The sequence below is a fragment of the Ambystoma mexicanum genome, chromosome 8, assembly GCF_040938575.1.
Source record: "Ambystoma mexicanum isolate Mex_15411 chromosome 8, UKY_AmexF1_1, whole genome shotgun sequence".
NCBI lineage: Eukaryota > Metazoa > Chordata > Amphibia > Caudata > Ambystomatidae > Ambystoma > Ambystoma mexicanum.
Genome location: NC_090929.1, coordinates 1,476,140,634 through 1,476,212,722, shown reverse-complemented (window position 1 = coordinate 1,476,212,722; position 72,089 = coordinate 1,476,140,634). Strand labels below are relative to the sequence as shown.

The window sequence follows — 72,089 nt, the reverse complement described above, 5'->3', positions numbered from 1 at the left end:
AATCCTCTGACCGACAGCGGAAAGAGAAATTCACACCAGAGGAGCTCATTATGCTGATTAGCACACTTGCAGCCAATGCGGAGGTGGTATTCGCCAATGATATGCGCCGGGCGGCTATCATCAAGAAAAAGGACATCTGGTACGAAGTAGCCCGCAAAGTAAGTGCAGTGGGCACTACCACCCGCAGCGTGAAGGACTGCCGCAAGAGGTGGGACGACCTCCGGCTACGTGTGCGGAATATCCTTTCAGTCAACCGCAACCTTGCAATGGCCACAGGAGGAGGCGCAGAATCACCTCTGAAGATGAAGGAGTGGGAGGAGACATGTGCCTCCACCATCGGAGTGGAAGCCATAGAGGGGGTCGGAGACATGGAGCATGGTGTGGCCATCTCATCTGATGGAGGTGAGTGAATACGTCAAACAATGCACAGTGAAGGGTGAGGGGGTACCCCAAACACATGTCGATGACCAGGCCATTGGTCCTGCCACACACATACATGCATGCATCACCATATATACGTGCAATACTGACCCATCTATGCATGACCAACCCGACATCCCCATGACAAGAATCACTGATGAATAGGCCCCAATGCATAGAGCAGCATGACGTGAACATTCTGCATGAGGCACCTAGACCCATTAACGATGATGTACCCTATTCATGTCCTCCACAGGATCACCGACGGACACTGGAGAGACAAGCACCGCAGCACGTACTCCCCCAGCAGCCAAAAAAGCCAGAATGCATGAGAGGGGTGACACAGCCACCACCTCCAGTGGAAGTGGGAGGACAGTCCATCTGCAGAGGGCCAAGGGCAGCAGGAGCACCATTGCATCACAGCCTGAGGGCACGGCTCCTGTTGTAGCCGAACCCACGCAAGTGTGCCCCATCACTGCTGAGATGAGCACGGAGGGCACGCACTCCGCAGCCACCAGCTCCACTGGGGAGGCAGCAGCCGCTGCACCGGCCAGTGACGAGGAGGACGCAATCGACGTCCTACAACTCATCCATGACCCCAGCCCAACATGGTCCATTGAGGGGAGTCCGAGGGCAACGTCCGGATCTGCTACCCAGGGAGCACATGACACCCTCACTGTAGAAGGTGCATGGAGCCCTCAGCTGTCCTCACCGGATGCCGGGTGCATGGACCAGGGCGCGCCGTCCAGCCCAGCGGCATCTACCACCCTGGAAGACCTTGCAACCATCAGCCGGAGGCAGGAAGACATGGCTGCGCTGGTCGCCCAGCATGTGGCCGAGACAGTCCGTCTAAGGGATGACCTCCAAAAATATGCTGGACAAACAAAGGAGGCCATGGAGGCCTGCACTGACAGGATATGCCAGGAGATGGGCCAACTCCGCCAGGCCATTCTACGTATTGGGGACATCATGGAGCAGCATCACCAACCCCCAACACAGGATCGACCGGGAACCTCCTCCTCAGCAAGTTCCCTGCAGACCAGCCCCCTGCTCCGCTCACTACGCAACCTGAGGTGCCCCGCATCACAGCAACCCAATGTCGGTGGGGGCCCTGATGCTTAGCTCCACCAAGGACCAGGTGGCACATGTGGTGCAGGAAACATTATAGACACCATGAGACTCACCTGGGTGTTTTGGGGGGGAAGGGGGTAAGGGTGCATTTGGGTGTTTGGGGGGGAGGGGGTAAGGGTGCATTTGGGTGTTTGAAGAGGAGGGGGTAAGGGTGCATTTGGGTGTTTGGGGGGAGGGGGGTGAGGGTGCATTTGGGTGTTTGGGGGGGAGGAGGGTAAGGGTGCATTTGGGTGTTTTGGGGTGTTGCATTTATTATCACATTCTGTTCAATACACAGTTGTTCTGAAGTTGAAACCCAAGCGTGGTCTCCATCATTGCGTATGTGTCATTTATCTCGGACAGGGTCCTTTATGGTACTCCAAACATGCACCAGGGCAACAATATCCATCTCCGTCCATGCTTTTTCACCTTTGTGCCTGATGGGATTTCAGAATCAGATGCTGACGCACATCGTTGTGCCCTCTTGGCATTGCCTCTTGCATGTCCTGCCGGGGCATTCCACCCGTACTCATCCACATCCCCATCATGCTCTTCTGGTGGTTGCATGTCAATTTCAGGTGGCATTGGCACATTCCGTCATTTGCACATTTTTGGTGCTCTACACATGGCTTGGTTATCTTTGCCACTTTGACAAGGCTGTACAGGAGTGCCTCACACAGGCTGCTTAGGCAGCGGAGCACTGTCATTGGAAGTCTGACTGCCAGCTCTATCACGACGCAGGTACGGGGATGTGCAATATTGTTGTCCTCTTCCTGCTGGTTCTGTGGGTTCCGTACAGGGGTTGGGAGCCACCTCCTCAGTGGATCGCTGGCATTGCCTGTATGATGTGAGGAATGGGTACCTGTTACGGGTCACCTCTGGTGTGGCCTGTTGTTGTTGGTGCTGCACTGCTATCATGTAGTCAAGGCTGTCATGTCATGCTGCTGCTATTGGGGCCATCTTGGTGTGGGAAGGGGTGTGGTGTGCTCTTTTGTGCTGCCTGTCTCCATTGCATGCACCTGTGCTGATTGTGTCCACCTGTAGTTGATGGGTACACTGCTCAGGTCTCTTAACGGGTGCTTTTCGATGCCGTTATTAGCACCATGCCGGTAAGGGGTTTTTGGGTGTTTTACATGCCGCTAATGCCATGTCCGCATGGCTTGTGATGGCCTAGTATTAGCGCCATGGCGCTAATTCTGGCCTGGGGGTTGCGCGCCCGCGCCCTTGCCGCTATTAGTGGCACCGTAATTAACGGGTGCGCAGATAGCGGTGGGTCCGGGTCGTGATTGGCTTAGGGAATTAACGGTACCGGTAAAACTTTACCGGTACCGGTATTCCATTACCGCACAACGTGTAATGAGGCCCAAAGTCTTTGAAGAGGACAAGTGTGAGGGAATGCCCACTGTCTATGTGGATGGATGCTCTTACCATGTTGACAACCACGGGGAGAAAGAACTGGTGGCCGGCGTAGGGAATGCATTGGTGAAGGAGTTTCCAGAACCCTCCGCTGGATACAAAATTGGTCCCCGAAGTCGACAGGTCGTCAGGTGGCAGAATTGATGGCTGTGCATCAGGCCATCCTCACTGCTGTCCAACATCAACTCCACGAACTGGTCATAATCACAGTTTCGGATTATGTACGGAACGGGTTCGTGGTGCACCTGGTTAACTGGAAAACCAGAGGCATGTTATGTGCTAATAACAAACCCCTGAAACATGGGAAGTTAATCCAAAATATTGATGATCTGGTCACATCGAATGGGATGACCATCTACTGGAAAAAGATCAAGGGTCATTCCAAAGTAGAGGGACCAGACAAAACTGGAAATGACTTAGCTGATCAGCTGGCCAAAACCGGGGCCATCCAATGGGATCTAATCGAAATAGAGTCCCTGTTGGGGGAAATCCAGGTCACTGCGATCACTAGGCCCCAGACAAATGCTCACAATGATCTTCCAACTGCGTGGAGTAAGGAGACCCCTGATGCTGATTTGATTACAGCTCAGAAGGGGGATCCAATAATTGGTAAGTTTTACCAACACATTGAAGACCCTGAGAACTTTCCCCTGACGGATACCGATTACATTGGGAAAGAGGACCTAAGAGTGTTGATGAAATGTCCAAAAATGTTCCGAATCCAAGACGGTTTGTTGGTAAGGAAATCCCAAGCTGGCCATGATCAGTGGGTGGTTCCTACCTCATTCCGAAGCCTGATGTTAAGTCACGCCCATGATGCGGCCACCGCCGGTCATAGGGGGTTTCATACAACACTTGAAATCTGGTCCTAATGGCCATCAGATCTACCCCTTCATCTGCAACTAAAATGTCACCATTTGAGTTGATGACCGGACGCAAGATGGTGCTTCCTCAGCATTTGCTCTACAGGACCCAAGAGCAGACACTGATAAATGCCTCCACAACTCATGAGTATGTGGAGAATTTAAGGAAACACCTCCAACATGCTTTTGCCTATGCTCAGCGGAATCTAGAAAGATCAGCTGAGAGTATGAAAACGCACTATGATTTGAAAACCACCAGGAAGGAATATGATGTGGGAGACCGGGTCTATCTATACAATTTCCAAAGGAACCAGGCCAAACAGCGAAAATGTTTCCCTACATGGAAGGGACCGTTTGAAATTATAGACAAGATCTCCCATGTAGCGTATAAAATCCGCATCCCCAAAGGTAATTTGGTGGAAGGGGAAGATAAGTGGGTCCATATTAATCAGCTGAAGTGTTGCCATCCCAGGCACACTCTGCAACAACTGGAGGAATCCACTGGAATCCCAGAGGGGCCGCTCCAGAGTAATTCAGTTCCAACCCTAAAATATTCCACATATAGCATATAAAATTCTGTGATTCTTGTATATATATATATATGTTATTGTCTCCTAATTTAAAAAAGAAAATGTATATGTTCATATCTTCTGATTTCTAAAATGTATATGTCGCCCCACTATATCAATAGTGCGGGAGAAATGTCTAGGAATGTGTATTGCCGCTTTGCTTTATCATCCTAGGAGAGACGAAACCATGGAGACTGACCACGGAAGGCGACCTGGGGACCGGGAGCGAAGATCCGAGGGGCCCGGTGTACCGCCCAATACTCCCATCAGGACCAGCAAGGAGAACTGATTGATCGACTGGAGGGAGGAAAAGATGCTGAACTGTGCCATCTACGGAATTGGAAGAAGAGGAGGCGAACATCCCAGATCTTGCGAGTTCCATCCGTGAAAGTCAGAATGGCCATCGCAAGAGGGGGGGCTTGTGGGATGTTTTTACCCATGCATCCAAGCCCTACCATAAAACTGTGCAGTACTGGCATGGAAAACATCATGATGGCCAGAACTCCCCAGAGAGTGCACAGGGAAAACATGAAGAATAGGCTGCCACCCATTTTTGCCTATGTTGTGAGCACAGGATGGCACTGCCGAAAACCACCATTGGGCTACACACACAGTAGCCTGAAACCATTGGGAATGGCAATGCTGATTGCCAAAAACAACCCAGAACTGTGGGGAATTCATTTTCTTAATGTCAAAAATGGATGCAATACCGGTACTCACCACTATCAGAAAGCCGGCGTTTTAAAACCACCAGACTTTTGTGTAAAACTGAACAGAGGAACCCAAACCAGGCCAAGGAAAGACTTGCTAAGAGGTGGATACAATGTAAAACTATATTCTGAAATGACTTGAAGGAAGTAATTATTTAATATATATGTAAAAATTGTAAGTTTGATTTAAACTGGGAACTAAAGTGACATTTAGCTGAATTCTGCCTGACAACAACCCCCGACAGGAGTTGAAACTTGATCAAACTGCATTCTCAGGCCTGGCTGCCTCCTGCTTCCCCACCAAAAGGAGATGACACCTCTCTGATTGGATCAGGGGAAGGGCACCTGCAGAGGGCAGAGACACTGAACAATGGGCCTTCTTTGGCTCAGGCAAATGGTATATTGGGGGGGTCGTAAAATGGCTTCCTCTTGGGGGAAACTGGGAGGGGCAGTGCCTCTGCTAGCAGCTGAGCTTGGGGGAAGTGGATAAACCAGTTATTCCACCCTGTGATGTGGGAAGCCACACCCCTTTTTGACCAGGGCATAATTTAAAAAAAGATAGATAACTCATAGTGTGGACTGGTCAAAATTATATAAATAATATCATTATTCTTGGGATTTTTCCGTGCACATTTTAAAAGGTGTTAGGACCCTGTGGGGTGTTCTTGGGGATAGTAGCGGAAAAAAGGTTGTTACTCCAAATGTATGCATGTTAAAAATCTGACACTTTATCATCTGAAACCCATATCCCTGGTGCACATTTGTGTAAAATCTGGAAAGGTTTAGAGGTCGTTATCTGGATGAAAAGGGGAGAATTCTGTCATCAATGGACACGACATCGTACAAAGACAGGGATCGGATGGTTTGGTGCTACAGAAAATATGTTAACTGGACCTATAATATGAGAAAAATGGTACATAGGTAAATATGTATTTGGATCAGAAATAGATTTGTGTGCAATTTGACAAGGGGAGGTTCCTCTGACCATAAAACCTACAGCATCACTCTGACTCACATTTCCTTCCCCCAATCAAGGGAGAGAGGAGGAATTGGCCAATGATAAGTGAGAGGGGCAGGTTTAGTTATGACCAACGCACACACCCACTTTCTAAAGACATAAAAAGGAACATTGAAACCCAGGTAGGGGATTCACTTTCCACTTTCTTGCGGGACGCTTTGCCGGGAGACTCCAGACTTCAAATCCATCAACCTCCAGAGACCAGAGATCCAGAGAGACCAGAGATCCAGAGAGACCTGAGATCCAGAGAGACCAGAGATCCAGAGAGACCAGAACTGTGCAGTGCTGAGAGCAGAACCAGAGACCAGACCGCTGCGAGCAGAACCGCCAGAAGTCCCGTCCAACCTGACCAGACCTTGACGGCTTATTTCAAAAATATAGTGTGAGTACTCACTGTGCAAAACCAATCTCTTAGTTTAAAATAATCTAATCCAAACTATTTTAGCCTATTAGAACTGCCTCCTAGAATCGTGTCATTCTGTCATCTTTTAAACTGAAAACTGTCATCTGTCATTCTGAGCTTTAAAATTTCAAATCCGAAAAACTACTTTCACAAAATCGTCCGTATCTCCGGAACCGTTTGTGCTAGGAACGAGAATAAGATTCTAGGCTTTCCAATGAACCTAGAACCGACTTCCTACTCCTTATAGTGCCTCCGTAATTACGCTCGACGTGCGCGAGTAAATTTGCCGCGATTTGACATTTTGCACAATTTCAGCCACGTGTAAAAATCAGCAGCTTCTTGCTTTCCTTTGCTAAAATTCGTTTTAACCTGCTGGTTACACATAGAGCATTGCTAAAGTGAGCCTGAACTAATATAAAGTAGCCATCACCTACCATGAACCTCTAGAGGGAATTAAAAGCAATGTTAGCACCTTTTCACTTCCTTGCAAACCACATTAAAGTAACTCACCTGTGTTTAAAACTCATACCTGTTTTTCTCTAAGCTTGCTGGGGGAACTGAAACTGTTTATTGCATTATAAAGTGTGATTTGTTGGGATTCTTGAAGACTGTGTGCTCTCCTTCCATTTCTTACATTGCATTGGGGGGGGAGTGAATTGCCAGAGAAAAAGTGATTATATTATCTTTTGCTAAAATCATATCAAGTTATTTCTGTGCTGCATTTTATTCCTCATTGCTTTTCCCTTGAAACCATAAAAGTATTTTCGCTGCCTTATCCATCCTATACCAACTCCTTATTGATTGTAAAGAACTGTGCTACTGTAGGGTTACCTATTGCTGATTACTGCTCATATTCACAAGTGTGCTATCCATTATCAATGTATTTATAGTAGTGTGTTATATATATATATATATATTGTTTAATTTTTCAAATAAACCTTTTAAGTTTTCAAAACAAGCCTACTTCTTGGCTCAGTGGGGTCAAGGGGGATTCTGAGAGAGGGGTGTTATACAAGGGTTCATCATCCAGATTATAACTTGCCATAAAAATATATAAATAAGGGCTTCCCTTGGGCATCCCAGAAAAGGCACTGACTTTGTGGGATTGCTTGATTCGAGTCACTTACAACACACCAATCGCACCTTGAAACACTTGTGTATAGGTGCGTTATAAATGCCACACCATATCATATCAATGATCTAGGCTCACAGCCCTATGACTGTGACTCATCCTGACTATGAATGAGCATCACACCCCTACGATGAAGACCCTTACCACCAATGATCAAGGCTCACATCCCTATGACAGAAACTCACGCCACCTATGATTGAGGTTCACACCCCTATGACTGAGACTCATTACGCCTATGAGTAAGGATCATGCCACCTACGGTCTAGGTTCACACCCCTATGACAGAGACTCACACTCCCTATGTTTGACGCTCACAACCCTATAATGGAGATTCACTCCACCTATGATTGAGGGTCACACCCCTATGACAGAGACTCTCACCACCTATGATCGAGGCTCACACCCCTCTGACTGAGACTCAAACTGCCTCTGAGCAAGGCTCACACCCCTATGACAGAGACTCACACTGCCTATGAGTGAGGCTCATGCCACCTATGATCGAGGATCACGACCCCTTTGACAGAGACTCACACAGCCTATGAATAAGGCTCATGCCACCTATGATATAAGCTCAGATCCCTATTACGGAGACTCACAACCCTATAATGGAGATTCACACCACCTATATTTGAGGCTCACACCCTTATGACAGGGACTGACACCACCTATGATCTAGGTTCACACCTCTATGACTGGTACTCATGCTGCCTATGATCGAGGCTCACCCCTCTGTTATGGAGACACTCACCACCTATGATCAAGGCTCACACCCCTATTACAGAGACTCACGCCTCCTATGATTGAGGCTCACACCCCTGTGACAGAGACTCATGCTGCCTATGAGTGAGGTTCATGCAGCTATGGTTGAGGCACATACCCCGATGACAGAGACTCTCACCCCCTATGATCGAGGCTCACAACCCTCTGACTGAGACACATGCTGCCTATAATCAAGGCGCACATGCCTATGACAGAGACTCATGGAGCCTATGAGTGAGGCTCATGCCACCTATGAATGAAGCTCACACCCCTATAAGAGAGACTCACAACGCCTAGGAAGGAGGCTAAATTGCCTTTGGCAGAGACTCATGCCCCCTATGAGTGAGGCTCATGCCACCTATGATCTAGCATCACAACCCTATGGTGCAGACTCACACTGCCTATGATTGAGGCTCACAATCATATAATGAAGATTCATGCCAACTATGATTGAGGCTCACACCCCTATGACTGAAATGCATGCTGCCTATGAATGAGGCACAGTGCCCTATGACAGAGATGTATGTCCCTATGTCAGAGACTGACGCCGCCTATGAATGAGGCTCATGCCACCTATTATCTGTGGCATGTAATCAAAGGCCCAAATGAATGGAACTGAAGGGATGTGTGAAAAGAGCCTATCTGTCATTACCAAAGGAAACACAGCATTTTAATTCACAAACGAAGAAGAAATTCAAAGGTCCCTTTCACCTGAAAAACAGGATTTTTAAACACTGAAACAAAAACAGCTTTGAATGTGTGTTTGCAAGTTAAAGCAAGACATGAGAGAAATGTTCCCCTGCCAACAAGAAGATGTCAGGGAAAATACATGGTGTGTGTGTTGACAAAAAGTAAGGTAGATTATGCTTCACATGAAAAATACTGGCACAATATTGGTTGCCATGAAATGTTCCTGTGGCCCTATTTAGGCAGACTATATGGGTGTCTTTCTGCAAGGGAAATCCAGAGAAAGTGAAAACAAAAATGTAATTTGGTGTGGATTAGAAAGGCACATCACATTGAGGGCTGAGAAATAAATGCATCCTTTTCAACTGTCACCCATCAAAAGGGGGTACACTGTGATAATTCAGACGCACTTTTCAGCAGAAAAAAACAAACAGCAGATAATAAACGTGCATTGTATTAATGACTGAAAGAAACAGCACTGCGCTTTCAGTGCAAAAGCAAAGTGAACCCTGATCAGTAAAACACGCCGTATGTCAAAGAATAAAGGCTGAGGTTAGAAATTGCAATCTGTGACTTCCATTTCAGCCAACGACAAATGGTGGGGCTCTGGGCAAACTTCACAAAGAACTCCCCCACTGCAAGCCTGGCTTTTACACCCCCCCAGACCCCCAGCTGTTTCCAACTGCAATAAAGTGTGGCTGCTTAGAGGTGTTATAACAGACTTTCCCTAGACTTGGGGTCTCATTACACGGTAGGCGGTAAGGGTTTACCGGTACCGGTATTTTACGGGTACCGGTAAACCCTTACCGCCTTACTATGAGGTCCCTTTGCGGGTTGGAGAATTTAACGCCTGCTTTTTGCAGGTGTTAAAAACCAACCCGCAAAGGGACCAGGGTGCTAATTACGGTACCGCAATTTGCGGTGCCGTAATTAGCACCTTCCCCATTCCCATTATGCCCTATGGGGCAAAAATGGGAATGGGGAAGGGCAATGGGGGAAGGGGGAATTACCGCCCCACCAACCTTGGAATAGGGCAGTAATTCCCCTTTCCACCAAGGAGGTGCCGGTATTTTACCAGCATGGACCAAGGTGCTAATAGCACCTTGGTCCACCGCCGTCCGTGTAATGAGGCCCTTGGTGTCTTTAAAAGGGCAGATCTGAGCAGGTCAAATGTGCTAGTTGGTGCATCCCCAGGTAGTTACAACTTCAGCAGAAAAGCAACTTCAAAGTGACTAATAAAACCCTGCTGTCTGAGAGGGCCAAACCACTTTGAGGAAGGGAAGCTCATATTTGCACATATGAAGATTCCCTTTGTTTTAAAGGACTATTATAACTTTGTCCTTTTTCTCAGCAACCATAAATCATACTTTCTTGATTGACATGTCATGTGTTGTTAATTTCCAGGTGATTTTGGTGATATAAAATGTATCCACCTACAACTCATGGAACTGTAATGGCCATCTAAAATGTGTTTCTGGCTGGTTTAAAGTGGTCAAAATTTGAGAATTGATGAACGGATGGAGGGTAAAATTAGAAACATGGATAATAAATGACATGTTCCTATAAAGTATGAATTTTTTTGTTAAATGGCAGAAAATTGACTAATGGCTGTGCAACACAGGGCAGACCTGGCTGTTGTTTTATTAAATTCCTCCCGATTTGCTATATCGGAAAATATATCTTATATGGCAGTTACTCGTAAATCACAATGTTTTGATATATAACTAGTTCTGCCAAAAATTTGACATGAGAACAAATGGAGATTACAAATGGGAATTTCCATATGTCTGCTCCGGACTGCTAAACCAATCCTTAGAGATGGGCTCGAGTTGGGAGGAGGGAAAAAGGTAACTGTCCAATCCTATTTGTGAGAACTCTTGCAGGGTACACCCCCAAGATTGTAAACTTGATGTGATAAATACTTGTATTCATTTCTCAGCATTTACTTGAAACAGAATACAAAACTCTACAGTACAAATTACAAAGAGGTCACCATTAATCCCAAATAAAATACACTACAGTTCATAATTCAGTAAAATACATGGTAAAATATACAATAAAAATGTGTTAAAAGCATTACATTCTCTAGCCATACATTTGAAGGCCTCAGTGATATACTCTGATAAATCATTGCTACAACTTGATGGTGTAATCGCTGCTATATAAAGCAGAATGCACTATGAGGAAGGGACAGAGCTGCTGAAATTTACCATTGGAGAGAGCTGCTGAAAAGTACTATCCGACAGCTGCAAGTAAACACCAAAGAGGATTGCATCTGGCTGGAGCGGTCTATTACTGGGAAAGCCAAAAAAGGCTGACTGGGCCTATAGTGCAGAGCTGAAGGGCATCCTTGAGAGTGGAGTGACCAGAATGCCTGTCCTTCCAGAGGGTCCTGAGATGCAGCTGGATTTCCTGACTTTAAACAGGAGCTTTCTATGTAAGTAGAACTGAGCCCTGGGAAACTAAAAGGAGGGGGGCTCTGCTTGCCTTAAATCCATGGGTGTAATTTTTTGGGGGGGCAGGGGTTGTTTGTCCCCCCAACTTTCATGGCACACCATTTTGTCCCCATTCATTTGGCTGGGGCACCTTTTCTTCAGATGTCATGTCCCCCCCAACATTTTCAGGAAAATTACTCCACTGCTTAAATCCTTTCCCTTTATATTGTTTGTGGGGTGGCAAAACTGTGTAGATCCATAGCCTAATTAACTAAAATTATTATTTAATGTATTCCCCTTGGCAGAACACCGTGGGATGATTTTGGTTACAATTTGAAATTAACAAAGCTCATTCCCAGTGTGCGTTGAAAACTATAGACAGTAATTTAATTGGGTGATCCTATTTGTCCTGTTGAACCTGACTTTTTTAGGAAGAGGGGTGTTTTTGTCCCTAAACTAAAAAAATCCCTAAACTGCCAGCTTCCCCAACACACGCCTTTAAGTGGCGGGGGGTCTGAAATCTAAAATTCTTCAATCACCCCCATTTTTCTGTCTGACTTTCCCAACACAGACCAAAGTGGGTGGGTCTGAAAACCCCACTTCTAAATTACCCCCATGCTTATTTTGAGCAAGGGTGTAGGTGAAATCATAATTGCCCTATGAATTGGTGCAAATCTGTAATCCAACTGCTAGCTTTTTAAGCTCTCAGGAAAATCTAAATAGCGCAGCATTGCATACATAATTGTTTTCTTTTTGTTTATTGATCAATTTAATTATTTCTTGAAGGGAATTTTTGTAGAAAGAAAAGCATTGCAATTTGTGTTCTTCCTAACCCATTTGTGTGGTTCACTTGTGTAACAAGAAGTTAATTGTGAGTCACAAAGAAGGTGGTGTGTGGTTTAGTGTGATTTCTATTACCTATAATTAAAATAAATACAAATATATTTCCTATACCCGGCTTGCGTCTTGGCTCACTTTAGACATGGGGTGGGGGGGGGAATTTGTGTGACTCTAGATGAGTCTTCATTAAGGCCAGTGCTGAAAAAACGTAAGCGAGCATTGCAGGGTTGCTGAAGGCGGGTCCCTTCCCCCAGTGGAGGGGCCACTGGGTGGGTGGGACGGGAGGTGCAGAGGAGACTGGAGGGGAGGGGCGGCCACCGGAAACTTGCAGAAGATATGGCAACATGTCCTCGGCTGGAACAATGGGGAGATCCACAGGGGCTCTCTGGCAACGGCACCAAATAATGCTGTTAAAAGGGGTTGGCAGAAGATAGGGAGAGCAGCAGTTTCTTTACTTCACAATCGTGACCCTGCCGGACTCCTTGTGGATCTCACCTGGGACCTCCGCCATGCCGGACGCCGCCGACCTCGAAACCTCCTTTGTCAAGTTGCCATCCAACCCTCCAGTTTTGGCAGGAGGAGCAGATGGGGGGGCGTAGAACAGCCATGTGGTCAGTGATTTGCCCCTCCTGTGGGGACCATGGTGCCTGTTGGGTGAAGTGGTGAGGGCACAGTCTGCTTCTCACTGGGATGACTTCGGCCGGGCAGGAGGGGCCAATGGGAAGGTGGCCGGAGAAAGGAGGGGGGTAGGCCCAGGAGGCGGAAGCTGCCGTTCAAGAGAAGGGTGCCTCCTGAAATCACCCCCCAACATAGGGTATGGCGGGGAGGTCCATGACAGCGTAGGGGGGACCTCAATGCTGTACAAACGCCAAGAGGGGGAGGAGTGGAAGGTTCCACCGGGAACTGCCTGTCACAAGGAAACTATAGGTTAATATGAGTTACGATCTATGTTGAAATGTGATGATTAAGATTGTAAGTTTGTGTTAAACGATTAGGGTCATGTTTATGATTGTAACGCAGTGATGGTGTTTAGTAATGTTAAAGGATCAAAGATGGGCACATATAATTCCAAACAAAGAGGCTTGTGTCTTTTCTCCGGTCTGGCCCCTGCTGAGGCCATTGATTGGGGGTGGGGAGGAAGTCCCCAGGTTAATATAACGCGAGAGATCGAGCCTCACGACGCCTGTGGCTAAAACTCACACTGGCATTGACCTAGAACCAGGGTGCTATGTCCAAGCCTCATGGCCCTTATGATCAGGCATAACGCCGACGATGATCATGTGACAAGACGATACACCCATCAGCAAGGATCCAGACTCACACAGACATGAGAAACCACATGTTGCCCTCTGGAAACATATACACAAGGTGCAAACAGTGCCACCAAATTCGCCCAGCAGGCAAATTCCGCATTCAAAAAAATGAGTTGGGGGGAGAAGGGGTGTCGAGGCAGTGGGAGAGGGGGCACTCAGAGCATTTGAAAACTCAAAACGCTGACACACAAACGAAGAAACTGCAAGTTACGGAAAAACCACGGAACCCGCTGCATCAATGTGCTTTTCGTGACAATTAACGGAAAGGTGCAACTATTGATTAAACCATTTTGATCGAACTCTGTTAAGTGTAAGGCCTTAATTCGTGTTGCGTTAAACACTCTGCGCTGTTTTCCGGTGCGCTGCGTCAGCGATAATTGAACGCCGCTATGTCCACAATACCGCGAGATTACGGCGTAAAATCGGCTGTGGGGTTCAGGCACCTGCTGCGGAATCTGCGAGTGACCTGCACGCCCTTGACTCGAATCCCAGCAAGCCCTTCGCTTCACCAACCCCGGATGAAATCGCCCCGAGGCCCAGGCCGTGGATGCTAACCATGGCAGGGTGTGAAATACGCTGCCGTCCGATTTTATGAACTTCGGAAGCCCCGCAGAGCTCATGTAATCATGATGGGGAAGGCTGGCTACGGGGGGCGCTTACTGCCGATGTTTCATTGCAGGATACAGCGCCAAGAAGGCCTACGAATGACAGCTATATGCTCGAGATTTGACATTGGCATACAAGGATAGGGGCATTAAAGGTAGTAGAGTTATTTAACCAGCTCCAAATCATGCCCCCAAACAATAAGCAGCGTTTAGGGCGCCGAGTACTGCACACGTTGTCGGTACATATTTATCGCGTTTAATTAATTCAGATATAAACCCGGATAGCCCTTTTCTTAGCGGAAACATCTTAGGAGCCTACCATTGTCCTATTGGACATCCTATACTGTACTTAAAAGTGATTCTAACATTCCTTTTGACAAATTGTGAGTCATTTCATTCTTAAGAGGTTGTTTTTTTCACCCGAACTTTAGTCCCAGTGCGCAGAAGAACGAGTTGTCTCGAGGCGGGGGTCTTCGAACTGCATGTCAGCACATAGCCGCGGATATCACCATCCTGGGCAGGGGCAAATGAGGGGGTGGGGGGGGGGGTATCACAAAGCGCGCCCCCTTAATGAAGGCCTCTTCTGCGCACCACCCAGTGCACTGCCTGCCAGGTCGCATTCCCTGGCAAGTCTTACCTCGTCCTGTAAAGATCTCATCCCGCAGACAGGATAATCAATACCCCGCCTGCACGTGTGCGGACGCTGCTTTTCATTTAGGCGATGCGAGAGAGCGGCATTTATCGAGATAGTCCGCGGAGGGGAGAGGAAGGAAGGGAGGGGAGAGGAAGGAAGGAAGGAAGGAAGGAAGGAAGGAAGGAAGGAAGGAAGGAAGGAAGGAAGGAAGGAAGGAAGGAAGGAAGGAAGGAAGGAAGGAAGGAAGGAAGGAAGGAAGGAAGGAAGGAAGGAAGGAAGGAAGGAAGGAAGGAAGGAAGGAAGGAAGGAAGGAAGGAAGGAAGGAAGGAAGGAAGGAAGGAAGGAAGGAAGGAAGGAAGGAAGGAAGGAAGGAAGGAAGGGAGGGAGGGAGGGAGGGAGGGAGGGAGGGAGGGAGGGAGGGAGGGAGGGAGGGAGGGAGGAAATGTCATAAGGTATGTAAGTGGTATGGGAGAAACAGGAAGAAAGATAGAAAGAAATGAGGGAGGGAGGGCGAGTAGGTAGAAAGAAGGACAGGGTGATGAGGAACGAAAGGATGAAAGGAAAACTAGGAGAGAGGGGAGAAAGAAAGAAAGAAAGAAAGAAAGAAAGAAAGAAAGAAAGAAAGAAAGAAAGAAAGAAAGAAAGAAAGAAAGAAAGAAAGAAAGAAAGAAAGAAAGAAAGAAAGAAAGAAAGAAGTTGCGGTTGTTGTGACTGCAGCCTCCGAGTGCCTTGCAGGGTTCCTGGATGCCTGCAGTGTTATCTGCCTCCTTCTCTAGACGGGGCAGGGCGCACACCCTGGGTGTACGCATAGTACAGGCACTGCTGTTTCAGGTGAGAGACTGCACACAAACCGGTTCCATTTGTTAACCGGGCAAGTGAGCCGAGTCCGTCCCCCTCCCTGCCCCCATTGCAGGGCGAGGAGGGCGCGAAAGGACCGACCCTCTACTCTTACACCAGCGCCTCCACCTGCGTGCAGTGACCTGCAGCTCGCAGCACGCCCCAGCACCGCTCCCGGCCGCCGCAGACAGCGCGCCAGACTCCACCCACCCGGCTTTTAATCATGCTCAGAACAATCGAATCGATCAGTTAATAATTTAGTAAATATGGAGATTCCCATCGCCCCGGGATGAGCTGTCAACTTAGAAGCAGACGTTTCAGAGACAAGCGGAGACATTAAAACGTCTCACTCAAGTGCCTGTCCAACCAGGACACGGCGTATTCCACCGATTAAGGCTAAAGTCATTGCCAGGTGTGCACGAGAGGCCGGGGGCTGCTCAGCCCGGTGCCACCTCAGACTGCAGGGTGGCAAGAGGAGACGGTGGGGCCCCCCTCTTATATAGAGGGAGGGGGTGCTGTCTATTCTAATCTGCGACTCAACACACCACCACTGTCGTGCAGATCCGATTGACAGCAGATTTTACTGAAACTAAAACTGGCAATGTCGGCAACTCCTGCTTGTGTTGGTGTACCCGCAAATCGAACTCAGCGAGGCACATGCACACACATAATGCAGGCTGTGAGTCATTTCAATACATTAATGACAGTTTTATTCACACACACCGAGGGACCGATTCATGGAATATTTGCCCGGTTCAAAGTGAATTTGCACTGCTGAAAAGTGACTGCACTGAATCAGGGTTTGTGTCGGCAAGGCTCTGGATGGTGTGGGGTCATACCTTGTTGGGGAGTTTGGGAACATGCGTATGTGTGTGTGTTTTAAATAGCACCCGATCGCTCCAGCAGGACAGACATCTTCGCTATTGCAATGTCACTCTGCTTCCATGCAATGATCCTCGCGACCAGTGTTTTTTTTAATTTATTTTTTATAAATACCGATTTGCACCGTCCTGGTTAAATATCCTCACTTGAAGGTCGACTTCTTTTTAAGTCTTATCTAGCGCTTCGAAGTGACCGCTTGAAGACTTAGCTCCATGAAACACGTCCATATAAGATAATGTAGGCCGGCGTAGTACACCTGTGATGTTACGCAATTGGGTGTCCGCGTGTCCTTGCTTCGGACCGCACAACCATTCGAATAATAAACAAATAACACATTTACGTAAAGTTACATGGAAAATGAATTTCTGCGTCCCATCCTCAGATTTTGTTTACAGCACACATAATCACCCCTAAGCACCAAGCAATAAACATGAGGATGTAATTCCGTTCCACACCTCCATTACCCCGAAGCACGTGTGGACAGACCTAAGATGATATTGAAAATGTGTGCCCAGTCCGCTGGGGGGGGGGGGGTTGGTGTGTGTGTGTGCGTGCGTGCGTGCGTGCGTGCACGTACTACAGCGTGTGCACGAATCATCCCTGAGCCGGGGCGTGTGCATTTTAGGCTTCTGGAGGGCGGCTGCCCACCTGTGCCCACTGCCGTCCTGCAGGTGAGCCCGGGGACAGGGGCCACCGTGCCCTGTGGGGTGGAGGTGCGTACACGGCCCCGCCGCTGTATTAATACCCTCCCGCGCAAGCTCTGGACTTGACTTTATAAGGCCGAGACCGGCAGGTTGCTGCTGCTGCTGCCTCTGGCGGGGAGAGGAACACCCCTTTCCCCCCCCCCCCACCCTTGGCTGTCGTTCACAGAGCCTCTTCCCACCTCCAGCCAATGGAGAAGCAGGGCCCGGGGGCAGGGGCTACATCTCGCCCAGGCCTCTCCTGGCATGGTGATTGATGCTGCCTTTTCAGCAGCCGGCACCCGGACCGGGAGACAGCAAGAAGGCGCGCCGGGGCTGTGGAGGAGGCGGAGCGGGACTGGCTGGTGCAGTGTGGGCTGTGGTGGAGGTCGCCCGGGCTGGGCTCTGGCTGCTGCTGCACTCGGGGCTGTGGTGGAGGCCGACCGGGCTCTGTGGTGGGGGCAGAGCAGGCTGGTGGTCCCTGGCTGGAGCACTGTGGAGTTAGAGCGGGCTGGACTCTGGCTGCTGCCCGGCTGCAGTGGAAACAGTCGGCCGGGGGGTGGGCCCGGCTCATGCACAGAAGTCTGGCTTTTACCTGGGCTCCGAGTCCGGCTTTCTCCCGGAGGTCTCTGTGAGGGGGACGGCTCTGAGTCTGGCTTGTTCACCGAGGCCGTCGGAGGAGGCAGTGCAGGCTGACCGGGCTCCGGGCTCGGGGCGACGGCTCTTTTGGGCATGGATCTCCTTGGGGCCCATCACATGCACCCGGGTCACCCGGGTCACCAGGAACCCATCAGCTTTGGCATAGACCAGATCCTGAACTCCCCGGACCAGGGCAGCTGCATGATTTCTGGCTCCCGCCTGCAGGACTCGGACTACGGCCTGGGCTGCATCGTGAGCAGCGCCTACAACAGCATGACTGGGAGCTACAGCGGAGGGGCCGGCGGGGGCGGCTACAGCAACAACGCCTGCAGCATGGCCTCCCTCCCCGGTTCCTACAACATGGCCCTCAGCTCGGCCGGAGTGATCCGAGTGCCGGCGCACAGGCCGCCCCTGGGCAACGGCGGAGGAGGGGGGCACCCGGCCATGTCCGGCGGCATGCCCACCGTGGCAGGCTCGGGGCACGGCATGAACGGCATGAGCAGCTTGACAGGCCTGACCTTCCCCTGGATGGAGAGCAACCGGCGCTACACCAAGGACAGGTTCACGGGTGAGTGAGTTTGGGGGGTCTGTGCCCCTGCCCTGGCTGTACAATGCCCTAACCGCACGGCCACTGGCACCCGGGCCCACTGCTGCACCGCTAGCGCTGCTAGTAGCCTGCCACCAGACTCAGCCCTTGTCTGTGTTTGCCATCTCCAGCTCGGCTCCGGCAACATGCCCCTGAAAGGCGAGCGACCTGTGCTGTGCAAACATTGCACTTGCGTGGCGAGCATTAGGGACGCTTTCAAAACTTCCTGTGCGAGAGTGCATGCGTGAACAGACACCCATACTAAACAGCGATCTCCCCGCATTCACAGCCCTCCAGCGCCTACCGTGTGTCTATAATACTTCTAATGGATATACTAATTACAACGACTACACAGAACCCCGATAAGTTTCACTAGACACATTTCTAAACAGAAACAATCCTAGTTATTTATTTAAAATTCTCATCTATCGCAATTTTCTAAACAAAAATAGTTGTATGAAATGCTCAATTGTCGAAACTAGTGTTTTTAATATTATTAGTGTTTTTAATAGTATTGAATGTATCGTTTTTTAATTGAAAGGAAAGAGTGGATTAGTCACGCTACTGCGGGCAAGTATATAAACAGCGTGTCACCTTATATCATAAAAACAGACAGTCGAATATTCGACAAAAAATGAACGCGGGGCTCTTATTTACGCTGCTTCTAAATAGTAAATCCGCCCTAATGCCTACAGCTGTGCATAATTGTATAAATACATGTATATATAATGTACACACAATGTACATTCTCTCTATATTTACACACGCACATCAGTACAAGCCCTGCGGGAGAATGTGAATAAAATTACAAACTTTTCACTTGTTCATACTTATGTCCTAATTTACACGCAAAGGTGGCAGATACAGAAAGTGATATTCCATAGGCGCGTGTAGCGCGTGTGCAGACTCGCGTATAGTGGGGGGGTCCGCGGACTTCTGCCCCTCACGCTCGCGCATTTTTCACTACTCAAGTGATCGCAAGCTTAGTTCAGATCATAAATAATGAACGGGCGCTACATGTGTGGCTTCAACAAGCGCCCGGTCGATAGTCGAGAGGGGCCTAACTGCTCCCATGGAGCGGCTCAGAGCGTGGGCCCCGGGCAAAATCACCCCGGAAGGAGACAGGCTCGGAATCAGGCAACCAGGTCGCGCAGCTGTGACGTGCACTCTAGGAGAGAGTCAAAAACACTTTGGAATTATATCGCGATTTAAAAACGTGCTTTAGTAAACTGGGGCCGAACGTGCCATCATTACAAGAGTGCAGAAACTACGCGGGCGCTTTGGTGCTGTGCGTTCTATACACTAATACCCTACAATTACCCAAGGAAGTGCGTGTACAGCACTTGATGATTGCTAAAATGACCGATTCCATGAAATGGCAAACGGGGTCTTGTGGAGTTCAAAGGTGCGCCCTTAAAGTGCCACGAGAGCGTCCAGGGAGCAGCGCGAGACCTGCTCGGTGTATCATTGCTGTGCTCGCTCGGGTTAGTCACCACGTCTGTCCCACGGAGCTGAAAGTGCTCGGAAAATCCGACTTCCACACAGAAAAGGGGGAAAGTAAGGAAGCAGCAAATGCGGAGGGAAAGAAAAGCGGGAATGAAAGGCAATAAGAAACTAAAAAAGGAAAGGGGAGAAAAGGAAAACACAGAAAGCGCAAAAGTACAATAAGAGAATGGGGAAAGAAAGGGGAATAGGGGAAAGAAAGAAAGAAAGAAAGAAAGAAAGAAAGAAAGAAAGAAAGAAAGAAAGAAAGAAAGAAAGAAAGAAAGAAAGAAAGAAAGAAAGAAAGAAAGTCAAAGTCCTGATAGTAACCGCTGAACTTCGACCGGCATTTATATTTCGATAATGCTGTTATAGATTTGAAATCAAGCACAGTCAATGTCTAAGCCGCAGGGCACATGCGTTCTCTATTAGACGTCACGAATTTTGTGTGAACTAATGTAGCAATGGGACTCGGTAAATTACACGCGAATGGATTGTAAAATGCATTAAATCGGTTATCCGCAAATGAAACGTTAGGATTGAAAAGGACTTCATCTAAATCACAGTCGCCCTGTCTCAAGGGATGGGGGTCTAAGAAAGGGCGGAGTCAGTAATCCAGACGTCCTGCCCCCTTGAATGAAAACCAAGTAACTATGTAAAGAGTGGAGTGGGTGCATCCATGGCCTCCCCAGCAGTGGAGTAACTTTCCTGAAAATGTTGGGGGGGACATGACATTTGTAGAAAAGGTGCGCAAGTCAAATGAATGGGGACAAAGTGGTGAGCCATGAAAGTTGGGGGGGACAAACACCCCTGTCCACCCCTAAAATTGCGCCCATGCACCCAAGCCAGGCACTCTATGCTCGAGCATTTTCCACTAATTTGGTGCGATTTCCCCATTCCCCTGCACGGACCAAAGCGCCACGTGAGCCAGAGGGACTCTCACAGCCTCTCACAGCAACACTTTCGCTTCCCTTCCTGGCCTCGCGCTCTCGAACCTGTCGCGATATCTCCGAGTCCTTCAGCTCACCGCACCCTTGGTTGGGGGCAGCGGGCTCCCCGCTTTAGGCACGTAGATGGGACGTCAGACGTGACTTGTCTCGACCCTGGCACCGGGGCAAGCCGAACTGTCAGCACCCACTGAAACGGGCAGTGGACACACACAGACAGACATATACTAAAAGATTAACGCAAACTGGGGGCATACACGTGTTCACTATTTCAGTCAAATGTTGGAATGGAAACACTGCAGACGAGTCAGATAAAATGCAGGGCCCACCGCTCCCTGGATGATAATGGCAGGTGGTGGCAGTAAGGGGTGAGAGGTTGTGCGTTGTTGTGTGTGCAGCTCTTCAGGGGCATTTGCTGCGACCTGGTGCCTTTTCGCAGCTGCGTGCACTGGCCCAAGCGACAGCTTCCCGAGACTGCAGGGAAACGGGATGATCGCAGACAAGCTGGCGCTGCTTGCGGGCCCACGGGGCTGGGGTGGACTCCGTCACGCGGCCGCACAGGCCAGGCCCCAGCCTGTCAGCGAGTCTCCCGGGTTCCCGGCTCGTGACATTGCTCGCCTGCATGCACTGTTTGCTTGCCCGCTGCCGCTGTGCTGTTCGCCAGCGGGCGCTGTCTGTCTCTGCCACGCTCTGTGACCGCTGCTGATTTTTGCCTGCTTGCTTTTGCCGTCTGTCTCCCCATCCAGTGGCCCTCTCACCCTTCACTGTAACACGCCGTATAGGTCACCCCTATCAGAACCGGACGCCCCCCAAGAAGAAGAAGCCGCGCACCTCCTTCACCCGGCTGCAGATCTGTGAGCTGGAGAAGCGCTTCCACCGGCAGAAGTACCTGGCCTCGGCCGAGAGGGCGGCGCTCGCCAAGGCGCTCAAAATGACAGACGCCCAGGTCAAGACCTGGTTCCAGAACAGGAGAACCAAATGGAGGTAATAGCAGTGGCCGCTATTCTTTTAAGAGGTGTCCAGGTGTCTTTCTATATGATAACAACTCTACTGTGAATGTCCTGCGCTGGTATATTATGGTTCATGCTGCCTGCCTGTGGCCAGGTATATTTCTATTTAATAACACGTGTTATGGTTTATGCCCCCTGCCTGTGTCCAGGTATATTTCCATTTAATAACAAGTGTTATGGTTCATGCCCGTGCCTGTGTCCAGGTCTCTTTCTATTTAATAACAGGTGTTATGGCTTATGCCTCCTGCCTGTATCCAGGCCTCTTTCTATTTAATAGCAAGTTTTATGGTTCATGCCCCCTGCCCGTGTCCAGGTATATTTCTATTTAATAACAAGTGTTGTGGTTTTTGCACCCTGCCTGTGTCCAGGTCTCTTTCTATTTAATAACAAGTTTTATGGTGTATGCCCCCTGCCTGTGTCCAGGCCTATTTCTATTTAATAACAAGTTTTATGGTGTGTGCCCCCTGCCTGTGTCCCGGTATATTTCTATTTAATAACGCGTGTTATGGCTTATGCCTCCTGCCTGTGTCCAGGCCTCTTTCTATTTAATAACAGGTGTTATGGCTTATGCCCCCTGCCTGTGTCCAGGCCTCTTTCTATTTAATAACAAGTTTTATGGTGTGTGCCCCCTGCCTGTGTCCCGGTATATTTCTATTTAATAACACGTGTTATGGCTTATGCCTCCTGCCTGTGTCCAGGCCTCTTTCTATTTAATAACAAGTTTTACGGTGTATGCCCCCTGCCTGTGTCCAGGCCTCTTTCTATTTAATAACAAGTTTTACGGTGTATGCCCCCTGCCTGTGTCCAAGCCTCTTTCTATTTAATAACAAGTGTTATGGTTTTTGCACCCTGCCTGTGTCCAGGTCTCTTTCTATATTATAACAAGTCTACTATTCATGGTATATTTGCGCAGGTATATTATGGTTCATTTGAAACAAGTGGGGTCCAGCGTTAAATGGTGAGTTTAAGCCCTGTAGGTTGAGCCAAGTTTAATATCATTTATCCATATAAGAGGGTCAACCCAGTCCTTAAGCAACACTCAGACGCTCTAATTATGTGCATCCAAATCCACAGGCTCGCTCCCCACGGGGGGTGCAGGGCCCAATTCATGGAAAGTGTTGCACGGTTCAAAGTGACTTTGCACTGCTAAAAAGTGACGTTGCACTGACTTTGCTCTGCAAAAATACACGTTGCAAAGTTCCATGAATCAGGGTTTGTGTCGGCAGTGCAAAGTCACTTTGCAACCGTGCAAAAAATGCCATGAATCGGGCCCTCCTTTTCTAACATATGTTCTGCAGTTGAAACCTGCGCTTAGCGGCAAGAAGCACCACTGTGCGGTTTATTGCGCTAGAGCGCATGCCATTTAAAGTGCTCACGCGCGCCTTAACCGATAGCGAAAAGCGTTCACGTGTTTTTGCCATGACTATGGTTCTTTTTTTGAAGAATTGTGCACACGCCCCTCCAACTTCCAGTACCCAATATCATAACACATCAGACCAAATGTAAACATGAAAATGAAATGCCCTGCATTAAACATGGATTTCAACATGTATAACCGCGTGCGATTCAATAGGAAACATCATCAAGTTTGCAGAAGAAAAAACAATGCGATGAAAACACGATTACCCACCCCCACACACTCCATTACCCAGCCCACTCCCGCCGAGGAGCTCTGAAGGTTCGAACGCCTGCTGCGCGTTACACATTTCCAAACAAATAAATAAATATACCATTCTTCTCAAGGGCACGCCCTATGAAAAAAGACGAAGCAATCGGAGCGGGAATGGGGCCCCCACTGTATTGGCAATAAAGAGTTTTCAAGTTTTAGTGAACAGGGGTGTTTTGATCTCCCTGGAAGTAATGAACAGCAATACTACCATGTTGTATTGTTGGAGGCGGGGGAGGGCGGGGGGGATGAGAGTTGGTGCAGAGGGCTTTTAATCCCAATTAAGCGTTATAATACTTTATTATATACCAGTTACTATTTCATTTTATATTAATGCACGGACTCGATTTTTCAACAACACCACAAACTATTAAAGACCCCGAAACCAAGGTCCATAACGTGACACCATGCATGCACACACATTGCAGTAGATTAAAAATAATCAATGTACGTGTTCTCTTCCATGGATCATGGATTCTCGGCTCCCTCGCTCCCACATACAACACAGTGCCTATACGCAGATACACATGTGTGTACCCACATGTTCATGTAAAACATGTATACCCATGCGGGGAGATGCATGTACTAGCAGAAGCGCGGATACGCAATAAACCACTCTGTGCCCAATTCATGGACATTTTTGCACGGTTCAAAGGGACTTTGCCCTGCTGAAAAGTGACTTTGCAGTGCCGGGACAAACCCTGATTCATGGAACTGTGCAAAGTGTATTTTTGCAGCGCAAAGTTCGTAGAAAGTTATGCCCTGACTTTGCACGGCAAAAATACACTTTGCACAATTCCATGAATCAGGGTTTGTGTCGGCAGTACAAAGTCACTTGGACTCGTGTAAAACATTCTATGACTCGGGCCCTGTGTTTCTGTACCTGTGTATTTTAGACCGACGCATGTTCTCATGTGTGCGCGTATGAACACACCTGCGCCTAGGCGCAAAGCACACGTGTGCACCGTAGCATATTCTACAGGCAGCTGGCATCTGGGGGCCGCCTGCCAGCGCATGGAGTTCACCGCCGGCCGGCGCCCTCTGCTACAAGCTGCTGAGGTAATTGCCCGGGACAGAGCCATTCCTCAGCCGTAATGGACGGGGCGCAGATGCCGCGCTGCGGGGAGAGGCCCGCCGCTACGGGCGGCTCGGGGCGTCGGGGGAGCGCAATTAAGGATCGCTAAGTCGGGTCAATCGAATCATACACGTAATGCAGATCGGTAACAGGATCTGCGCGAGGGGTCCTGGCAGGAGAGAGGCGCCGGTGTCGCGCCAGAGAGCGCACGGAGCCACTGGGGGTGCACGTGGAAACGGTAGGGACCGTGGCAGTCAGCCTGCTGAGGGACAACTCGGGGCAACCCCCACCCCGGCCCTCGCGGGGCCCCCCTTTAAATGTGTTTCATTTCCACCAATGGACCGAGTCACACGGGCTTCACTGTGGGTGGGCACGAGAACTGGGCACCGGGGATTCACTGACCTGGGCACGTGGGGCTTTTACCATGGGCTGCTGTGGGAAGGGGCGCACGGGCATTTCCTGTAGACTGTGGTCTCTGCTGTTGGCTTGAGACCAGGGCAAGAATGCATTTCCGTGGGGTGTAGAAATGGGCGCACGGGACTGGAGACCTGGGCACACGGTGCCTTTCTGGGAGCTGGCGAGCTGGGCATCAGGCATTTACTGTGTGCTGGAGACTTGGGCACACATCTTTTTTTGTGAGCCTGAGACCCGGGCATCGGGCATTTACTGTAAGTTGGAGATCTGGGCACACGGAACTTTGATAGGGGCATGATAACTGGGCAATCAGGCATTTACGGTCAGTTGGAGACCTGGGACACGGGGCTTTCTGGGAGTTGGAGCTCTGGGCATCAGGCATTATCTGTGCGCTGGAGAACTGGAACCACCGGATTTGACGTGGGCATGTGTTTAGGATTTACCATGGGTTGCACACTTGGGCATATTTCCTGTGGCCTACAGACCCTAGCAGCCATAGAGCTCGATTCGAGGCCACACGCGCATGGACGGCGTCCGCCCACTTGTTTCCGAGTGTGGACGCCGTCCACCCTGGGCTTTTGGAGAATTAAAATAAGCTTGCTCGTTTGTATTGGTTTGGTGCTTTTGGTCTGCTTGAAATGCGTCGAAGCCGGGATTAGCCAGAATAAGGGGGCGACGCCTTTACCTTTACCACAACGATCTGCTCGTGTAACCTGTGAAATATTTCTTTATGATTTCGCCGACTTTTCTGCTCTAAAAAGCGCGCGCCTTCTACGCTTTAGCACCAACACTCTAGCAAACGGCGGGCCTGATTCACACACATGTTTTTAAATGGGAAATGGCCATTGAAAACCTTTGTAAATCAGACCCGGCGTCTCTTGGGTTATTTCCGGTTGAACCCGATTATGCTTGTGGGGGGTGAATGCGCATGTGTGGCACGTGAACTCGTCAAAGACCAATTAAGTGAAATGTGCCTATTGCCATTCAACACGCGTGCACGTCCTGTGATGTCCCCTGTCATTGCACATGACAATGATCCCCCCCCCCCCACACCCCTATTTCTGTTTAGGACTCGCGCGCTGCAATTTTCTTCAGGCTAGAGAAATTGGTAATTTAGGGTAGCCGGCTTCCTGGGCACAAGGGGCATTATTGCGGGTACTTCCTCAGGGCGCTACAACGTGCGATTCACCTCTAGGACTACAGGGAGGGGGCGACAATGGACGTCAGGTGGGGCAGCACTTCAAGCAGTGGGGTGTTGTGAAAAAATGACACCCCCTCTTCGCCCTGTGTTGGGATATTCTCCCAGGGTTAATACTGAAGGCATATACACCACTCGAGAGCACCTTTAAAAGGCGCCGCCCTGTGACGGCAATACCACGCTGCTCTCATTTCCGAGGGTGTTCACCTGGGACCAGGACGGGGCGCGTGAAGCGCCTCTGTTCCTCGGTTCCAGTCTTGGCGCTGTGCACGGGGAGCCAGTTCCGGAAGCTCGTTTCATGCCAGCGTGTCCATTTCCCTGGAACCCCGCCGGCGTGTCTACCTTTGGGGGTGTATGAACCCTACTTTTGCAAGTATTGGCGCGTTTCCTTTTGTAGAGGTTCCTAATGACCACTGGTTCCCTTTGCCTTTGCTTGTGTATCCAGGCGCTATTAGTCTGGGAACGGCAGTACGGGGGCGCGATCCCGCCCGGCGCATGTATCTACACCCCCGCTCAAGACGTTCACTTTACAAAGACATACACACATTTTATTTTTTTCAGAGGGTGGAAGGGTGGTGACTGCAGGGTGTCCAGTTCGCGAACTTACCATTGCGAACTTGCTTGCTCTTTTGTTGAAAACACCCGTCCTCGAGGGCTTTGCCTGTGCATGTCTCAGGCCAGGGGGCTGAGAGAGGGTGGGGCCGGTTATAAGGCAGCCCAGCACCCCACAACGACCGCACGTGCCTTCCTTCTGGGGTGAAACACACCGGTGCAAATCTGCATTCAGGGTACAAACAATAACAGTTAATATACGACTCTATCCATCACTATCACTGCTAACACTCCTACTAATAGTTAAAACAGCAACCGTAGTCATAATAATCAATAATAATAGACACCAATAGCATTATTAATTATTATTAATTATTATGAACTATTCATTGATATTATTAATGCATTATTACTTGCATTGTTATTAATAATCATGAGGCTTTGGTGGATGCATTCACTGTGCACAATGATGCTCACAGACATTTCCCACAAGTATTGCACACACATGCAAATCATCACACGTGCATTATTACTATTATTATTGAATCAATGCAACGGGTCATTATCAATTCTAATGATATAACATTTACCGGTGTGCATTTATGCCCGTTTTTTTTTATTGTTGCTTCTATTATTATTATTATTAGTAGTAGTAGTAGTGGTAGTAGTAGTAGTAGTGGTAGTAGTAGTAGTAGTAATGTTCGTATCATTTTTGTTTGTGTTACTGTTTGGAGTCGTTGTGGTGGTAGCCATAGCAATAGCAGTTTTGTCATTTCCACTATGAATCCTGAAGATGACATAAAACCCTCACGTGAATATTATTGTTGGACCAACAAACACACCTGGGCGTTTTTTTTTTTGTGTTTTTTTGTTACAGTGAATACACGTATTATTCGTGCTGCTGGAATAGGTTTGCGCCAGTAATATGGGGAAGGCATGTGCTCCGGTGCTCGGCTTAATGGTACTGTTTTGCTTTCGCACAATTATTGTCCATTAATGGCCCGCTCGCCAGTGGCCCGCTTCTGTTGGCGCAGTGTGTGTACCGGGATGTGCCACGGAGGCCCGGGTGGCACGGCCCCACTGTCCCGGGCCCTCCCCGGGGCACGCTCTCATGTCTGGCATCGAGACACACACAGCCGCCTCTGCTGACGTGGCTGCAGGGTGCTGCTCGGAGACGGCGCCCCTGGTGCCGTGTCTTCGGTCCTGGGACACCCTGGGACACCCGCCACGCTGCACCCCGGGGCTCGGAAGGGGCCCCGGGCCGCTCGAGGTATACATTAAAGCGTGTGTGCCTTGGAGTCTGGGACACGGCATGTACAAGCAGTTTTCACGGCGAATGATAGAGGCGGCCGCGGGACTGCATGCAGCGCCGATAGGAATGCATAGGGGCACGGTAGGAAGGCCCTTGCTCTCTGAGCACACACGTGTGCTGCTACATAGAGGAGCAGTGAGCTGCACAGCTTGGTGCATCGCCACCCCTCTCCCGACTCACCCCGCCCCCGCCACTGGGTGCTAGGTACGGCGCCTGGACAGTGCACAGCCACTGCAACTGTATGAATCATGAACGTGCACATATGACCGTTCCACGCCCTGCACCTAACAGCAAACACATAATTATACATTAAAATGCAGCCGTGACACTCAAACGCTGGGGAAAGCACTCTTTGTTATTAATAAACACATAATAATAATAATAAATATAGCCATGCATGCCAGACTCCGCCATCTTCTAAGCGCTTGATCGGTGATCCGCACGGCCATTAGACTTGCATGCCGTGTTAGCCTCTCTGCTAAAAGACGTGTCCTTGTTGATACAGAAAGACGCTGCGCCTTTTCAGGACATATTGTTAAGTTATCCAAAATGTATACCGCGCCTATCACCACGGTATGCCTCAGTGGAGAGCATCATATCACCCTTTACGTGGTTAAGTGGTGGGACGGCATGGCACAAACTAGGGACGTGTGGCGACAGCCACTCCTGTCGCCGAGCCATGGAATAAGTGTGATACTACACTGCCGGCCGGTGGATTATCTAGTTAAGTAATTCCCAGCTCCAGTCTGTGGAGGAGCGATATATATATTGGTTTAATATCATTTGAATAGCGCACAGCAGTCGCTGGTGTAGCTTCATAGCTCTTATTTTTTTGCTAGTTAGTGCCCCACTTTGCTGCCCCAGACTTGCGTAGCGCATAGTTTAGACGCTTAATTAGAAAGGGCCTCCTCCGGTGTGGCTACGTTGGGCGTGAGGGTTCGCGATGTGCAAAGACGCGCGACTGCAGGGAACGCCACGGCGCGTCACTGCTGTTTTTACGTGCATGCGTGTCACACGCGAGTATTTACCCCAAGGATAGCACTCGTGCTAGGCGCCAGGCAAGAGTCGTAACTGCGGTAGGTGGTTGCAAGAGTGCTGTGACGGACTGCACTCTAACCTGTGGATGGCACGTGGCACCGTGTGAGACGGGCCACGGTGTGCGGCTACGCGCAGTGGCATCTGTGCAGGGTTGGAGAGTGCCGGGGTGCAGTGCGGCCCAGGCCGCTGTGCATGGTGTCGTGTGTGACTAGCTGCAGCGTGTGTTGCCCTGTGCAGTGTTGCTAAACAGGACAGGGGCTGCAGATGGGAATGTACGAAATAAGTACGCAATACCGTCGGTTTTACGACAAACGTATTATACACCATCCTACGATTTATTCGGCTTACGCGCCGGAGAAGGAATGAGACCCAAGGAACCCAACTTGCCCTCAGCAAGTTGAGCACTTTATGGCATTTCCACATTAGGGCAATATCCAGTCAAATATCCGCCCCTTGTGCAGTGTCTATTGTCAGCGTGCGTGTGGCTGCAGGCGTTCCTAGGCACCGGCCCCCGTCTCCTGCAGCGCCCTACAAAATGAAATAGAAATGTAGAAACATATATTATACACGCTACCGATTCCAGCGTAAAACGAGACGTGGTCATACTTCTTTAAACAAAAAAAAACGTTGTCAAAAGTGTATTCGTATGCTGGGCAGCAGCCTTTCGTCTGACCATCGTTTGTGTAAGTGTGTGTAAATTCATATGTGTGCATGAAGCCCTTGTTATTATCATAATACCGATTCGATGGCCACGCTTCCCCGCCATTTGCATAGCTGCAATTAACGAGTTGTGCAAATATGCGTTTTATGGGGCAATTATGCTAAGCGCGCTCCCCGGGACGCGGCGCTAAGAATGATTGGTGGCCGGCGCGTGTCTCCCTAACTATGAAAAATATCCTTGGCGGGAAATAATAATAGGTTTTGCCACTAATTGCGGTGGCCGGAGTTCGCGTATCCGCGAAGTCAAAACACGATTAAATATGCATAAACAAAGCGCGCGTGGTCGCGGAAAAGCCATCCCTTCTCGAAACAATCGCTCCCTTTAGTGCGATTTATACATTTAAAAAGGCTACAGTGCCCTGTGGCAGTGTGTGTGCGAGGTGGGGGGGGGATGTGGGGGGGCGCTTAGGGCACTGATTCACAGAAGTGTTATATAATGGCGTATTCCCATAGGAAAACGCTTTGTGAATCATAGTATTTTCAACAACAAAAATGTGTTTCTGACATTAGTTTGAACATATGTAAACAAAAATAAGATTTCTTTTTGAAGCCGCCGATGGAATTCTATTTACTTGTTTTCCATTTCTTTCAGAAAAACGCAGGAATAAGGCACACACATCTATCTACTTGTCAGCAGAAATGTAGGTTTGAAGAGGCGGGGTGATTCCGGCCTAGCCAATATTACGTGTCAGTCTAGACATTTATTATTAAGAACGTGTTTTTAAATGTGTACTTTGCTGTGAAGAAAAAGAGCAGTGCATCACAATTACACACGGCAACATTTATATGTCTATATTAACACACACAAACTGAGCGGTTTTTTTCCTGTACGAGCGTTCCTTGATTCTGGGTTATCACCTGCAAAGGTACGCAGGACGTTTAGGCGATGTCATAAGAGATGTGTATTTTGGAGCATGTGTGTGTTAGAATCTGCTTCTCGTGACAATTGTATTTTTTTAGGCGGGCGGCGGTGGCCCAGGGCGGGTGGGGCTGGGGCTGTGCATTTGGTCTTGCAATGCTTAATGATGTAATAACACCGCCGCCCGTCTAAAAGATACATACAATTGTCACGATAATGAGACTCCAACACGCATATTTCACACGGACACACCGCACCAAAGTTGTCTCACTGCGAACATGTACCTTCATGCTCATACACAGTCCCCTGAGTCACGTGTTGTGATGCCGACTGGAATGAAGGCTGCGTTTTGGGGTTTCCCGAGCCCCCACCTTTTGATGTCACGTAAGAAAGAAAATGTGCTATTTTGGAATTCTAATCAGTTCCCTCCCGCCTTTTGAAAGAGGTACCCCATCCCGCACATGGAATGTCCGTCCGGAAGCCCCAGGACAAAGATGACAAGCACAGACACAAGGGGCTGGAGGTGAACGCTTTAAGATGGCCGCCAGGACTGCCGAGCTCGGGCGAGCCAAACCATTGCCAAAGAAACAGGGGTGACAGCCTTCACAAGAGGTCGAATGTTGAATTACTCCTAGTCTCTTGACTTTATATGTGATAACCCGAAATCTTAGCCACCCAGACTATTACACACATGGACACTTGTTTTTCTACACATGCCGTCTTTTTTTTGCCTTTAAACCCTTAAACCTATAAACCCGTGGGCTACATTAATGTACCTATTCGATACAGTGCATCAATTACAAACGCGTTTCTTTGTCCTTTAGTAGCACTTTTAAAGTTGGACAATCTCTGTGTTGCAATAAATTCGACAGATATATCCCCCCCTTCACAAGGATAGATTCTCAGCACGCGTTTTCCCAGGAGCTCTGTTTTAGGATCTCCCATATTTATGGTGCAGGGTACGCATACTTGCTAACCCTACAGATTTAGGCAATAGGCTACTGCTTTTTAAGCAGTCCTACCACCTACAGATTTCAGTGACAGATCCTACTGCTTTTTACAGTGGAAAGTAATTTATGTGATTCTAAGGCAGGCTCCAGGACAAAGCATGCAACACATTAATTAGTCTGTCTGTACAGTGGACTGGTAGGTGATTACTTTGATTGCACTCAGACCAATCCACTGACCTGACAGCTGCGTTTCTCTGTCCTGCACTCTTGCCGGCACAACACCTAGGTGAACCAGCAGTGAAAGCAAGTGGCAGAGTGTAACACCATCACACAGCATCTGCCGACAATTTGGTGTTAGAATTCAGAATTATAAATGTTTAACATTTCAACATCTTTCCATATTGTGCTGTTTGTATGTTTTGTGTTTTCCTGTGATGTCATTGTTATGGGAATTATTATTTTTCAAACTTGAAAAATCCTACATCTTTTTGGTCACAGAATGTTGGCAAGTATGGGTACATATCCTTTCAGCCCCCCCATTTGAAAGGTTCGGCCCCCTCACCATCATACCGCTCAACCTTTTAATTCCCCAGGGCGGGTGAAAAAGGAGATTTTTTTTGGGCGGTTGAGAACCCATTTAAATGCCGGTTAGGAAGATGGGCGGGTGAATGATTGATTCCAAGGGCAGCGACATCCGTCTAAAGCGAGCGAGTTGGGAGGTGTGCACCACAATCCCTCAGCCACCCACGCTAGCCCACACTACATCCCTCCACACCACGACAACAAAACAACTAATGCCCAACAACGTTGACCACAAACTTAAAGAGGACAACACATGCATGCAACCGACTGAGTCACCACCACACGCACACTTGAAAACAAACATAACACCCATAGGACTCCTACGTCAGGTCTCACAGGATTCTGCACCTCTAAGCACCCCTGTACGTTCACCCACAGCAGAGACGTAGACAGGGTAGGGCCTGAGCGGGCAAGGCCCACCCAAAACCTGTAAATGCCCACCCAGCAGCACTTTGTGGGCATTTACAGATATTAATGTCACTGCCGTGGGCCCAACTACATTATCTTCAGGCCCCACTTGTTAGACAATCCTGGCTACGCCTCTGACCCACACACAAAGCAAGGTCTTCCAATCTGCACACATCAGCAATGTACAAATAGCTACATTGCTCTCCTCCCTCTGCACCAACTACTTCAACCCATCGCTTGTAGAACTCTATAGACCAATGCACCGCCAAAATGGCACAAGCCGTGCTAAATTACACCCAATATGACATAATGTAACATGCCACATATACACTGTGTTATGGAGTGAACGTCCTTAATCTGCACAACAGGAGCTCTTGCATTCAGTTACAGTGTCTTCTTTTCTGCACGGTGTTCTTGGCTGCCTTTCGTGGTAAAATAGCATGTTGGCAAATACTCTTTCCTTGTGTCAGATCTTAAATTGATAGTGTTAATAATATTTATGCCAGTCTCCAGAAGACATAAAGGGCCTGATTCACAGGCTCATTTTATAATGGCACAATCCCATAGGGAAAGGATCTGCGAATCAGGCCCAACGTATGGAAGCACTGGATCAGTAATTATTCCATATTGGCGCTATAATGCCACAGGAGAGGTTACAACAAACGCATAACCCAATGCCACTCCTGAAAGCGATTAATGCCACAGGAGAGGTTACAATAAACGCATAACCCAATGCCACTCCTGAAAGGGATTCAGTAATTATTCCATATTGGCACTATACCGACACAGGAGAGGTTACAACAAACGCATAACCCAATGCCACTCCTGAAAGGGATTCAGTAATTATTCCATATTGGCACTATACTGACACAGGAGAGGTTACAACAAACGCATAACCCAAGGCCACTCCTGAAAGGGATTCAGTAATTATTCCATATTGGCACTATACTGACACAGGAGAGGTTATTCCATATAGTGTTCATCAAGAGGATTGGATTGCACATGCAGGAAAGCCAGAGTTGGAATGGAGCAGGAACTAATGGAACTTAGTTCCAGTACTTTCGCTTTCTACAATTAATAGTTTCACTACACTTTAGGCCATTTTCACAGTTTCACACCTGTTCTTTTTACAGTTAAAACACATGTTTGTCTCGGGAGGAAAGCTCAGCGGCAACGTGCTCGCCTTTGAAGCAAGAAGACGTGGAGCAACACAGGTTCGATCCACGGGTCCGCGCTTAGAAACCTCTGGGTATTAAGCGCGTTATAAATAACCTACCATATCATATCATGTCTTCGTGTTACTTGATAGGCTCTTTAAAGCTAATCACGTCACTTGGGGTCCTGCTTACAAGCAGTAAATCAACGCATTAGACAGTGTTAGGTGCTGGTTCCTGGCTCGCGAGTGAGTGTGGAAGGGTGCAGTGGGAGCCCTGGCTCGGGTTGAAGTGGCACATTTTGGGAAGTATGATGTACAACTAGAGAAGCACATATACATCACATTTTGCATCTGTGTTGGTTTTTTAAAAAAACCCTGGCATAGCCCTTATAACTTTGGACTTATATCTGTGTACATGATTCATGGAACGTTTTCCTATGGGACTGCACCATTATAAAACACTTCCATGAATCAGGCCCGTAGTGTTCACATAAACACAAATGCTCCTGATTATCAGAATCTCCAACATCTCCCATTTCCTGTCCAGGGGAAGAGGACAGTTTAAACAGAATCAGGCCGTTCCCCCCCTTCCCTTCAATTTAGTTATTTTAGTCTCTGTACCTCTAGTTCACATAAACCTGAACCATTCAAATTTGAAACAGCCTGAAACTGCTGTGCAACGATATGAAATGTCAAGCCAAGATTGACATCAAATGAAAAATCAAAATGTCTACCGCCCTACATTTTTTTCCTCGAATTTGCTGAAGGAAAACCTCAGAAAGCCCTCAAAACAGCCACATTGAAACTGAAATCTCTTTATCGAATATAAGAAAGTAAAAAACACTCCAGTGGACCACCTTATTTTGCCAATCCACCCACCCGGGCATCTACCCTGTCACCCATCTTTCCCCATATACTGCTCCATCCCACCTACCACTGGGATCTTTGTTCCTTTACTTTTCTTGTTGCACGCCTGCCTCTGGCTGGAGCAGAGAGTTACATGGGGCCCTTCTCCTGTATCTCAGGGTGTGGATGTGCATTACTCCCTTTGCATGCGCATCTTGCACAGAGATGCAGCCTATGGGGCCGATTCATGGAAAAGTGCGCATTTATCCTGCAAAGGACACGTGCCGAGAATGACACTGCGCGAGTCTGCATGCAGAATTAATTCTGTGCGCTACACGTATTCATGGATTTGTTTGGGCAAAGTAACCTTATACACAAGTCGAGGCCGGAAAGTCCCCGACATGCCAACACGCAAAGCAAAAATAGACAGAGCAGCTACCTTTGCATGATCCCCCAGATGCAAATACATGCACCCTTCAAACAGTGCAGGGGGTCCCCCGCAGGCAGGCCTGCATCTTGGGGACCCGGCGCAGAGTCCCCCGTAACTGTTACCGGCACCCTGACAACATGCGTATGATTTATCTTAATTCGGGTTAAACTCAGAAAATCTGCGTAACCCCATAAACTGTTCCTGCACCTTGCTACACTGTGAACATGCACCTCTAAGTCAGATCGGAACCCCGCCTGCATAAATTCACCACTAAATATGAAACCCGATCTTACCTATGTGCAAGTGTCTGTACGCCTGCCTTCGGGTGGCGGATAGTATGAGGGCTTTGCGTGGCCATTCCCCACCGAGAGGTTGCACGCTCGGATCCATGAATACATATCATTCCACGCAATAGTGTGCGTGTGATGGACTGCCTGCGGCCCATATTTTGCCTTGTTATTCCTCATTTTCTGTGTTCTGCCCCCTATCCTGCCCTCTGCGCAAGCCAGTGCCTTAAGTGGCACTACAAATCGAGCCGGGGCTCATCGAGGGGGCGTGGCCTAACAGCGGGGGCCTTGGTGGCCCGTTAGGCCACGCCCCCTTGACGAGCCCCGGCTCAATGGGCTACTGGCACCCCTGCCAGGCAGCCTTTTGTAGAGATTAGCACCCTCTCCCCTATGGGGAAGAGGGTGCTGATCTCTGCATTTCTATTCTATAGGCTTGCCTGGCAGGGGGCAGCGCCTCTCCTATTCAGCCTTAATGGCGGTGCTGCCCCTCGCCAGCTGGGGAGGGGCAGCGTCACCATCAAGGCTGAAAGGGTGAGGCCACTGGAAGCCGTGGCCTTTTTCCTAAAGACTGAAACTCCCGCGAATCCGCGGGAGCTTCAGTATTTAGAAAGCAAGGCCTCTGCTTTCAGCGGCCTCACGTTTTCTCCATAATGGTGGCGCCGGCCCACGTGCATCACTTGATTAAAGGGATGCCTCGTAGGTGCGGCGCCACCATTATGGCTGAAAGGCATTTTTTTCTGAAGCCTGAAGCTCTCGCACACGAGCGAGAGCTTCAGGCTGTAGAAAAAAATGCCTTTTCGTGTAGTGGCCAGGGCTGCCAGGGGAGACTAGTGGGCCCCGGCAGGGCCCTGGCTCAAAACGAAATTTCAGAGCCTGCCGGGGCCTAGCCCCGGCAGGCCCCGGCCCACTTAAAGCCCTGGCGCAAGCCATGCCCACGTTCTGTATGATGTTTCGCACAAGGCACTCGGCCTCTCGCAGTGATGTGCCGAGGCTGCGTGAAGTCCCCGCAAAGTACGAAAAAGTGGCACGTAGTCGATTCCATGAATCAAAAAATTTGATTTTGTACACAGTATGGCAGGCAAAGTCCCTATTTTCCGTGCAAATAATTCCATGAATCCGGCCCTTAGAATCGGAGGTTTCACTATACAATTCTACTTTAGAATGCATTACATTATTACCAATGGTGAGCAATGTGCATTCACATCATTTATCTATTTGAGCAATGCAGCCTGTGGAATAGGAGTATTTCACCCACATATCACCCCACATGACACCACGCCAAGTCAGAGTCCCTGTTATCAGTGTTTGAATTAAGGGTAGTGAGTAGCGTCTTACTTGCAGTGGTATCAGTGCGCCAGGGGCCTCACTGTGAGCCGGGGGCACACATGCATGGGACATGCTGTGGCGTGCACAGCATTTTTCTTGTTGGTGTAGTCAAGTGGGAAGGAAATTGATACCCTCTTCAATACTGTCTGTGGTGTTAGCCAAGAAGGAATTTGTTGACATTACTCTTCAGAATAATTGTGTGCTAATGTAGAATGGTATACTCACGTGTAGTCTACAACGAACAAAAAATCGAAAAAATAGACATTGCTAAATCTCATTTGTGTCGCTATCTTATTGCACAGAGTTCAACGAGAGCTTTTTGATATGCACTGCATTTGCTGCTTGTTCATTATAACAAACTTTTCAAATGAGAAAGATAATACTATGGACCTTATTCAAAAGGCATTTTTCAATGGGTATATCCCATTGAAAAACACGTTGTGATTCGGGTGCGTGGTGCATGCTCGTTTCGTCCAATTATTTGCCCGATACATATTGTTGACTTAATAGGGCCTGTCAGCCGATCTCACTGCCCTTCTCAAGAACCAGGGGCGTTGCTAGGGGGGGCTAAGGGGGTTATAGCCCCTGATCTTTAGGTTGTAGCCCCGGATAGAATCTCAGGAGCTACAGCCAAAAGACTAGCTAGCCCCCAGTCCCAACAGTTCCGACATCAGCTTAGCCCCGGGTCTTTTCCAGACCTAGCAACTCCCCTGTCAACAAACATTGTGCTTCATAACCCCCAGAGAACACTTTAAGCAATATGCCCGGATCCCTTGTATTTTGAACAGCCATGGGACCACGATTTGGTAACTCTTATAGGATATGCACTTATATTGAAAGGTTCACGAAGAAACACTGATCGTGCCTGGGAATATCCACAAAACTCTCCAAAGCCCGTGTGGACGGTATCAGAGAGGGGCCGGAACAACGTGAAATGTGGTGAAAGTGAGCAGCGCATACTAAAGAGGACTGCTGACCGTGTTTTAAGTGGGAAAAACAGTTTTTGGGCTGGGGCATAAAAACTGTCTGGCATAGTCTAAGAACCGGAAGTAGCCGAGGAACCGTTCAAAGACTTGTGGCCTATTGTAACTAAGCACGTGCAGCCGAGCTATCACACCTGACATGAAAGGGAGCAATATCTGTTTTAAGAGGTGTGTTAAATATACTGTAATTAATCAGCAGTCAAACAAGTATTGAAATAAATATATTGAGATAGGCAAACAAAATCATAATCAAAATTAGTTAATGCATGTTCCAACCCTTGATTTATTTTGAAGGAAATGTATGATTCTTATGCAGTCTAATGACAAGACTTCAATGTAGTTATTTGGTAACATGTTGCAGATATCATACGATGTATTACATATGTCACATTTTCCCTTCAGAGTATTAAAAAACACACAATGTAGCTCCAAATGTCCAAAACAGTTGATGTCACTGTAAACAGGGGTGACAGTGACGTGTTCCGGGGAAGAGCCGAAATCCACGACCACCCAATGGGTCCAAAATTAACATATTGGGGGAATTTGTACAGTGAACAGGGCTAAAGGTAATGGCTTGTGGCCCATAAAAAAACAGTGGTATAACAAAACCCATGAAATTCATTGAAAAAAACCTTAGTTATGGTGCAGTTCAGTTGTGCAGATTTAACGCAACAAAACCCTTGAAATTCAGAAGATGTGAGAAGTCACAACCAGCTTAACTCAATGCTTTCCCATTGCAAAGCCCATGAGCACATACATATTATAAGAGAAGGGAGTCACAATGACATCCGCAATGGCACTAGGCAGACAAAGCCTTATGGGGCACATGAACGGGAGTGCATGGAAGTAAGCTGGTCATGACTTCCCAGATCTGCTAAATCACAAGGGGTTTGTTGTGTTAAATCTGTGCAACTTAACTGAACCTTAACTACATTTTTTTCAGTGAATATAGTTGACTATAATCAGTATATAGTGCTATCGCAACACTATAGTTACATTGAGTATCAAGTTCCATAGGAAACCTGAAAATTAATTGCGAATAACTTTCGAAGCATATTACGGATTTGGATGACATTGTGCAAACAAAATTGTTGTCAAGGCCCCCCCCCCCAAGACTGAACATTTTAGGAACAAGCTGTTAAAAAATAAAAATGGTATTAAGAAAGCAATAAAATGCTGTTTGCAGCTTACTCCCATTCATTTTCCCATAGAGAAAAAAGTCAAAATGTCTCTGCAGCGCGCAGTAAAAACAGCTGGACGGAATTGGACCAGGTACAAAACAACTTGATTCCCGGGAGGGGTCTGGAGTTATTCCATCGAGTAGCTGTTAAAAAATTTGATGTAGAAGGGGGTGCCCCTCTCCCAAAATTACAGCTATACCTCCCATGGTGCTTTGGAAAACAGAGGCTGACAGGCTTTTCAGAAATGAGCCATTTCCCCCCACAATTCTATTGCTAATAACGTTTGACTTGCTGGATGGACTTCAATGTCATTTTTAAAATGGAGAGTTTGTCAAGGGCCCTCCAAATGTTGGGAACAAAAAGTTTGAAATTGAAAAAGCTATTAAAAAAAAAACAAAATACCACAGTTTCACAGTTTTCAGCCCAATCATTTTCTCATAGGGAAAAACTGCAGTTTTTTAACAGCTGTAGCACGAAAACCACAGAGAAGATTTGGACCAAATGAGAAACAACTTGGGCACAAAGTGTTGACTTACATTTTGTGACTGGACTGGGGTGAATACATCCAGCAGTTTAAAAAATATTTTACAGGGAAGGGGGTACCATCTGCTCCTGAAAACCTTTATATCGACCTTGGTGCTTTTTACAGCAGAGAGGCTGAGCAAAGCTAATAACATTTGAATTGCTGGATGGATTTAAATGACATTTTCCAAACAAACAGTTTTCAGGAGCCCCACTAAACTGGACATTTTAGGATCAATTCATTATAAAATGAAAAATGTATTAAGAAAACATAAAAACCCTGTTTTCTGTCTACTCGTAATTATTTTCCCATAGAGAAAAAGTGCAGTTTTTGTACAGTCGTAGCAAGCAAACTGGTTGGAATATTTGTACCAAATAAGAAACAATTTGGGCACAAAGAATTGACCTAATTTCCTTGAGCTATGGCCATGGCTAGTGGGACCGGAAGAAAGCTATTGGGGCACCGGGCAAAGGGGCCACAGACCATAGCTGACGGAATGGCCATGGGCGATGGCCATGGCTAGTGAGCGGGAAAGTAAGGTAGTGTTTTAGAAAGATATAGTGACACGGACGAAGGCCCTGCTCACTGGCCAGGGCCAATTTCCCCGGCTAGTGGGCCCGAAAGACATGTATAGTGGCCATGGGTAAATCCTGTGGCCACCTAGTGAGTCCAAAAGAAAGATATTAGGGGATCATGTACAGTTAGCACAGCCAAAGGCCACGGCTAGTCACTGTAAAAAAAACATGGTACAACAAACACTTGAAATCCACAGAATTCCTTTTAGTAAAAGTGTAGTTGAGTAGATTTAAGGCAACCAAATCCTTGAAATTCAGTAAATGTGGGAAGTCATGACCAGCTTAACTCGCCCGTTTCCATGGATGTCCTCCATAATGCTATGTCCCCCATGATACCATTTTGTATGCCATTGTGACTCACTTCTCTTATAATATGTATATGCTCATGGGCTTTATAACAGGAACGCAACGAGTTAAGCTGGCCATGACTTCCCACATCACTGAATTTCAAGGGTGTTGCTGTGTTAAATATGCTCAACTAAACTACACTTAAACTGAAGTTTTTTCAGTGAATATATATATTTATATTACAAACCTTCTAAAATAAATGGATGCAAACATTTCTAAAATGTGTCTTTGTTTTCGGTCGACTGGCTAACATTAACTAGCCACCCTCAGGCGTCAGAAACTGATTAATGAAGTTTTGGAGTAGGGCAATGGCTCCTAGGACGGAGAGGCACCCAGCTCACACTCAGTCAGCAAAGCAGTAATACCGAAGCACAACCAGGACAAGGATACAATATCAACTAAACACAGATGTTGGATAGGGCTTTGTAAGCATTTCCTGTGGAAGTCCACAGGATTCAAGGAGTGGTGGGACTGCTTGCTTTGTCGGTAGCCTGGAGTCACAGGTTTGAATGTCGACAGGATTACAAAACTCAAAAATAAAATAGATATTGTAACAGCATGTGAAAATAGGAGGAGTAAGTCCTGAAGTGCTCTATGTAGGTAATGCAAACTTTGCACAATATCGGACTTTCACTCACAAATACAACCAGAAAATTAGCAGGTTGGTGCCCTGCCACATGTGTTCACTGTGATGCTACGCTGAGGTACTTCTTATCCAAGTCCCACTCGTTCCTCTGTGCCATCCCACATTTTGTCATTCTAGTGGAGAAAGGAACATATCTTACCGTAGCCTATTTAGTTATGATAAATAAAGCATGTTATCTTTACTAGAGGGTCTGGAGGGGTGGCCCTTACAATATATTAGAACACATTATGATGTGGGAGGTAGAGTAGGCAGGGAAGATACAAATGCCAAGGTATGTCATTAGGATTTGTACCACGCTCTGCTGCCATTTGCATGGTGTCCAGATGCCGGCAGAGAGAAAAAAGCAGTAGAATGGAGTACAGTGAAATGGGAAGGGCATGTCCTTGGCAAAGGTAAAAGGAAGCAGAGAATGGTAGGAAAAAAGATGCTACAAAACGAGTGAGATGGAAAAGGATGAAGTGCTTTATTCTGAATGAATAGAAAACTGGTGAGGAGAGCCTCTTTTCTGCATGAGTCAAATGTTCCCTGGACATGTGTCCCATTGCGACTGCAGCGGAGAAATCTAGCACACAGTATAGTTTGATGAACAAAGGATGATACAATGGGTTCAGAGGCGGACAGGAAAAGACACAATCCTGTAAGAGTACAGGACCTATTACTCAGACACGCTGGATCATTTTGCCAGGGCTTGCATTGCACGCTCAGACATTTTCTATTACTTTCAAAAGTTACACAATAAAAAGAAGTTCACAAACACATGTTATGTTATATTATGTTAAAGGATATTTATACCGCACGCACACTACACCACCTTAGTGGACCCCTGGCACGCTGGCGGATCTGAAAAGCAAGAGGGTAGGGTAAGTTAGTAGGACTGAGTGGGAAAAAGCACAAGAGAGGTATGATGTGCTGTTTTCATCTTCTGTTCCGTTTACACCGTCCATTAAGCATAGGAGGGAATTTTCGGTCGGTAGTTGCCATGTGCTGTTGTGCAAGGCTATGCCTCATTACACGGATGGCGGAGAACCATGGTGCTATTAGCGCCATGGTTCATGCCGGTAAAATACCGGCACCGCCTTGGCAGAAAGGGGAATTACCGCCCCATTCCAAGGTTGGGGGGGCGGTAATTCCCCCTTCTACCATTGCCCTTCCCCATTCCCATTTTTGCCCTATAGTACTCAATGGGAATGGGGAAGGTGCTAATTACGGTACCGCAAATTGCGGTACCGTAATTAGCTCCCTGGGTTCCTTTGCGGGTTAGTTTTTAACGCCTGCAAAAAGCAGGCGTTAAATCCCCCAACCCGCAAAGGGACCTCGTAGTAAGGCGGTAAGGATTTACCGGTACCAGTATTTTACTGGTACCAGCAAGTCCTTACCGCCATCCGTGTAATGAGGCCCTATGTGTGGTTTGTTTCATTGTTACAGTGTAGTGAAGTGTCTGCGGTTTGTTGTGCCTTATAGGTATGGTTGTGTTTTGTTTAGAGTTTCAGAGGTGTAAGCAGATGCAGTTTGGTGCACCACTGGCGTGTTCACTGTGATGTCGCTTTGTTGCACTGACCCAATTATTCGTCCATTCCATCACACATGTGGTCATGGTAGTGGACAAAGGAACAGAGCTTGTCTTAGGGTTTTCTGGTCTGATAAATTAAACATGTTCTCTTTAGTAGATGTGATGGGGAGGGGTAGATCTTACAGTATTGCAGAGAACATTCTGCTGCATGAGGGAGGGAGTGCAGGGAAATGGGGAGTGCACGTGTGCGGAAAGGGGGAAAGGAATTGAAGAGTGGTAGGAAAAAGGGACGGGCTGCATGGGATACTACATAATGGAAAAGAATGAGGTGCTATATTATGAATTAATTGAAAGGAAATGGGGAGTGTGCCTTTTCTGCAGTGAGCCAAAGACCCCACTGAATAAATGACTTTTTGTGACCACTATGGGCCTGATTCACAAAGCGTTTTTCAATGGGATTGCACCATTGAAAAGTGCTTCTGTAAATCAGTCCCTTGTTTTTCCCCTCTCCACCCCTCAAATCCACCCCATCCTCCATTGCTCGTCAAACTATAATGCTCCCAGCAGTACGGGTCACGTGTCTGATTTCTACCCTATACTCACAATGGGACACATATCCAGTGGGAGGTTTGCAAATAGAACACGACATATAGGTTTGGATGCAGAAAACCTAGCCGCATATAACTATATTTGGAAAGTTTCTTGACATTAGACCCATGATTGGGTACTCAAGCACAAATTGCATTGTTTAGTGGAATTTGTCCATAGCACCTCTTTCCGGATAATTGTTACTCTTTTTGTAGAGGGCACAAACATCATAGGTCATAGTGTAATGCTAAAACCTACAATAGTTTATATATTTTGTGCAAACATTCCAAAGATGTAAACTGAAAAATCATACATTAATTTGTAGAATTTGTTTGTTTGGGGTTTCACATGGTGCACTCTTGGAATCCCTTTTTTTTCTCCGAAACAGGACTGATAAATGTTGACCTTTTTCGGTATTTTGAAAGATCTTTTCCTGAACTCGTGAACACTTTAAAAATAGACAAAGAGCTGAATCACAAAAATTTCTCAGTAGTAAACCTCGCGTACTCATGAAAAGAGTAGTAACCTAACCATGAATAATCTTCTCCCATTTTACAAAAGGACACATGAATGATTCACAAAAGATTATTTTTCTCTAGGCTTACTGTAAGTCCAGCAGAAGTGGCTGTTGCCAGTGGTGTGCCAGGGAGTTGTGAGTGTGTCAGTGACGTGTAGGAACGGGAAAGATGTACACACCTTTAAACATATAATGGCACACTTTTTTATTCTTTTTCTGTTTGGAAATGAGTAAATTACTCCGAGGCAAGTTACTCGATATCAGAGCATGAATTTTGGGAGTATGTGTGGGATTAGTTTGGGAATCGGGTGAAAATTAGGCAGATTTTATGACCATAGTAAATTATGACAACAATTAGGATTAATTTACACCTCCAATAATTTACACCAATAGAGTGATTCTTTGTGAACCTACCACACAGGTTTTAACAATGCATTTATATTTTGGTCAATTACCACGGCAACATAGATGTAATACAACATTGTATGGCTATACACACACCCTCTTAGTACAAAATCTAAAGCCACGTGACAACTGTAAAAATAACATGCTGCAGCTTTTTCTCCCTAATATAATGTTAATGTTTAAGTTAAAGGATATTTGTACTGTGCACTATCACCACCGCAGTGGTGCCCTGGCACTCTGGCGGATCTGAAACAAAAGGGGGGTAGGTTATAAGCTACATCAAATACATATTCTATCAGTCAAAAAACATTATTTTGATTTTCGAACCGTTAATATTTAAATAAAACATAAATATATATATATATAAATACAGCAAATTATTCAGATTCACATATTCATAACCACTGTTGAAAAAATAAATCATAACAATTAATATGATCAGTTAAAAGTAAAGTTTTGCAAAATCACAATTAAAATCCAGAAATAAATCAATGTACTTTTGAAAATGTGCAAAGATAACAATACATAGCTGTTCACATGTAACAATTAACATGATCTTCCTCTGACCATGATCGCTGTGTGCAGGAACAAGTAAAGTGGTGCCCAAGCCACCAGTCTACCAGCAATAGGTTGTAAGTGTAAGAGGGCAAGTCAACATGGAGTGAATCCCTACATTTTAAAATGCCAGTTAGGTGGCCGTGCAGATTCCTTTGATATTTGCTGCAAAACAACATAAAGTCCATAAGTCTTTCTTCCAGTTGTGGGGAAAAAAGGCCACCGCCTGCAACTATTGGTTTGATGTGCCCAAGGAGTGTTTTCTTATGGAAGATGAGGCATTCATTAATTGACCATTTTGATTTATATTTTAACTATTATTTTCATGAAAACAGTAGAAGATTGTGGGCTAGGCGTGGCTAGATTGCGACTTTTCTACTTTATCATTATCATTCTACTTTAGCACTTTACCACTTTTTCAACTTTAATCGTCTGTGAGAAGTGTGTGTGTGTGTGTGTGTGTGTGTGTGTGTGTGTGTGTGTGTGTATACCGTCCCCGCCCTATAGTTAAGTTAAAACAATTTCCATCAACTTTTCTCAAAATTATATAGCTAATAATTTTGGATTTGCTGCATGGATTTGAATGACATTTTCCCAAAAGAATGTCTGGCGTGGGACCATCCAAACTAAAAATGTTGGGGGAAATTCGTTAAATGGTTAACAATAGCCGTGTTCAGCCCACGCCCTGCCATTTATCTATAAAGAAAAAGGTGTTTCCTTTGAACACTCGTAGCACGAAAACCTCTGTACGGATTTGGGCCAAATAAGAAATTAATTAGGCACAAAGCTCTGCAGATTTGCCTTCATTTCATTGAAGCCAAACTGTGCATCAGTTTGAAAAAAAAAAATATTGATGGAGAAGGAGGTGCCGCCTGGGCTCAAAAAACCTTCATAGTTCATTGCAGTACTGAGGCTTTTCAGAAACGAAAAACTGAAATGCTTTGTTTCTTCATTGCAAGTGATTTCTGCGGTGATCCTAAGTGACGCCTCAAAAGAAAATTGATCAAATGTATATGTTTCGAAGGGAAACTGGTGTTTTTATATCAGAGGAGATTTGGGGAAGAGGAAAGAGGACCACATGTGAAGTGGGAGAGTTAGGGGTGGGCTGGGAGCCTTAGTGTGTCTTATCGTGGGAATCCTGTGGGATTGGCAGGGGATTCCGCTAGAAAGGATACGAGACACCCAAAGAAATAAGCAAATATGTCTCACAAACTGCCTAGTCAAAGGAGGTAATAGGAAAGGGTCAGGTGGGATTTACACAAGGGGGACAAGAAAGGAGGAGGGGTGCACATGGAAAGTTGCAGTGGGCATTTCTGCAGTAAATGAAAACTGCCATCGTGTGTATTTAATTGATGGTAAAATCATAGTGATTTAAGGATAATTTTATAGTACATTTATGGGAGAACAAAGCGAGCCTTCCAAAGAATCTTTTCAAAATGTAAGCTAAAACAGCAAGGGCCTGATTCCTGGAGTCGAATTTGCGAGAAAAATCAGTACTCTGCTGGGATTTCGTGCAGGTCCGGCACGTCCTTTTTTGCAGTAGGTCGCATTGCGTGGCCTGCGCATAGACCAGAGTAGGGGGTGGAACATGCAGTCAGGACGAACAATGAAAATAGTGGGCATTCCAAGGGTTGGCCTGCGCGAGGGTATTGCACACCCACAACTGCACAGGGAATAGCGTATTCATGGATCTGACTGTGCAACCTCACGTCAGGGAAATGACCATACAAAGCTTTTGATGTAACTGCCACCCAAAGGCAGGCGTACAGACACTGGTGCATAGGAATCACTGCACAGAGGTTTGTTTGTTTGTTTGTTTGTTTATTTATTTGGTAATGCGCTCCGAGCCCGTGGGCATCTGGGCGCAGCAGTACAAGAGGACTCGAAACTTAGTTACAATGCCTGACACAGGCTAACACAGCAAAACAGTGGTCACTTACAGTGGGTGATACAATGCATATAAAATAACAGGGTTAAGCGCATAAGAGTAACATTTTAACAGGTTGTACCGTTTCCGCTAGGGTGAGGGTCGTTGCATGTCGTTGTTGTGCAGCCATTTGAGGGCGTAGGATCTGAATCTTGTGTAGGGTAAAGGGCATCTAAGGTCGGATGGGAGTGTGTTCCATGATTGTGCAGCTCTAACTGGGAAGCTAGCACCGCCCGCTGTGGTAAGTTTGAATCTGGGGACTTCCAGTAGGAAGGTGTTGGCAGATCTCGTCAGTCGGTTAGAGGGTCTCCAGTTGATTCTTTCCGCTAGGTAGGGGGGTGCTTGATTGTTGAGGCATTTAGAAGTGAGGGAAATAGTTTTAAGTAGGATTCTGTCCTTTATTTTTAGCCAATGGGCTTCTGTCCGGTGTTTGGAGATATGTTCTCTGCGTGGGATGTTCAGAGCTGCTCTAAGAGCGTTATTTTGTAATCTCTGGAGTTTGTCAGTGACCGACTTGTTGGCACCTGAGTATAAGGCGTTGCAATAGTCCAGTCTGGACATGACATGGGCATTGGCCAAGGTGAGGCAGCTGGCACTGGACAGGAAGGGTCTGGCGGCACGGATGAGTTTACACGTGTAGGTGGTTGAGGAGGCAAGGGAGTTCACTTGTTTTTTGAGGGTGAGAACTGAGTCGAGGTAAAAACCCAACGTTTTGACCTCGCGCATAACCTTGATAGTATTGTTATCAATGTTAAATGAGGTATAGTCCGGGGTGAGTTTGGATAATTTGAGGTCTGAACCGAGGAGCAGGATTTCAGTTTTATCGTCGTTCAGGCAGAGGCCATGTGTGGCCATCCATGCTTGAATGAGGATGTAAATTTTATTCACCAGAGCCAAGTCCACTTCATAGTTGCCCGAAAGGGGTATGAGGATCTGGATGTCATCTGCGTAATTAGTGTAGGTGACGCCCAGTCTGTCCAACTTGTCGAACAATGGCTTGGTGAAGATATTGTACATAGTGGGTGAGACACAGGAACCCTGTGGGACTCCACATGTGATTTGGATAGGATCAGCACAAGTGGAAGAGGAGAACACTCTCATAGTCCGGTTGGTAAGATCGAATGTTGGTTTTAAGGGTTCGTGCATGCAGTCAGGGTCCGATTGAAGTTAGGGGTGTGCGTAAGCAGTGTAGCTGGGTGCAGGAATGGTTTACGGGGTTCACACGCATATTTACCAGGAATTACTACTTTTAGAATACATGTTATTCATGTTGATGGGGTGCTGTGAATAGTTATGGGGGACCCTAGACAGTGTCGCCAGGATGCTGCCTTAGTTGTGGGGGTTTGCATGCTGTTTTTCCTGGTTGCATTGCTTCTTGGTCGAGGAGAGCGGAATGGTCTACATGCAAGGCTGGAGGGTTGTTTTGTGTGAGAAATTCAGTGAATACGCAGAGCACGCAGATTTTATTATTTGCGCAAGGACGTGCAAAGTACTTTTCGAGGCTTGAACTTTGCGGGTCAATGGGCCTTTTTCCATGAATCGGCCCTAGGTTGGCCATTTTGCAAAACATGCTAATTGCATGCACAGCACCACCAACATTAGTATTTACATGCTGTTCTCTCCCCTGCTTGTAATTGTAAACATTTACAACACAGAGTTTAAAAGCGAAGAGTAAAATAGAGAGGCGGTCGCCAGGGCGCAACAGGCAGTGGGACCTGATGATTTTATTGTGAGGGGAAAATGTGCCCCATCTGTAGGCCTCATCAACTTGACATGGCCAGTGTATATTAGCCTATTTGGTGCAAAGAGGTTAATGGACAAAGCTGGACATTGCCAGTGGCCCGTGGTCTTTTAGCCACATTTTTGTACTGTGGACAGTAGACATGGACAAAGTCCATGCACGGTTGGCCTCAACCTTTTTTAGTAATTGATGCAACATTGAAACAAGGCCATAGCCAATGGACCCTGGAGAAAATATAGCATAACAAAACTATTAATAGTCAGTGATAATTTTTTATTCAGGACAAAGGTAGGATGATCTGATCTATCGCAACAAAACCCATGAAACTCGGTGGGTGGGGGAAGTGATGAGCATCTTAATTTAGAGTACCCCCATAGATTATTATTATGGAATTTCTTGAGTGCAGACCTAGCTTTGAGAAACAACAGAGCTCTTTACAGAGGTATACAACAGAAGAGGTATTCAGCGGGGGTAGGATATAGAGGGGCGCAGAGGAGGGGTACAGCTGTATGGGGTGGCAGGGTGGAGAGTACCGGATGGCGTCTAGCGAGTCAGGTGGCTCGGGGGTGACTTGATGGTTTAGGTGTTGAGAAGGAGAGACTCTTTGAAGAGGTGGGTCTTGAGTTCTTTTCTGAATTGTAGGAAAGTGGAGGATGAGTCTGATGCTGACTGGGAGGAGGTTCCATAGTCTTGGGCGTAGGCAGAGAACGCTTGTTTTCTGGTCCTTTCCTTTTTGCAGTGACAGATTCCAGTGTGCACATGCCCTGGCTTCTGGTGGTGTGCTGTCTGCCAGTGATGCAGAGTTTCTCCGCAGGGTAGCTGGGTGACTTGAGGGCGACTGCCTTATAGATGATGCAGCAAGACTTGAAGGTGATTTGTGTGTGCAGTGGGCACCAGTGAAGGTCGATGACGGCCTTGGGATGTCACTCATGTTGTCATTTTTGATCTCATTGTTGATCACTGGTGTGATCTCATATATATTCTCATTGGCTGAACAACTCGGGGGACTCCGAGTTAAGATGCTCATCGCTTCGACACCTGCCGAATTTCAAGGGTGTTATTGCAATAAATTGAATCATCTTAACTCTGTCCTAACTAAAGTTTCCCTTTTAAAAACCAATATGTTCACGAAGGAATGTCCGATATTTTCTTTTGAATGGTAACTCAAGAAGATTTGTTTTATAATGGTGAAATTTAATAAAGAATTTGCCTCTCTTAAAAAGGTATGATTAAATGTTTACTGTAACATGGTCTATATACAACAGCAATTTGGCTAATGTATGGTATCTCTTTTATTGATTTGAACCACCTGATTTCAAATTCAAGGGTTTACTATGTTTTAGTTTCAGTATGTCTTTTAAAATTGAATATATGCTCTGAATATTGTTAGATCTGGTAACCTGTGTCAATCCCTAAAATATATCAAGAAGTGTAATTGTGTCCAAGATGTTCACATGATGGGTGTGTTTATTGTTTATCCATACTTCATTCATTCAAGTACTCCACATAAAACAATTGATCTGAACTATCAAGGTGTTACATTTCTTGACTCTATATTGCACACAGTAACTCTTGCAAGCTTTTTAAAGGAAATACTCAATGTAGCTTGAGTACATCGTCTACCTCTAGGGACTCCTAAGGAGATCCCTATGAGCATACTTGCATGTGTTTTGAGTTAATAGGTTTCCAAACCTCTGAGCACCCACAGGTATTAAAGCACAGTTCTATATCATGGCCTAGACCTCTTATCAACTGGGCCTTTCATCACTAAAAGTTGACCCAGAATTATTATTATTTTTGTATTTCTTTAAAGCACTCACACAGCCCGCAGGCATCGAGGCACTGTTACAGGAATTGTTTGTTTTTTAGTTGCGTAATTGGTTTGTCTTAGTTGCGTATTTATAGCGCGCTTAAAATATCCAGAGGTTTCTAAGCGCAGACCCGGGGATCGAACCTGTGTTGCTTCGTGTCGTCTTGCTTCCAAGGCAAACACGTGCTGCTGAGCTATCCTCCCGGGACAATGGGGTGCATTCAGTCTAAAAAAAAACGATTATGTATCCCACATGGTGTATTGCACCACTCAGTCCTTTCAGAAATAAAAAGCCACCTTTGTTTTTATTTTTTTGCTCGATGTGAGGGATTTGTGCGGGCATCCTGTGGGAAGGCAGAACATAATCGGGCTCAGAATTCTTTTTGGGGGAGGCAAGGTGGTGGTTTCACATCAGGGTAGGCGTGCGGAGGGGGAAATAGCTGGCAACTTTGGGAGGGGTGGACAGCCTGTTCTGACTGAATAATTTTCATATTACTATGGGAACATCAAAAGTTGCAGTAGAAAAAAAGTGCATCACTGGAAAGAACATGTGAAATTGGATAGTTGGAGAGGGGCAGGAGGACTATGCACGGGGGCCGTGGTGTGACAGGGTTTAGGTGGACCTAAATTGGAGGTGGGGTACACATGGAAAATGGCAGTGACGATGGGGTGGACTTTTTTCTTTTCACGCGTTTTCCCATTTCTATACTAGTAGGTTAATGCTGCGGGGACTGATTACTGAGTCAATAAAAGGTAACACAGTGGTAAATGCGATTAGGTTTCTGCAGAAAACCTTCATGGGACATTACCGTGGATACGAAAGAGGGGGGAGGGAGGGCATGGGCTACAAGACACACTTACCCTCAAACACACACCTCTACCTGGCCAAGCTTCTGGACTCTGCTCCTCTCTGGGCCGAGCAGAGCAATCACACATGCAAAGCCCACAGGCGCTCGGTCTGAATATGTGCCAAGTAGTTTCTCGGGCATGCAGGGGAGCTGCAGGGGAGCAGTGACATGCTGGCTTTCCTTCCATCATCTGCCCCCTACGCCCAAACAATCTAGCTTTAATATACTTTCAATTTTGCATAAACATGTAATTGTGTTGTAACCTTAGCATTATTATTTCTAATGGTTGTTGAGTTTAAGTTAACTGTTTAAAGTCGTTTTTGTCTCCACTGATTTAAAAAAAAATTAAGGTTCAAACCTGAAGTCAATTACAAAAATAAAAGATTTTTTTTGTGTATTTCAGTTTTCATGTTCCGTGTGTATGATTGTTTACTTAGTATTAATGCACACGTTACATGAACCTAAGTACAAATTCGGTATGCGTATATGTGTGGGTACTGCTGCATATCTGTGTGCATGTGTGTGCATTAGGTGTGGAGTGTGTTTTATGTTTCACCCAGGGTATGTTTGCATGTACTGTGGTGTAAATGTTTATTTTTGTGTATTAATGTGCAATGTATGTGCATTATTGTTGTGTACCTTTGTGTGTACTTTCAATGTGCATGTAGGCATGGCATGTAGGCATGGGTCGTGGCTGTTGATGTGTGTATATGTGTGCCTGTGTGCATGTGTACCTATAGGAAGGCCTCACAGCCCGTGTGTGTGTGTGTGTGTGCGTGTGTCTGTCTGTCTGTGTATATAGCTATGTCTGTGGCTATGATCTGTGAATGTGAGTTCTTTGGGCGTGGAATATTTTATATGGTTTCGCATGGATGTGTTCGTCGGTAGTGTTCTTTAAATATGTGCTGCTTCTGTGTGTTAATGTTTCATCTGTGTGGACTGTTGTATGTATTTTTGCTTATAATTCTAATGTGGTTGTATGTATGCGGCCTGACCTTTGTGCGTGAATGTGCATAGGTGTGAAAGTGATGCTGTGTGCGTATGGGTCTATGTGTATATGTGCCTGTAGCTATGTTGGGTGAATGTGTGTGCATTAGATTTTCAGTGTGTTCAACAAGTCTGGGTGTATGATGTATGAGCGTATGGTGTATGGCTTATATGATTTATTATTTTATTTGATTATTTATATTGTGCTAAAACCAGGCCCATAGGCATAAGGAGTGCAGAAAAAATAACAAATCCCAAACAATAAGATGCACCAATCCAGAATCAGGGCAGAAACAGAAAGAACATGTGTGTTTAGGAACCATTTAACAGTATCCAATGATGAAATGCCCCTCAAATCAGTAGGAAAAGAGTTTGATAGCATTGGTGCAGCAGGGCCAACTTAGTCCTAGGTACCACCAAGAGGCTGATATTGTTAGAACAAAGTATCCTTCGATTCTGGAGCCTAGAAAAGCTTTCAGATAAATATGTGTGTTTGTGTTTGTGTTTATTGCGCTTTACGCCAAAGCGCTGCACATTTTTTTAACAACAGGGTACGATAATAAATTTACAGTAACAGTAGAAGCAAATAACAATTTTGAATTTTGAATCAGACCAACAAAACAGTATGTAAAGCAATTAGAGAGAGGGGGAGGGGAGAGTAGTGGAGAAGAACTGGGAGGAAGAGGGAGCGATGGGTAGGAGGAGGAGAAGGGGAACGGGAGGGGCGAAGGGGGTGTGGAAGGAGTGGAAGAGGGTGTGGAGGGAGGTGCTTACGGGGAAGAGGTGGGAGAGGGGGAGTGATAAGGGGGGAATCATGGCAGGGAATGGAAAAGGATAGATTTAAGGGAGATGCGGAATGAGGAAAAGGTAGGAATGGAGCGGATTGAGAGAGGTAGGGAGTTCCAGTGGAGGGGAGCTAGGCGTTGGAAGGAGGGCTAATACCAAACCAACACTAATGTGTTATGGTCAAGAGACAAAATGAAATCCTAGTAACCACTGTGAGCCAGCGTAACTCTTTTCTGGCTTGGGACACGTGATCTTGCCTACTCAACCCTACTACTGCAAGTACAGCGCTGTTCTGTATTACCTGAAGCCTGTCCATATTGCCCTTGCAAATGCCTTTAAGAAGACTACCACAATAGACTATCTTTGTACCAATGATGGCCCTAGCAATGATAGCGCGGTTCTGTCTGGTGACACATGGCCGGATTTGATTTGCAATTTGATGTAGTAGGCTGTTAAAGAAATGAGATAGTTGACCTGAGCTCTCATATTCATATGCTTGTCAAAAAAGACCACAGAGTTTTAACTTTTGACAAAGTGTTCAATTTGCAGCCTGCAATGTCAAAAAGTTGATACTCAGGGCCCAGCTTTTTTAACTTAACAGTTGAACCTCTGATCATAAACTCAGCTTTGGAGTAATTTAGTGCCAGGCAATCTGACATCATCCAATGCTGTATCAAACACTAGATTGAATTTATCAAAGTATTTAAGATATACACCAGACAGTGGGATAAACACCGTGTATCATTAGCGTAGATGGAATAACGATTCTCTCTGTCATATAGTAACGGAAACAGAGGCATGGTATAAACATTGTATAATATGGGCAATAAAGAGGAACCCTAAGGAACACCATACTGGATTTTAACCGGATCTGCTGCCGCTTCCCCGCTCTATACTCTCGCTGAATGGTTCATAAGAAAGGAATTTACCCATGCTGAAGCAGATGGTGGAAAAGCTGCTACCTACGAAAACCTATCAGTAAGGAGAGCATGATCAACGAGATTGACTGCAGCAGAAACGTCTAACAACATCAAAAGTATGGCTTGTCCCTTATCCATGCAATACAAGATGTTAGATTTCAAATCTTATAATGCTGGTTCAGTACCATGTGCTTCTCGAAATCTGGACTGCCTTTTGCCCAAGACATTATTAGTGGTCAGGTAACCCTGAACCTGCAAATAGGCAACCCAATCCAAGATCTTGAGGAGGAAGGGCACGTCTGCAAGGTATAACGTCCTTTCATCGATGGTCATAATTTCGATTATTTTTTAACGAGTATAAATAAATAAAATCATCGAAATATATAGGGGGATTGGGAAAGTGTATATAAGGGGTGGGGGCTAGGAATATTAAAAAAAAACAATACGGAATGGGGGTTTTTGGGGAACCCCCAAAAAATAAAAATAAGTCAATTTCAATTTGTTTTTTCGATGAAAAATACTCATTAAAAAAACCATTGAGATTATTGGTAATTGCCCTATAGATGGTTGGTACTGTAGGATCAAGCTTAGCTTCTTTCAGCAGTGGTGATATCAAGGATTGATTAATGCAATCAAGGACATGGCACTCAGCAAGTTATTGTTTAACACATTTTGTTATTGATGGTATGAATGACAGCAAACAATCCTTAACTACTACCGCTGGGCAAATGTCCCCCTTACAACTGGTCAGCTTAAGCTGTGTGATGATGTCTAGCATTTCAGCTTCAGGAATAGGTCTAAACTCAAAAGGAATCTGAGCTGTTGTGAGTGAGCCCCCTTAGGAGGGGATGACAGGATCAGGACAGGAAAGAGGGTGGAGGCAGAGATCAGGTGGGTGGTTCATTTGAAGAGATGTTACTCCCAACATGGGAGCCGCACCATTGGCCTCCCAAGTCTCCCAAGCCCAAGTCCATGAGCATCTGTTGACTGCTGTCTTCCGCACAGCACATCAAACAGCAGAAATCAAAGGGTGCTCCAGTGCAACCCGCTGCATAAGGGACAGCAGCCCACGGACCCGCGAGACTGCATCAGCATGTGCGGGAAAAGCCACACAACAGTAACCCTGCACACAAGTCTCCACCAAGCATGTTAAACCAGCTGTCTTTGTTGATCCCCACTCAATTTCCTTTTGGCATGAATGCTCTCTCTAATACCATGCTTTCCCAAACATTTCATCCTGCATATAGGTACACTGCGCACTATCCTTAACAATTTTATTTAGCCTACTAGAACAGGGATTCTCGAGTTCTTTCAGAATCCTGAATAGCTCCTGAGTATTAGATCCAGTATTCAGAATTCTGGCATTGTATTGTTTGCATTAATAATTGCCACTTTATGATTTTTCGGAGCCATAGAATAAAGGGCTTTGTCTTCAACTGATTCAGATTGAAACCACTTACTAAAGCATTAACTTTGGCATATTAAGTATGATAACTGTGTATCATGTGGGTTTATGTCCTGTGAGTGTATATCGTGTGAGTGCGTGTCATATTAGTGTCTGGCATATGACTGTAGAGCGTAGGGGGCTATGACATATGACTATGTGGCGTACAAGTGAATGGCATATGAGTGTATGGCGTATGAGCATATGGCACATGAGTGTATGGCATATGAGCATACAGTGTATGTTATTTGAGTTTATGGCGTTTGAGAATGTCGTATATGAGTGTGTGCCTTATAAGTGTTTGGTGTGTAAGTGTCCAGCATGTCAGCAAATGGCTTGTGAGCATATAGTGCGTGAGTCCACGGCATGTCAGCATGACTGAGTGACATTTTAGTGTTAGGCATACCGGAAGCGTTTCAGTGTATAAACTAATATGAAACGCACGTATGCTATAAAACTCCTATATGTATGAATACTCCCATCAAAGTGAGGGCTGATTTTGAAATGAGTTTTTATATGTATACAAGGCATATGGCATATGTTCACACATGGAGGAAATGTACATCTATTATAAATCACTTATACTTATGAGAACTCACATAAAAGTCAGTCCAGTTAGCTACATGTTTCAAAAGAACTTGCACATGTGCATGTACATATATATTTCATGTGGGAGAGACACTGTGCTTGTGTGAGATATTGGTACATTTGAAAACCTGAATATCTTAAAATTGGTCATTTCGAATTTTGAAATGCACATTTAATTTTGTACATGTCCAAATGAAAACGAACATTAAATTGATGATATATGAGTGTATACGGGTGTATACCCGTATGTTGTATGAGTGTGTGATATATGAATGTGTGGCATATGACTGTGTGGCTTGTGAGTGTGGGGCATATAAGTGTTCATTGTGTAGGTCTAGTGTGTGAGCATAAGACATGTAGGCATATGATGTGTGAGCATGTTGTGTACACGTGTATGGTATATTCATAGTACATGAGTATTTGGTGTAGGTCTATATAAAATTCACATGTCCTATTAGCCTCCTAAACATATGAAAAGTCACATTAAAGTGAGCACTGAGTTTGATGTGCAGTTAGGATGTGGCATAGAAGATTTACATATCGTCCTATATTTTTTCTGCACAATTGAACACCCACATCAAAGCCAGTCCTGAAATGCACATGTACATCTTTTAGATATACATGTTCATTGTGTAAGTGCACATTTCATACATGTACATGTACAATTTGTGCATTTACATTTCAAAGATATATATATATATACATATATATATATATATATATATATATATATGTATATATATATATATAGAGAGAGAGAGAGATATCCTTTCTATTCTATATCTCCTATATGTCTCCTTTAGGTTTTCAAACTCAGCCCTGAGTTTGATGTGAGTTTTCAAACATATAGACAATGTATATTCATTCTGCCCATTGGTGAGGTATAGACACATCTGAAAACTTGAATAGCTCAAAATTGCCCATTTCATACATGTACATTTCATACATGTACATTTCATACATGTACATGCCGTAGAAGAGAAATACACTCATTTGGCTCCTGGGGATATATCCATACTTCTTATAGCTTCAATATCTCAAAATGTGCAACCATAAATTTCTTCTCGATTTGTTATCTGGCACAAAATCCTGTTGCACATACCAACAATCTCAAAAATCGAAGAAGACAATTTTTAGATATTTGGCTCAAAAAATGATTTTTTCCTTACGGGGAAAACCCATGTTAAAAAGTGATCAAAGCACAATTAAAGCAACATAGTTGTTGTTAAAATGTGAATACATGTGGGAAAGAGTCAGGCATTTTCCATGCAGGTGTAAATGGCTACAAAATTGTCTGTGGCAATGTTTCCGAATTGTCCATGGAGATATACATTTTGTGTGTGTGTTCATTGTTCATATGTAACTTGCATTTCTGGTGTGTATGTGTGTTCGATCCATTTATATGTTGTGTTCTGAGAAAGAAAATGTTATTCACTTCACTGTGCGGCCACTCGCTATCTGATAATGAAATCTCTTGGACTTTGAAAGTTAATGCATGTTACCATTTCAGCATGGTATGTTTAGCTTTATTTAGCTATATGTATCTATAGTACACTTATAGGGCACCCTCAGTGAAGCCCAGTCACTTCACAGTGCTATATAAGGTATTTTTAACACATGGATTTTGTATGATTACCGAGATGGAAAATTCTGATCGGAAGATGGGTTAACACATTATAATATCTTACAGGAACCTCCACCTGAAATGGTTATTTTGAGTTGTTTCACTTGTTTTTATTTCATTGTTTTCATTTTAGTTGTTTTATATTACTGATTATATAATGTTGTTATGTTGTACACAACCTCTGTATAGATGGTCCCCATTAATGGCAGGTACATTTGATAATATTCTGAGAATCAGTATGGCCACTCCTTAATGTTGTGACATTTTGTAGTATTGAATGCTTTCTGCCTTAAAGTGAAAAGAAACTATCATTAAACTGCTGATTTGAACATCTAATCAAAGTTTTAAAACATGCGAAATACAGATGAGTGTGTTTTTTTTTCCTCAGACGTCAAACGGCGGAGGAGCGAGAGGCGGAGAGGCAGCAGGCCAACCGAATCCTCATGCAGCTCCAGCAAGAGGCCTTCCAGAAATCCATCAACCAGCCCATGCAGGCAGATCCCATCTGCATTCACAACTCCTCGCTGTTCGCCCTCCAAAACCTCCAACCCTGGTCCGATGACAGCACCAAGATCACCAGCGTTACGTCCATAGCATCTGCCTGTGAATAACCCTGAAGAGACGCAAGCACACGCAAGAACTACTACTAAAGGGGCGCTGTCCTATAACTTATGCTCGCCAGGGGGGGCCGAGGATGAACTTGCACACTGCCTCTTCCTGGGGCTAGGATCCTCTAACAATGCCTTCTGGCCTATTCCCGGCTTGGAATGCCGCCCTTAAAACTCGTCCTCGACCTCTTTTGCACGCAGATCAGGTGCTTCTTCAAGGCTTTTAGTCTGCCACTGAGAAGAAAGACTCAAGCCTCTGCAGTGTTCCCCTTCATAGGTTCACTCTTTAATGGGGGGTGGGGGGTGAGGGAGCTGGACAAGAAAGAGGATAAACCTTCAGCTTCTAACGCACCTCTTTCCTTCAACCCATGCAGCGCAGAATTTAATGTCACTTGCACCCAAACCCCAGCCCACCTTTTGCACCTAATACCGCCATCCAAAATGTATAGGAAAAACTGAGGAAAAACAACGTTCCTATCTCTACTCCAATTCACCCACTAGGGTGTTCTTGGATTCTGTTAATCATACCTGCACAGAGGCATCACTGTGACATGAACAGTCCAGCACATCACAACGTGTTGCAGTGTGGGTTGCTGGGCGTGGTCTGCCCGAGGCTTTGGAGACCTCTAGGCACCGGCTTATCGTCCCTATAGGAAATGCAGGCCATGTTGGCATTCTTTTTATGTTCTCTTAATGGAAGAAGACGTCCAATATATCGAGGAGTAGATGTTAGGAGAAGCATCAAGAAGGATGACAACGTCGTCATTTCCAAAACAGTACCTTGTGCAAACCAACAACAACAGACACCCGGGAAGCAGACCGCACCCGAACAACCCCACGTGGATTGCTTCCATTTGTTTTCTCTTGTAGCCAAGGAACTTTCGCCGGATATTTTCCCTCACAGCGGACGTTTATTTAATTAGTATTCTCATTTACAAAAAGAATTCAAAACAGTGTTGACAAAATTGAGACTAAAAGACAATTTGTGCCTTGTCGCAGGCCAAAAACAACACCTCAGCCATTCTCTAGCCAAACAGCGTGTACTTGCCTTTGAAGTATTTAAACATTATTTTCATTTCTTTCTTTCTTTCTTTCTTTCTTTCTTTCTTTCTTTCTTTCTTTCTTTCTTTCTTTCTTTCTTTCTTTCTTTCTTTCTTTCTTTCTTTCTTTCTCCCTTCTCCTTTTCTTTATTCTTTTGGTTTGAGTGTGCTAGCTGCTGTTTGAACAGTCATTCTGTGACTGAAAAGAATCACCTGTCACCTCTAGAGCTTTCTGAGAATTAAAGACAGAAAAATATGTATTAAGGTTCATGTTCTTAGCACTTCTATGTCGAAATCCAGGCATTTTGTTTGTCCGTCACATATAGCCCCTCTTCTATCAGCTTTAGGAATTCATGTTGCATATTTTTCCAATGAGATTTTTAAATGCCTCATCTCTTTTGTAATTAAATTATGCACTTATACGTTGTTTCCGATTGCTCATTTTAAAATGTGCCTGTGACACTGTACAAATGGAAAAAAACAGAACCATTGCATGCACTCTAACCCAACGTTACAAGCACTTCCCTACTGAGTTCAACAAACACTGCTGTTGGACTATTGTAAAGAAAAAAGTTAGCAGGGGAGTTAGACATCATTAGAAGATCATATGGCCTCAGGATGCATGTACTGTATACAGTGGCATTGCAAGGACTGTGTATTCTTAATTATGGCCACCGACTTCATTGTTTTCTAAATATGGTGTCCCTCAAGGGTCCGCCCTGTCACCGCTGTTATTCATTAGCTCTGTGAAGCCATTTCGTGATGTGTTTACTAAAATGGATGTCAAAATCCAATTTTTCTCTAAACTCTGTCTGTCCTCTGTTTGACAATATAACCTTCACGTTAAGACCTGGGCGCACTCTTACTGGGTGAGTGTTAATGCCATGGAAACCGTGCTTCTGCTGGCACATCCCTGCAGCTCTTTGAGATCGCTGACCCCCCCAGTTTGCTTCTATTCTGTTGGATTGGGGAAGTATCACCCCACTACAAAAAGTCAAGTCTTTGGGTGTCTACCTTTACCCACTACCAGCTTTTCCATTCAGATCAATCAGATTATGAGTAACACCTCTTACTCCCTGAGATTATTTAGGCATGTATGTCCCTACCTGTCTCCTGATCATCTATTGATTATTGCTTGTGCAATAATTGGTTCATAACTGGACTATTACAACTCGCTATATGTCGGGTCACCCAAATCGCTCTGCCATAAGCTGCAGGTGCTTCAGAATAATTCAGTCAGAACATTTACCGTAGCCATATTACTTTTTATTGGCTGCTGGATTCATCTAGAATTACTTTTAAAATGTCTGCGCTGGGGGATAAGCGTCTTTATAATGATAATGATGTGCTTTTTATATAGCGCCTTAATCCAAAGCGCTTTACAGAGCACTTATTTACATACAATATCACCCAAACGAAATTGGTACTCATTTATTGACCTCGGAAGGATGAAAGGCTGAGTTGGCCTTGCTGGGATTCGAACCTGCGACCTGCAAATCACGCTCAGATCGCAGCAGCGAGCGCTCAACCCGCTGAGCTATCTTACCAGTTTATGGACGGGCACATGTACACTTGACCAGGAGACTGTCCCTTTTCTTTTCTTGCTGACCTCACCTGTTAGCTATGGCAAATCTGCTGAACTTCCCCAGATTCAGATGTAATTCTGCTGGTGGTGGAGCTTCTCGTGCAAGTCACTTCAATTTGGAATAAGACCCCACCCCAGAATCTCCGGTCAGAATCTGGCCTAGGCAAATTTAGGAAAGTGTTAAAAACAAGTTAAACACACATCTTTTCCAGCTATATCTGTCCTGTTAACTCTTTAGACTGTGCAAACAGTTCCCTGCCCTGATCGATAGCTCTCATATGCCAGTTGGTTATAGTGCTTTATAAATAAATATAAATATACACTTAAACATTAAGTGCACCTTGGTGTTCTCTAACCTGTATCAAATACATGGAAGGTGTGCAATGCAAACAATTGCACATATGTTATTTAATGCAGTCTGGTTGTGACATCCTTACGCACCTGTGTTGTCACAATGGCCAATGCAGAATATATGCAGCTTTATGAAATATGACTTTCTGTCATCACAGTTGCTGGCAATTGAGCCGCATCGGCTATATGCAGGGTCATTATAGAGCCAACCCGGTGCCCTCTACTGGTCTTGCTGTTGACAGCAGGCAGCTGTTTAGAATGTTCTTTCCATAGGATCAGCACTGATGAAAGCCCTATTGTAATCATCTGAGGTTGAGAACGTGCTACCTTTCCCATCACAGGCTGTCAAAAGCTGCTTCTGGAGCACGTTAGCAACTGCTACATAACAACCAATTCAAGGAATGGCTGCTTTACACTCCTTTGCTGTCATCTTTCTCTCTCTCTCTGTCAGTTGACAGCCATTTACTCAGAATACGTGTATGATGTGCTTATTATTTAGTGCTTTTTGAGAAGAAGAATCGTTATGCATTTTACCACACATTTTAAAACAGACCACATGACAGATTTAGAGGTGACCTACAACAAAAAGCTCACAATAACGGTGTGATATAAGTTAAGAGCTTCATTCTAACTATCTGCACCAGAAGATCAAAGTGAGCATGACGCATGGCAATGAAGGCGATGGGGCACGTGATGCCATGCATTCTAAAGAATAATACCCTATTTATGTTTCTATTATTTACAAATGGTTTTTATATGTTGCAAACATAGTATACCAGAACATGTCAGCATACACTGTAAAGAATAGGTCCACAGGCCCACCACTATTGCAAATACAAAACCAATTGCCAAATTATTTTAAACAGGTAGGTATACTTCACAGATTCACAGTTACCACACTAGTGTGACAAACAACAAACACACCTCAAAAACCGAATTGGCTGTTGCCTGAAACCAATAATCATTTGTTCATTCTTTATTATTTTTATTTTGTATTTCATGTTTTTATTTTTTATTTGGCTGAATCAAAATTGAACCTTTTGCGAAATCAATCAACACTTTTTCGAAAATGAGAAATAAAGGGACAAAAATAACCAATTAGACAACAATTAATGAGCAAACACAATTATAAATAGACAAAAAGTTAATAAAAACAATTGACCAATGAAAAAAAGAATATTACATAATAATCAACACATTTAGGAAGACTTGAAACACATTATTTCCTGATTTTAGGTTTCATCAACTATAATCTACGTGCATAGGCTGCGTCCAATTAGTTACCCACATCCTTAGCCAGGTTTAAACTCTTTAGAAAACCCACAACAGCAATAACTACCTAAGTGGGGGGACCCCTCAACTATCTGACACATAAACCCTCCTGGTTGACCTCAACCAGTTTACAAATAAGTTCCCAAAAAATGTTTGTTGGCGGGAAATCGAGGATTTACAATTTAGCAACAGATGCTGCATCGTTTCTTCCACATCTGGATCTTGAAAAAAATCTGCAGAATGCATTTTCCTTCATAATAATGCCTCTACATGGCTGCATTTGCCTTGTAGGACAGATATATAATCTGAATCTAAGAAAATCACTGCGTACATTCTTAGATGGGTAGATGTTCAGATATGGTGTGATGATCCCCATTCGCTTATGATCTCTAACGAGATGACTTATCGATCGATAGACGTGGAAATCGTCCACAGCGCTCACCCAATCTTACCTAAAAGGGTATTTTTTAACAAGACATGGATTAACAGTAAGTACACTCTTGTTTAGACCCAATTCCAGAAGCAGATTTTTACAGTATGATTCAAGATCCTTGGCTCAGTTCTCACTTGTTTGCTGCACATATTATTGTACATTTTCATAAACGGTTTCTTTGGGGGTGATCTATCAGTAACCGATAGAATGATCGAATTCTCAAGTCTGCACATGCTCTGAGAGACTTTAAACCCAGTCCATATTTGATGAACGATATGGGTATGCAATTCGGCAAATGAAGGACTTTCCTCCAGATAAGCCCCTAAAAAGAGGAAGTTCACTGAGAATCCAGGAGGGAAAAACTTCCAACCCATATAACAATTTGGGGACAATCTTCCCCTCATAGAATTTAAGCGTGGGCTGGGCAGAGAATTTCCCATATTTTGATCCGATCTTTAACAACTGGCTGGTGAGGATTGATATTCTTTAAGAAGTCCACTAAATAAGATTTGCAAGTGCAGTCCAGAATGGGGAATCCCAGATAGATCATATTTTGCAAACACAGTAACTTTATTTTATTCATAAAGCAGGTGTGCCTCCACCGCTTCCGGGGGACTAAAAAGTGCATCACACTAGTTTTTGGGGGATTCACCTTTAAGTGGTTAGTCTCTGCATACCTGGAGAAGGTGTCAATCATCCTTTGCAAACCTCAAGGGGAAAGATTGAATAAGAGGAAATCATATGCATCTGCCATTAGAGCGATTTTGGTGTCCCCCCACCTCAGAGGAACACAGGCTTCCTTAGTTAAATAGTCATCCAGGTCTGAAACATAAAGGTTAAAAAGACAGGGTGCCAAAATGCAACCCTGTCTTAAACCAGATGTTGTGTAAATCTTCCTTGACAGGGCTCCCTCTATGTTAAGGCGCACCTGGATATTCGAGTTGCTGTGAAACCCCACCAGAAACTTAAGGAGGCCGTCCAGGACTCCCCAAGCATGCAGCTTGGTCCAAAGGAAGCAGCGGCTTACCAGATCGAAAGCATGAGATAGACCGAACGATGCCACATATATATGCTCACAACCTTTGTACCAAGCGGACTCCTGTAGGCATTTAACCAAGCAACCATTCAGGCCAGTGCCCTGATTTATCTGGAAGCCTCCCTCAAATCTTTTTAGCCTCCCTGCCTTTGTGGCCCATAAACACAGATACAAAAGGATGACGGACGTAACATTTTTTGAGTCTGCAGCCATTACCATAATGGGCTAGTCATTTTTTGGGTCCATTCTCGTTCCCTTTTTATGTATTGGTACCACAAAGGAGGTTGACCAGGTCTAAGGGAATCTTCCTGTCCTAATTACATAATTAAATAAAATGCTCATTATAAGTGGCAAGTTTGCCGGGTCTGATTTCAACAACAGTTTAGTGAGCCTATTTGGCCCCCCTGCCCTCGATCTACGAACCCTCTTAATACAGTCTTTGACTTCCTCCTGAAAGATCTCACCTAAATTTGTAATTCCTGGCATATATTGAAATGAAGTGGCCGACCCAAGGAGCCTCTGGAATAGGATTGAATTAGGATTTAGATTGAAATCCTCCCACTGCATTAATCAGGGTCCCAAAGCCTGAAGAATCCTTGGTTTGGAGGAGTTCAACCATAATTTCTCCCTCTCTTTGAAGCCTAGTAGCACAGTGATTTCTTTACCCAGTTTTTATGGAAGAGTTTTGCCTTCCAAATCCTAACATTACAAGCAATTTTAGAAAGCTTGAACCCCTTAATATTAGCACTCTCAGACTTTAGGAAACACTTCCTTTCCCACCCACAAACATAGATCGAACCATGCCTGGAGGGAGGGAATGCTACGTCAATCAAACCGGCTATGAAGGGGTGGAACTAGTTAACTATGAGCATGAGATGTTTCCACTCCAGAGAGCAGACCTCAAGGATCTTATCCAACTCTGAATTCAATCAGGTAATTTTCCTGTTATTCCATCTTATTCCTTTTAGCCCTGAATTTGTTCTTAACTAAGGACGGTTGGATTTTAGTTCTTCCCTCCTTTCAATGGAAAATGAGGTGGCCAAGATTTTGTGGTCAATGACTGTGGGGTTTTTAACGCATACATTAGCACATATTGAGTAAAGCAAGGAGTCACATATATGTAATCAATTACGGTCCCCTTGTTCCCACTAAACCATGTATACTGCATAGGTTCATCACTGGTAACATTACCGGTTAGCCTTTGAAGACCCAAAGATTTGAGTCAGGATGGCCATCTACAGCTATTCTCGGCTTTACTGGCATGTTTTGATTACTCAATCAGAGACAAAGGTTTTAGGTCACTCTCCTCAAAGCATGATGAATTAAAGTCCCCCTCACAAAAGAACAAATCCTAGATAACATTTTCCCCACCAATTATAAAGCAAAACCATAAGACCATCAAGGAAGTGGCCCATGTGGGCAACCCCTTCATGCCAGTAGATGTTGATGACTAACACAGGTATACATGTTGTCTTCCAAAGTACTTCCAGTTCCATTGAAATTGCCCCAGTCTGAATGCTCAATTCACTGAGCCATCAGATGGACCCATTAGATTTTGTAGTCATCACAATGCCACCGAAGGGGCACCCCATATGATGTTTCCTGGCTGTTTGAGTGTCAATTTAATCTCCATCCATCAAAGGTTTCTGGGTGAGCCAGGTCTCTTTGTGCAGGAAGATATAAAAATCCCTTAGTTTGTTAACAGTATCTATGTTTGTGAACAGAGAAGAGGGGCCTCTTGTATTCCAGGAGGCCACTTTCAAATCCTCTCATGGGTAAAGTACCATTTCCAAGGATTATCAAATGGCTGAAGTCAAGTTCAGGGACCCCGGCAGCCATGAACATTGATCATTTGCCCAGGTGACTACTCTGCCTTTGGGGGACCAGGCTGCATTCCTCTGCCCTTCTTATGAACTCGTCACTGAGACACCCAGCAAAGGAAAGTTATTTTGCACCCTTAGTTCAAAGGCTTTTTGATGTTCAAGGTTTTGTTCTGGCCTAAATGCTTGCATGTCAAATCCCAATTGACACAATGTAGGAGTTTCCTTCAAAAGTACTTCATCTACTATCTTTGAGCCAATTTCTAAGAAGCCCCTGCCCACTCGATCTATGTCATGCAAACTAATCGCTGTAAGGTTGGGGGAGCTTGCTGCTGTATCTCATGGTGCTATTTAGATTGAGCCCTTTTTCAATTACAGTTGAAGATAGAGCCCCCCTCAAAATACTGTACACAGGGCAAGTGCCACCAGAGGATCTGGTGTTATTAGGTTTATTATCGCAGGGAGTATCCGAGATGAATATTTTTTCTAATTTGTGCAAAGTATCGGAGACGTGCGTCGATCTGCGCCTTTTTCTAGTAAATATCTCAAACAGATTCTGCTTACCCAGGTCCACAGGAGACAGCGGTGCCAAAGAAGAATCCTTGCTCCTGTCTCCTACCAGATCTCTGTCTCTGTCGTTCCCCAAAAGCTGCTTTTGGTCTTTCACCTGGGCCCTCAACCATTGCACAGTCAGAGGCAGGGAATTGAGGTTACCTACCAAACTCATCCGTTTTACAGCAGCTCTGAGTCTGTAGTGTGAGCCACGTGAGGGGCGGAGAGATTAGATATTGCTTCAAAGGTTCCAAAGTAATTCAAGTTTCTTGGGAATTTCCTTGAATAGTTGTTTTTTACTTCTAACCTCATGTTCCTAGATTTATTTGGTTGTTGAATAACCACTTTGGGACCCTTCCTTTTAGGGTATTAGCAAAGTGGCATGGTATAGGCATGACAGACTGCTCCTCTGTGACCAGAAGGGCAGCCCATTGAGTTAAATGCACGTTGGTAATGACAGTTGCAGATAAGACCAGTGGAGTAGCAGGCAGGTTAAGCAAGATGGCAATTGGCACTCTTGCAGCAGTTACATTCCCCATGTGACTCTCATTGATTGACTCCTCTGTCATAACATCGATGGCATTAGATTGAATACAGTTATTTCCATTCTTAGATTGTTGGGCTGCCCCACTTCTAACTTCAGTCTCTGGACGCATTCCTTGCCCATGGGGACTATCTTTCAGATTATTTATATGGCGATGCCATGGGCCCTAAAAGAGAGAACTTATGTCCTCGGCTCTCAAGGTGCTCTAATTTGATTTGACTAAGTTGCAGTTTAGAAGAATGCATTTTTACCTCAGAAAATATGTGGTCATATAGGGCAACAAACGAGAGAAAGAACACAGTGTAGAGCCTGTATGGCGGTTTGATTAATGTCTCTGTCATAAAAATGATGTAGAAGTGACGCAAAGCCTGGACCATGACTGTAGCGTGGCGATGCCTCATGGAGACTGTCCTCCTCATTAAGAGAATAATCTCCAAAGAGAGCTGGAGTATTGTCAAAGGATTCCTCCATTGTTGCTGTACCCTCCTGTACCAACATACACTCCGCTACGACCAGGAGCTCCTCATCCTGGACAGAGTTACTTTCAAGCACACTACTAAGAGGGGATACTTCCTCTATCATTAAAGGGATGATTCCCTGAACTGAAAGAGGCTCAATAGTGAAAGAATGTTGTCTTCCTATAAAAAAAAAACTGTAATTTTGCCAGTTGCGGCCACTCTGCTTAATTACCCACGGGGAACAGAGTGATGGAGGAAGGAAGGCTCCAATGCGGAAGCGAGTAAAGACAACATCCGTGCAGTCTCAAAAAGGGCTGCGTCAAACTCTGTTGGTCCCCTCCCATTGTTACTCCTTAAATCACACATATACGAGGCAATAGAGATGATACCATTCACAGGGTCAGGCGCCAGATTACACTTCCACGCGGCAGTTCATAGGTCTCTAAACATGCAGCACTCTATTGGCTTACTCATCAAACACAGACATCTAGGGAGAAGTTTAAGAATGAAAATAGTGCTTCCCTTATTATGTTGTGAATGAGACCAGTGAGTAGGAAATGTTCCAATGCTCCCGGGCTCCCTACTACCCCAGGGGGAGGCAAGCTGTGCTGACTATGTCAGCCGCTTCTGACTCTCCTCTCATGTACGTGGGTGCTTCTTCAGTTGGTTACTGTTGTTACCAGGTGAAAGCAGATGAGCCTCTTTAAGGAGGAGGGACTCGAGACGATGGGAGGGAGTGGGAGGTGGAAGAAAGGGGAGCGACGGCGGGAACAAAGTATGTAGGAGGAGCAATAAAAAGGAGTTCGAGTAGAACCTGGCTCCTGTGTCATTTGTGTAAGATGCGTGTTGAGGCCTAGCTGAGGCTCAACAACTGGCGACAAGGACAGATGAGTCCCCACGCTGCAGGACAGGTAGCACTAGGATCACTAAGTTGCCCTACCGAGGGAAGTGGAGGGTGCGGAGAACCCAGCAGAGCTGACCACGGAAGAGGAACGACGGGGGCAGTGAACCCAGCAAGACGTCAGGTGAGCAGTGCCCAGCAGGACAGAGGGTGCGGAGAACCCAGTAGGAAGTCGGGTGTACAGTGCCCAGCAGAACGAAGAGTGGGGAGAGCCCAGAGAAGCAGACCGTGTGACCGAGTAGCGGCTGAGGTGAGCCCAGTGGAAGCAGGCCAAATGGGAGGAGCATCAAGTGTGGGGAGCTCAGCAGTACGCACCACGTAAGAGGTGCAGCAGGCAAGGACAGCCCAGTGAAGTGAGCACAGCGGAGGAGACGTGAACCAGAGGCACGGCCCCACGTACCCAACACCAGCAGGATGGCAAACGCAGCGAGCCCGGCGCACAGGTCGCATGCGCACCACTGAGAGGACGATAAAGAGGACCTGGGCCCCACTGGGCAGGGACGCAGACCCATACGGGTCACAAGCAATGTGGCATACCACCTCACCAACCATAGCAGAGCATGCCAAGGGGGGGCAAAGACCACTACTCACACCTGTATCATTCAACCTATTAGAGACACTGAAGCAAGCCGCGCACGTGGCACATGGCATGTGGCACAACCGCATACAAACGTGGGACACCATCCATGTATTACAGACTAACATGCACCACAAAATCAGAAACCCTGAAACCTACCCACCACGCCTCAGCACAAACGAAGACTAAGCAGCAACAGTGCCACCATCCATAAGGGCCCCCAGCCACAGCAGGCGGCGCCCAACTATGCAACGCAAGACACACAACGAAAGAGTGACCATAAGAGACACACTAGACAGGACCATGAGGCCAATACGACCAACACCCTCAGCATCAGCATATAAAAGGAACACCAGCACCACAAGACTCCACCACAATGGTGGACAATGCACAGATAGCTGCAGACGCAGGTGCCAGAGCCCTCGCAAATCCAGGACCTGCATCCCCTGCCACATTCCTAAAATGACCCAACCCATTTACCTTAGACCCACACCACGACCAAGGCCAAAGGTGGGAGGAATTAGTCAAAGAATTCTAGGACTTCATGAGGGCAATAGGAGACAACGACTCACCAAACAAAATAGACGTCTTTGCTAATCTGGAAGGAAAAGAGATAAAAGGGATTATTAAAACTATTCCCGCACAGGAAAGAAGCACATATCAACGCCTTCTTGCTGCAGTCAACAGAAAACCGGTACGACTACCCAGTAGCGACTATTAACGATATGCATTCAATCAATGAACACCACTACCACATGAGTCCATAGGAGAATTTGTCATCCATCTCCAGAGGAAAATCACACATTGTATCTTCGCCAACTTCAATGATGATGAGGCGATAAGACTAAGAATCATAGAAGGATGTACCTCGTCATTGTTCAGAAAACATCTACTTAAGAAGCCCCTGTTCCCACAAGAGATAATTGACCTGGCAAGAATATACAAATGAATGGATGCTCAGGCAGCTGCCATTGAGAATCCCAAAAAGGGTGACACCATCGCAGCTATGGCCTCTGGACAGTTGGGATACACCAGGAACCCAGTACCCTGGGGAAAACAAGCATTCAGAAGCCCACAATACCGCCCTCAGAGTGACAAACAATGCTACAGGTGCGGGTTTGAGTTTCCTCACAGAGGCCCGTGCTCAGCCATTGGACAAAGGTGCATGCAATGTGGCCAGGAGAACCACTTCCAGGTGATGTGCAGAGAAATACTCCCCACACTCGCCGCATGCCGAACATCACCGCTTTCTGGCCCAGCCAGATGAATAGAGCAGGCAAGAGGACCTCACGACCGGCTAGATCACGAGAGGAACCAGGATACAACATTCCAGGAGATGAGTCTGATCCCACTGGCAGCCCGGCCAGAAGTCCTAAGGGCCATGGAGGATCTAAACATTGATCTGCCCAGGCGTCACTCTGACGCATACGACTACCAACCCAGCCCACAAACATCTGATTATCAATCCAACATGGAGCCGAGCTATCCAGCAAGCCAGGGACTCAATCAGGAATACGGCATGAACCCTCTACCTGTTCCTTGATATGATCATGACCCGTATGAAAATCCAATACCATACGAGCTACCAGAACCCGGAGAAAACCACTACCAGTCCCAATACCGATACAGCAAAGAGTACGTGAGACTCATTAGCACCACATCTGTCGACAGCAATGGCGCCCAAGGTTACCGTCCGGATCGGAGACCTACACAATCAGTTTGTCATGGACACTGGAGCCACCGTCGACGTCATAAATGAGCAACTCTATCAAACCATAGCGGAGACATATCCACTGTGCAAAACCCATGCCTGCCTATTCCAATGGGGAGTAACACAGCCACTACAGGACAATTAGGACAGTTCCACTGTGACCTAACCCACAGAGACTGAAGAGTACCCACCACCATCCATGTGATACAAAGTCCCTCCATAGGGTGCTGCCTCCTCAGCTACCGGACTGTCTGAAACCTTGCCCTGATCAACATCAAGTACGAAAAATCGGAAGTCATCCAGGGCCTCCCATCAGGCGCACATATTGTGTAATTTATATCACACCAAACACTGCATATGGAAGGACTCAAGACCTTATTCGTGACATTGTTCAAAGGTGAAGGCATGCTGAAAGACACCGTCATCAGTCTCCACATAAACCCAAACGCCACCACGGTACCCCAGCACCCCCGCAGATTGGGATTCCACCTCCAAGCACATGTGATGCGTGAACTCCAGTCACTCCTGAAAAATGACATTATTGAGAGGGTAGAAGGTCCCACACCACGGGTGTCCCCCTTAGTAGTCATCCCAAAAGACAACAGATGGCTGCACCTTTGCGTAGACATGCACATCCCGAAAACGTCTATCCAAAGAGAAACACACCCAGGGCCCATCATTGAGGACACGTTAGTGGGGCTCAACCAAACCACTTGCTTCTCTAAAATCGACCTGAACCAAGGGTACCACCAGTTAGTGATCGACCCAGCCTCCCAGCCAATCACCACCTTCGCCACCCATGAAGGGCTATTCTGGTACAAACGACTCAATTTTGGAATTTCCTCTGTGACCGAAATCTTTCAGGAGACAATACACAGATTAATATCCCTGGTGTTCAATGCCCTGAAGCCCTCAACTACAATGACGATATCCACATCTTTGGGGCAACTCAAGAACAGCATGACTGACAAAGCGCTAACAGAGGTGTGCATCATCCTTCACAAGTCAGGCCTCACACTCAATGGACCGAAGTGCTCCATTAACAAAAATCGCCTGCGCTTCTTCGGCCACGTCTTCTCAGGCCATGGCATAACAGCTGACGCCAACAAAATCAGTGCCATCATAAACCTAAACACCCCCACGGGAGTCTCTGAACTAAGATCGTTCTTAGGGATGGCAGGTTACTGCGCTCGCTATCTCCCAAATTACGCCACCATCACAGACCCACTGCGGAACCTCCTCAGAAAGGAGTCTCCATTTGACTGGGACAAGCAGTGCCAAAACACCTTCCACACTATATAATGGAGGAACTGTCCAACCACCGACAGCCGGTGTATTTCAACCCGATGTGGGACACCGATCTCACGGTTGACGCCAGCCCTGTTGCTCTCGGCGCTATCCTTGCGCAGTCAGACCCAGAAAACAACCACAAACACATCATTGCATACGCCAGCAGAGCCCTGTCACCCACTGAGATGGCCTACCCCCAAGCAGAACGTGATTTGTTCAAATTTAATTCTCTAACTTTTCATTCAGTAAAATCACAGTAATCCAGTAATTTCCCAAACTCCACAACTACCCCTGGGGCACACACCATGTATCCAGCCAGCAATGCCACATTGATCTGACTAACACAACCCATCCACGAAGTAAATCAAGTCTGTGTTGTTTTGGGGAGTGCCGCTCAAATCACCTGAGGGCGTTAAAAGAGAGTCTGTAATATCAACACAGTCAAGAGGTTCTGTTTCATGTGCTTCCCCATCCTGGGCAGTGGGGAGCTGGGATGCATGATTCAACACTGTGCATTGGTTCACAGTGATATTAGAGGAGTTTAATAATAACACTCTGTATTTGATGGCCCAGGATACAGACATATGTTGTGTTTTTGTTTTCAATTAT

The 72,089-nt window shown here is 45.9% G+C and overlaps 1 protein-coding gene across 2 annotated transcripts; it reads left to right on the top strand.

Annotated features, from left to right (window-relative positions):
* The first annotated feature begins 17,480 nt into the window (after positions 1–17,480).
* TLX1 (T cell leukemia homeobox 1) lies at positions 17,481–59,372 on the top strand. 2 transcript variants are annotated; one of them, XM_069611648.1, is made up of 3 exons: positions 17,481–18,520; positions 21,750–21,951; positions 57,691–59,372. In XM_069611648.1, the coding sequence occupies exons 1-3, from the start codon at positions 18,046–18,048 to the stop codon at positions 57,911–57,913; spliced, it is 900 nt and encodes a 299-aa protein (XP_069467749.1). In that variant the 5' UTR covers positions 17,481–18,045; the 3' UTR covers positions 57,914–59,372. The 2 variants fall into 2 exon arrangements, with proteins under 2 accessions (XP_069467749.1, XP_069467748.1); XM_069611647.1 differs by having other exon boundaries at positions 21,714–21,951.
* Positions 59,373–72,089: the final 12,717 nt, after the last annotated feature.

Excerpts from the sequence above, each read along its gene's own strand:
- TLX1 (XM_069611647.1), top strand. The coding sequence starts at position 18,046 with ATGGATCTCCTTGGGGCCCATCACATGCACCCGGGTCACCCGGGTCAC. Across the intron at positions 18,521-21,713 it reads CACCAAGGACAGGTTCACGG|TGGCCCTCTCACCCTTCACT; the intron begins GTGAGTGAGTTT and ends CTCCCCATCCAG. Across the intron at positions 21,952-57,690 it reads AACAGGAGAACCAAATGGAG|ACGTCAAACGGCGGAGGAGC; the intron begins GTAATAGCAGTG and ends TTTTTTCCTCAG.